General features: G+C 48.7%; 1 protein-coding gene across 1 annotated transcript; it reads left to right on the top strand.

The window, feature by feature from the left end:
- Positions 1-13,845: 13,845 nt before the first annotated feature.
- Positions 13,846-70,222, top strand: MBIP (MAP3K12 binding inhibitory protein 1). The gene is made up of 10 exons (XM_075331229.1): positions 13,846-13,953; positions 14,465-14,612; positions 17,993-18,112; positions 31,673-31,867; positions 43,652-43,748; positions 44,174-44,239; positions 49,123-49,272; positions 49,661-49,758; positions 60,537-60,575; positions 68,440-70,222. Exons 2-10 carry the CDS (start codon positions 14,502-14,504, stop codon positions 68,530-68,532), a joined length of 969 nt encoding a protein of 322 aa, XP_075187344.1. The 5' UTR covers positions 13,846-13,953; positions 14,465-14,501; the 3' UTR covers positions 68,533-70,222.
- The last annotated feature ends 1,867 nt before the right edge of the window (positions 70,223-72,089 follow it).

Below are 72,089 nucleotides of genomic sequence, written 5' to 3'. Positions count from 1 at the left end.
TTATTAGGTTTTGTAGTTAACAAATCTTGAAATTATGCGTTAGAAAATTTAAGGACATATAGATACTAATATCAAAGTTAAGAAAATTCACATATTTTGATCCCCCAGTTTGTTAGGGGTACTTTGCACACTACGACATCGCAGCTGATGCTTGCGATGCCGAGCGCGATAGTACCCACCCCCGTCGCAGCAGCGATATCTTCTGATCGCTGCCATAGCGAACATTATCGCTACGGCAGCTTCACATGTACTCACCTGCCCTGCGATGTCGCTCTGGCCAGCGACCCGCCTCCTTCCTAAGGGGGCGGGTCGTGCGGCGTCACAGCGACGTCACACGGCAGGCAGCCAATAGAAGTGGAGGGGCAGAGATGAGCAGGACGTAAACATCCCGCCCATCTACGTCCTTCCGCATAACCGGCGTGAGCCGCGGTGATGCAGGTAGATGTTCCTCGCTCCTGCGGCTTCACACACAACGATGTGTGCTGCAGCAGAGGAACGAGGAACAACATCGTACCGTCACTGCCGCGCAATTATGAAAATGTCGGACACTACACCGATGATACGATTACGACGCTTTTGCGCTCGTTAATCGTATCAAAAACGCTTTACACACTACGATATCGACAGCGACGCCGGATGTGCGTCACTTTCGATTTGACCCCACCGACATCGCAGCTGCAATGTTGTAGTGTGCAAAGTACCCCTTAGTGTTGATACATCAAGCAGTATATTTTGTTGGTCAAATCAATTGCTTATGAATTAACTTTTTGCAAAACATAACTAAACAACAAATAAAATTAACAACTTCCTGACATGGATTCCGTAGACAGTCCAGCAAATTTGCGACATCAAAAACATATAATTCTAGTGAGTTTTAGATCAGGGAGGTATCAAAGACTAGAGTTTCAAGCCTGAAATTATTAGTGAGCTTGTATTTCTCGAATATAGTGTTTCCTTAACGTCAGTTGGGCTATATAGTTTGTCGGTGATTGGGCACTAGCCATGGGTCCCATTTGGTGAGGTACTTGGTTTGAGTATTATTTTTTATGGCATAATAGTACTCTAAAGTTTTATGTAGAGTTAAGGCTACTTTACACACTGCGATATCGGTCCCGATATCGCTAGTGTGGGTACCCGCCCCCATCTGTTGCGCGACACGGGCATATCGCTGCCCGTGCTGCACAACATCGCCCATAGCCGTCACACATACTTACCTGTCCGGCGACGTCGCTGTGACCGGCGAACCGCCTCCTTTCTAAGGGGGCGGTCCGTGTGGCGTCACAGCGACGTCACTGAAACGTCACTGAACCGCCGCCCAATAGCAGCGGAGGGGCGGAGATGAGCGGGACGTAACATCCCGCCCACCTCCTTCCTTCCGCATAGCGGCCGGGAGGCAGATAAGGGGAGCCTCCTCGTTCCTGCGGCGTCACACGCAGCGATGTGTGCTGCCGCAGGAACGAGGAACAACCTCGTTACTGCTGCAGTAACGAGATTTGAGAATGGACCCCCGTGTCGCCGATTAGCGATTTTGCACATTTTTGCAACGATGCAAAATCGCTTAACGGTGTCACACGCAACGGCATCGCTAATGCGGCTGGATGTGCGTCACGAATTCCGTGACCCCAACGACTCCGCATTAGCGATGTCGTAGCGTGTAAAGCTCGCTTTAGGCTAGTTTCACACTTGCGTTGGACGGGATCCGTAGCATTGCGTTGTGTGACGTATGCAACGGATGCATTGCATATAGTGGCACAACAGATGCTACGGATCGTACAAAATAACGCAATCCGTTATAGGTTTTTTTCCTTGACTTTTTCACATCTGAGCACGCGCAGTTGTGTAAAGACGGATGTGTTAACGGAATCCGTCAAATGACGGATTCTAACGGAATCCGCCACCATAGGCGTCCATTATAAAAACAACGGACGCCGACAGAATCCTGCAGGTTGCGTTTTTTTGACACTCCGCCAAGTGCAGAAAGACGCTACATGCAGCGTTCCATCCGCCCGACGGTCACTGACGGTCAGCATCAAAACAACTGATGCGCTGCGGGGCGGAAGCAATGCAAGACCATCTGTTGCTATCCGTAGCTAATAGAAGTCTATGAGGAATATAACGGTTTCCTGCAACGGTTACCGTAATTCCTCAAGGCTGCAGATAGCAACGGAAGCCGTCCAACGCAAGTATGAAAGTACCCTAAGTTTCTCCTTAGCTTCTTGAATATTAGGAGCTTTCTTAGCCTATCTCTCTGATTCTTTTGCTTTGATATGGAACGAATTACAGTGTTTCAGTGGAATAGATACAGTGGGAAATACAGTAGACACTGATGTAGTAAACGGCAATAATACCATACATACAGATGGAATCGCAGATGGGGTAGAGGTGTTATATATCCACTTGGTATGAGCACATAATATTATGATATGTATGTTGTGTCCTATTATCAATGCATCATTCTTCTATTCTCTCTTAGTTTTTTGTATTTCACTTAAACTTTAATAAACACTGATTGATTATAAAAAACAAAATGAACAGAACCAACTAAATGTGAAATAAATTTCTAACTGTGTATAATCAATGGATCCAGTTCAGGTGTGCCAGTGTCACTTTTGCCGAGCTAGTAATAATAATCTTTGTACATCGGCAATATATTCTGCAGAGCTTTAAAATTGGGGAAGTAAACAATTATATGACAATCAAACAAATGACCACTCATATAGACAAAAGGAGAGAGGTCCCTGCCCATAAGAACACACAATCTAATGGAAAAGGATGAGTGACACATTAGGTAAATTGTACTAATTTTTTCCAGGGGAACAGCTCTCTGTGTTCGCAACGGAAATATAAATAAAGCTGCCTGAAACAGTTACCTAGCCGGTATCTGTGCCAACAGGGTATAATGACGACATCTTTTTGGCATCGTTCTCTTACAGAATACATGATTTTCATTCTACAATTTAGCTCTTTAAAGTAAAACTCTAAATTCACTATCACTGTAATCTATAAACCTATTTGATCAGATAAAATGTAGCAGTCATCTCATTCAACAAATAAACTTTCATTGTTATTAAGCATATTTATGGTAGAAATACTAATATGTAAATACCTTCAGAATATATAAAATGATAAGTCAGACATTTGAGATTAAAAAAACATTTTGTGTGATCCTTAAAGGGGTTTTCCACTACTAGTACAACCATTTCTGATCCAGCAAAAATAAAAAAAGCCTATACTCACATCCCATACGGGCGCCGTTTCAACCTTTCCAGTGCTCATGAGATGTTATGACGTCCCGCGAGTCCCGCATGATGCTACCACCAAGGGAAGCCAGTACCAAGCAGGATGTAGTGCTTCTAAGTGTAGTTAGGCGCAAGCTCATTAGAGGTCACTAGCATCCGCGAAGGATGCAATAGAATGGTTGATCAAGCCGAAGGTCAGTTCCGGGAAGTCACGTAGGTACAGGGGGGTAAGCGGAGCCGGAGTCAAGTGAGAGCTGAGGGTCGGAAAGCCAGGAGGTATCGTCAGGAGCCGGAGGGGGCCAGAGGTGTAGTCAGCAAGCCAGGGATGGAAACTGAGAGGACAAGTATAGAGGAGGGAGCGGAGACGGGATAACAAGGCAGACAGCGGGTTAGGGAGAAAGGGAAGTCAGACAAGGCGAGAAGGATGGAGGTCAGGGAAAGGAGTACTAAGTAGCAGGCAGGATCATAAGAGACTAACAGGAACCAGAAGCGTACACTACAGAGCAGGAGCTAATACTAGCAGAGTACCGAGGAAAATAGTTCCAAGATAAGGCAGTGTGATCCTCGGAACGAGGCACAACCGAATAGGCTCATTCCATCGGACTAAACCAGAGAGAATGCAGACAGCAGGAAAACAAACACCTAACAATGGCTCTGCACAAGCCGAGTCATACGTGAATCACGACACCTGCCTTCTGTCTCCCGCATTCGGACAAATTAATCAACAGGAAGTGAGCACAGCGGCTGCCACTCACTTCCTGTTGATTGCTCATGTGTCCAAAGGCAGAGAGAAGGAAGCCAGCGCTGACTGGATGCGGGACCCGCGGGACGTCATAACATCACGTGAGCCCCGGCGCAGCTGGAACAGCACTGGTATGGGAACCAAGTATACGCTTTTTTTATTTTACCTGGGAGAAACATCTGGAATCAGAAGCAGTTGTCCTAGTAGTGGACAATCCCTTTAAAGAGGTTTTTCCATGAAAAAAGTACATTTTGTTCAATAGATCTTGGAATAATAATAATTTCCACAATTGGATGTGTTAAAAAAAATGTTCCAGTGCTGAGATAATCTTATATATGTGTCCCTGCTGTGTACTGTGTAATGGCCGTGTCTGACCATGCAGAGTTGCTCCAGTTCATGGTTGAGCAGCCGCTGTGCTCATATGTCACTGATTTGGTTTATGATGAGCTCACAGGAATGGAGACAAGCTGAGACACTGTGGAAAAAAAGCGCACATAGGGTTTTACCTGGTATGGGGTTAACGCGGGTAATGGGACAGGCACTCACCTGCTATAGTTGTGACAGGCACAACTCCTTAAAGGCACAAAAGAAATAAGAATGGTGGTCAGCAGCAGCCCCGAAACAAGCGGTAAAATTAAAGCGGGTTTTAAAAGAAAATGGGTTAAATGCTGTGCTAAAAAAACCACAGATCCAGTATATATAATGAAGTCCTTTTTCTTTATTTTCACAAGTCAACGCGTTTCAAAGACATCTCCGTCTTCTTCATCAGGACAAAAATAAGATGCCGTTCCTTTTATTTTTGTCCTGATGAAGAAGACGGAGATGTCTTTGAAACGCGTTGACTTGTGAAAATAAAGAAAAAGGAATTCATCATATATACTGGATCTGTGGTTTTTAGTGCAGGAATGGAGACAAGGCAGAAACTCCTGTGATAAAACAAGTAATGAGATGTGTTATCGCAGAAAGCAGCATCTTCAAGTTTTGTTGTCTATATACTCACTTACCATAAGTGAAGTATGCGTTCCCCCTGGTCAGGAGCTGTTGTATGTGCTCATCATGAACTGGAGCAGCTCTGTATAGTCAGACACGGCCATTACACAGTACATAGCAGGGAGACATATATAAGATTCTCAGCACAGGAACATTTTTATTTTAAACACATCCAATTGTGGAAATTACTACTATTTCAAGATCTATTAATTAAAATGTCCTTTGCTAGTGGGAAAACCCCTTTAATACCAGCATTGCTTGGTCCTGAAATGGTACTTTTCTGAATTTACGGTAAGTATTTTTATAGTCACTTATTAGCTTTAAAAGGGGAAAACAGAAAGTTAATATTATAAGACCCTGATTACTGAAATGCATTTTAAAGACAAGACAAAATTAAAGGGTAACCATAGTTTCAAGTTACTTCTCAGAATAACATGTCCTGGTTGTGTACATAATGAATAACAGTATATCAGGCCATTACATCACTTGTATCCCCCAAATTTCTCCCTCTGCAGTCTCTGTCTCTGATTTGCAATATATTGGGAGCTACAGGGAGACTTAGGGGTACTTTACACGCTGCGACATCGCTGCCGATATATCGTCGGGGTCACGCCGTTAGTGACGCACATCCAGTGCCGATAGCTACATCGCAGCGTGTAACACAAATGAGCGATGATCAAAGAGCGCAAAAACGTGCAAAATCGTTGCTCGTTGGCACGTCGCTCATTTCCATAATATCGGTGCTGCTGCAGGTACGATGTTGTTCCTCGTTCCTGCGGCAGCACACATCGCTGTGTGTGACGCCGCTGGAATGACAAACATCTCCTTACCTGCCTCCACCGGAAAAGGAGGAAGGAAGGAGGTGGGTGGGATGTTACGTTCCACTCATTTCCTCCCCTCCTTTTCTATTGGGCGGCGGTTCAGTGACGCTGCTGTGACGTTGAACGAACTGCCCCCTTAGAAAGGAGGTGGTTCGCCGGTCACAGCGACGTCGCAGAGCAGGTATGTGCGTGTGACGCTGCCGTAGCGATAACGTTCACTACGGCAGTGATCAGCACATATCGCATGTGCGACAGAAGCGGGTGCTATTGTTGAAGGTACGAATTGAGTAGTCGAAAATACTTAATTCAGCCATTTCATAGACCCAAAAATGTGGTTTGGTTAATGTAATCTAACCATTACAAATGTTTTTGTTTCCTACTAATTTCAGTAATTTTCCTTAATACAAAATGCTAGATATGGAAAATCTCATTTCAGGAAAAGTTTTGGAAGAGCCTATCCCATCAGGCTGATGTCTCTCCGGCCTAGTCTGCGGAGCACTGGCAGTGACACGCGACTTGACGTCACATCTCAAAAACCAATGGACCCAACACAACCGAAGCAGAAAGCGGCTGCTATTCAACCCATTATTCCAGAAGGTTTTTCCAAGTCTGGGCCACAAACTGTTCACATGAAGCCTCATCATGTTTTGTTGTTTTTTTATCAAGAGCAGATTATCCAGGTTCACAAAGTGGCCCTAAGTGGACTAGCACTGACTAAGCATCCTCCTTTTTGTTTAATATCCAGAAAGAAGAACCATGGACAATTTCCAAATGTCCTTTTGTTTTTTGTTTTTTTAATTATGTGCTAATTTTTAAATAAGGTTGAGATTCAATTTTTCCTAATCAGGATAATGTGCCCTAATAAGAGTAATAACGCCAATTCTAATAGCCCCTATAAATCATAGAGTTATATTTAATAAATAAAAATAAGTACTTAAGGGGGGGAGCAAAAAAAAGCCTATAGTGTTAAATTAAACAACCGATTTCATGAAAAGCCCGCATATATAGATATAGATATAATTAAAGTCCCAAGGGCAATAGGTCACAAATAAGTCCCAAATAATAAAATATATCTAAATGGGGAAAATTTTTAAATTTAAGGTTAATAATATTCACAGATATTTTATTAAAGGGGGGACTGTGGAGGTCACCTGAGCTGTAGTATGTTTATTTAAACGTAATAAGAATATCTGTGTATATAACTAAATCAAAATGTAGATGTAGATGCAAAATTATCTGTCTGTCTGTGTAGCAATTGCACAGACCTATAGTATAATTCAAAGTTGTATAATCATGAAGGAGTTAACTAAAGATGATGAAGCCAGATGTGAAGCTATAAACTCTTATCAGTAATGTTCACACAAAAGGAATGTACGGGAGGGCAGGAGTGATGTGAGAAATTGGGGAGTGAATGCACTCCTTCGTTAGTTTCAAGGTTATTTAGGCTTACTTACTGTATAATTGGATCTATCTCATTAAAACCAAGTCAGTTGGTGATGCTGGCTGAAAAGAGAGCATGTCTGTGTTCTTTGTCTTATATACATTGATATATATCGGCACTGGTATACAGCATTAATGGGGCACCGTCTCTGGATCCTAAACGAAGACTCCATTAGCAGTCTTGACCCAAAATTCCTCCATTGCGCTCAACATTGCTATCAATTGCTAGCGATGTCGCAGCGTGTAAAGTACCACTAACTGCTGTGATTTCTGTCATACATAGTACAGCACACCAAAAGGGATTTCTGGTCTTTATTCATTTTTAGTTCAAAGAGGCAAGCTGCAACAGCATGGAGAGCATTGAAGAGCACATATGAGTTGTCTGGATGTGAATCAGCCGTGGGGTGAGGTAAATGACTTGTTAGAAAGCTCACCATAAGCTTCTATTTCTTCCTCTTCCTGTTTCTTCTCCATGCTCTTCACACTTTCTCCCGTCTCCATTGAACAGTGTTTCCCAAACTCCATTCCTCACTGTCTCCCAGCAGATGATGTTTTAGGGATTTCCTTAGTATTGCACAGGTGAGAGAACCTGTGACTATTTATGATGCCTTGAGAATAATGACATTACTTGTGCAATACTAAGAAAATCTTGAAAACTTGATCGGGTAGGGGAGAGGGAATAAGGAGTGGCATTTGGTAACCACTACCACAACGCATAATGGACTGTGTCCCTTGACCCCACAATGAGCTATGAGGTAAGAGGGAGGGGAAGTGGCTCATAAGAGGGGAAGGAATCTGATTTCTCTGATAAGATATATTCTAAAGTTTCTTATATTCAACTGTACTATTGTTTTAGGTAAAGTTTGCTTAATAGGAATCTGTCAGCAATTACCTCCTCTGACAACAGCATGATGTAGGAAAAGAGATCCTGAATCCAATGATGTACCACTTAGATTACTGAGTGCAGCCATTATAACACAATTAGAACTTTTAGCTATCTTGCAGAGCTGAGAAAGCTGCCCATGCCAGACTCTCAATAGAGCAGGGGTCTCAAACTCGTCTAGGTATATGGGCCGCACATATAAAAAAACATTATTTGGGGGGGCCGTATTCTTGCAGTACAAAGTGCCATTTTTTTTAATACCATATCATTTTTTTTCTATACACCATAGGATCACTTTTTAAAAAAAAATGTTGCTCTTTTTTTTTATTTAAATGGCATTCATCGTATGGGTTATTGTACAGTTTTACAGCTTGAATCGTTACGGATGTGTTGATGATATGCACTTTTTTGTTTATTTTATTTGCTATATAAAAATCATTTTTAATGGTAAAAAAAATGTCCATGCTTTAGTTAGAATTTTTTTTTTTTACATTTTATCTCCTTTTTGTAAGTAATATTGTTTTACAGTTGGCACCCTATAGTAATTTTGTCCAACATCTTGTGGTACTTTTCCCAGGGGTCCTCATCTTGTAGAAATGTGCACCATCCTTGTCCCCATCCTGTAGTACCGCAATGTGTCCCATTCTTGTCCTCATCCTTTAATAGTGTGCCCATCCTGGTCCCCTTCTTGTAGTAATGTGCCCTATCCTGGTCCTCTTCTTGTAGTAATGTGTCCTATCCTGGTTTCCATCCTGTAGTAATGTGTCCATCCTTGTCCCCTGTAAGAATGTTCCCAAACTTGTCCCCATCCTGTAGTAATATACCCCATCCTTGTCCCACTCCTGTAGTAATGTGCCCATCCTTGTTCCCATCCTATTGTATTCTGCCTATACTGGTCTCCTTGTAGTAATGTACCCATCCTGTAGTAATGTGCCCATCCTTGTCCTCATCCTGTAGTAATATGCCCATCCTGGTCCCCTTCTTGTAGTAATGTGTCCCATCCTTGTCCCCATCCTTTAGTAATGTGCCCATCCTTGTTCCCATCCTGTTATATTGTGCAGATCCTGGTCTCCTTGTAGTAATGTCCTTATCTGATAGTAATGTGCCCATCCTTGTCCCATCCTGTAGTATTGTGCCCATCATGGTCTACATGTACTAATGTCCCCATCCGGTAGTAATGTGCTCATCTTTGTCCCATCTTGTAGTAATGTGCCGATCTTGACGAAGCTTGGGCGAAACATGTGTCGTGGTTTTAAGGTAATGTGAGCCTCACCTATTTTTGATTGTTGGATTTAACTACCTCACGCACAAATATATAGCTGTTAGGTTTAGAGGAATCACGTGCAATTGGTTGCAATATGATATATCCTATCACCATTATGACAATGTGATGCAATACTGAATGTGTATTAGACATATTATAGGAATTATATTTTGGATAGATGCTCCTGCCTTTTTTACTTTCCCTGTTTTAGCAGCAATATGGTGTTCCTGTATGCAGCATACTTAGATTAGGTGTCTGTCCGTGTCCCCTTTTTATATGTATTTTTCCACATATTTTTCTATATTTTTGAAGCACTGGTGCTATTGTATTATATTTATTTTTTTTAAAAAATGATAATAAAAATTCTGTTTATTTTATGGCTGGACTTTGTAACTTTGTCACTTCCATTAATTCAATTGGCACACTGATTGAATAAGGGTGTATTTGGTATATTGAAGTGTTGTCCTACAATATTAAAAATTCTTTAGATGCTATTGTTATCATTAATGTGCCCATCCTGTAGTAATGTGCCTATCCTTGTCCCCATCTTGTAGTAATGTGCCTATCCTTGTCCCCATCCTGTAGTAATGTGCCCATCCTGGTATCCTTGTAGTAATGTCTCCATCCTGTAGTAGTTTGCCCATCCTGGTATCCTTGTAGTATTGTGCCCATCCTGGTCTCCTTGTAGTAATGTCCCCATCCTGAAGTAATGTGCCTATCCTTGTCCCCATCCTGTAGTAATGTGCCCATCCTGGTATCCTTGTAGTAATGTCTCCATCCTGTAGTAATGTGCCCATCCTGGTCTCCTTGTAGTAATGTCCCCATCCTGTAGTAATGTGCCCATCCTGGTCTCCTTGTAGTAATGTCCCCATCCTGTAGTAATGTGCCTATCCTTGTCCCCATCCTGTAGTAATGTGCCCATCCTGGTATCCTTGTAGTAATGTCTCCATCCTGTAGAAATTTTCCCATCCTGGTATCCTTGTAGTATTGTGCCCATTCTGGTCTCATTGTAGTAACGTCCCCATCCTGTAGTAATGTGCCCATCCTGGTCTCCTTGTAGTAATGTCCCCATCCTGTAGTAATGTGCCTATCCTTGTCCCCATCCTGTAGTAATGTGCCCATCCTGGTATCCTTGTAGTAATGTCTCCATCCTGTAGAAATTTTCCCATCCTGGTATCCTTGTAGTATTGTGCCCATCCTGGTCTCCTTGTAGTAACGTCCCCATCCTGTAGTAATGTGCCTATCCTTGTCCCCATCCTGTAGTAATGTGCCCATCCTGGTATCCTTGTAGTAATGTCTCCATCCTGTAGAAATTTTCCCATCCTGGTATCCTTGTAGTATTGTGCCCATCCTGGTCTCCTTGTAGTAACATCCCCATCCTGTAGTAATGTGCCTATCCTTGTCTCCATCCTGTAGTAATGTGCCCATCCTTGTCCCTATCCTGTAGTAATGTGCCCATCCTAGTATCCTTGTAGTAATGTCCCCATCCTGTAGTAATGTGCCCATCCTAGTATCCTTGTAGTAATGTCCCCATCCTGTAGTAATGTGCCCATCTTGGTCCTCATCTTATAGTAATGTTCTCATCCTGTTGTAATTTCCCCTTATATGCCATTGTTCATGTATACATTAAAAAGAAACCTTCTCACCTGTCGTCCATTACCTTGGTGTTCTCTTCACTGCTTCTTCTTGTGGTCCGCAGGCCCATGGACCCTGTGACGATTGCTGCCGGTGCCTGCAGTAGTCAGCGCTTTATTTCATTTGAATGAACTGCTGGCGCCGCGCTGAGCTCTCTGCAGCCCCAAATCAATGGCAGCTGCCGGCCAGAGTCCATCACTGGACGTAATATCACTACGTCAGCTGCTAACCTGTGATTGGCTGGCAACTGCCTTAGGTATAGCTGCAGAGAGCTCAGCGCGACACCAGTAGTTCATTCAAATTAAATAAAGCGTTGACTACTGCGGCCCCTGACACCGATCGTCACGGAGTCCACGGGCCGCAAGAAGAAACCCAAGGGGCTGTATGTGGCTCGCGTGTTTGAGACCTTTGCTATAGAGATTGTACTTTGACAGTGAGGTGTCAATCACAGCAAGGGTGTGCTGGACTTCTGTGCACGTGACATTGTAGTTCGAGCAATGATAAGTCCTGCTGCTTAAACAAACATAGCAAATAAACAACAGATTGGACATTAACAAGACAGGCATTCCTGAATTTTATGTTTTAACCATTGCAGCATGCTGTCTTCAAATTATATAGCAAAAACCTGCTGACAGATTCTCTTAAAAGTACACTTCTGTTTTAAATTATCCTATCGCTTTGTATCTAGCAATTCATATGCAGACATTTATGTGAATGTATTAAAAAGTACAACAGTGACAGTCATCAAGTCTAATTCTTTCCTTAATACATCACAGACAATACTGAACAGAAGACCTGTATTCGACAGTGTCCCTCATAAGAGTCCCAGTGACAATTCCCCCAACTTATCAGTGCAGATACTTTCAATAGAAAATACGGCACCTAAACAAGAGCTGTGGAGTGCTCTGCGTGGATTTGCATATACAAAACTCTGCAGAAGGCTAATAATGGAACATGCTGCATTATTGTATTATTGTGTACAGAAACACTGCTATATAAAAGTAGTAAGCCGTGCGATAACCCAATGACTAATATTAGCTGCATATCTCAGAACTTTTCCATATGAAGCCTACACAGATCCAAGACTAAAAAAATGTACTTGTATGCTGACTTTCTGGATCTCCGTATCTAAACACCTTGGCTAAGTGGCTCCTTATCCACCTGATCCTTCCACCTTATGAGCAAAAATGGCTGGTTCCATTTTGATACAGGTCAAAACTTTGTCACCACTTGGTATCTCTAGTTGCTTAAAGGGTTTATTTCACGGTGTCTTCAGGAGAACATTTTTGCCTGCTCCTCTGAAGATTGAGGGTTCAGGCTTGCAGCATGGCTGAGCCACTGACCGGTGAAGTGGAGCTCTATGAAATTGAGCTCTGTGAAGTGAAGCTCTGTGAAGTGGAGATCGATCTTTGGATTGGAGCTCTGTGGAAGTTGGACTCTTTGGAGTGGGGCTGTTTGAATTGGGGCTCTGTGGAGTGGGGTTCTTTGAACTGGAGCTGTGTGGAGTTGGGTTCTTTTGAGTTCGGCTCTGTGGAGAGGGGAGCTGTGGAGATGGGCTCTGTGGAGTTAGGCTGTTTAGAGTGGGGCTCTGTGGAATTGGGCTCTTTGGAGTAGGGCTCGGTGGAGTGGGGCTCTGTGAATTGAGGCTCTGAGGAGTGGAGCTCTGTGGAGTTGGGCTCTGTGAAGTAGGGTTCTGTGGAGCGGGGCTCTTTGGAGTGTAGCTATGTGGAGTGGGGCTCTGTGGAGTGGAGCTCTGTGGAGTGGAGCTCTTTGGAGTGTAGCTATGTGGAGTGGGGCTCTGTGGAGTGGAGCTCTGTGGAGTGGAGCTCTTTGGAGTGTAGCTATGTGGAGTGGGGCTCTGTGGAGTGGAGCTCTGTGGAGTTGGGCTCTGTGAAGTAGGGTTCTGTGGAGCAGGGCTCTTTGGAGTGGGGCTCTGTGGAGCGGGGCTCTTTGGAGTGTAGCTATGTGGAGTGGGGCTCTGTGGAGTGGAGCTCTGTGGAGTGGAGCTCTTTGGAGTGTAGCTATGTGGAGTGGGGCTCTGTGGAGTGGAGCTCTGTGGAGTGGAGCTCTTTGGAGTGTAGCTATGTGGAGTGGGGCTCTGTGGAGTGGAGCTCTGTGGAGTTGGGCTCTGTGAAGTAGGGTTCTGTGGAGCAGGGCTCTTTGGAGTGGAGCTATGTCGAGTAGGGCTCTGTGGAGTGGGGCTTTGTGGAGTTGGGCTCTGTGGAGTTGTGCTCTTTGGAATGGGGCTTTGTGAAGTGGAGTGGGGCTCTGTGGAGTGGGGCTCTTTGGAGTGGGGCTCTGTGGAGTGGGGCTCTGTGGAGTGGGGCTCTGTGGAGTGGGGCTCTTTGGAGTGGGGCTCTGTGGAGTGGGGCTCTGTGGAGTGGGGCTCTTTGGAGTGGGGGATCTGTGGAGTGGGGCTCTGTGGAGTGGGGCTCTTTGGAGTGGGGCTCTTTGGAGTGGGGCTCTGTGGAGTGGGGCTCTGTGGAGTGGGGCTCTGTGGAGTGGGGCTCTTTGGAGTGGGGCTCTTTGGAGTGGGGCTCTGTGGAGTGGGGCTCTGTGGAGTGGGGCTCTGTGGAGTGGGGCTCTTTGGAGTGGGGGATCTGTGGAGTGGGGGATCTGTGGAGTGATCACTGGCATTACATTATCATCAGGAGAACAGTGCACTACAGTGTGAGCATGCTCAGACTGTCTCAATGTACTCTTTTTTTTTTTGCCCTCAAATCTCACCTCACTTCCGCCCTTAGATTCTGACCATGCTCAGTGCGTCTCATGTGCTTACTTCTGCCGTGACGTTTACCTCACTTCCGCCCTTACATTCGGAGCATGCCCAGTAGCCCGCCTGTAGCCGCAGCACGTTACCTGTGTGTATACTTGGTGTTGCTCCGCTTCTGCTCTCACGTGGTGCTGGGCTATCGGTGACTACTCCCTCCATCCAGCAGGTGAGTCCGCTGGGGGTTACAGTCTTCTGGTGACCAGACTGAGCCTAGCTTTGCAGTTTTCATTCACCATGAGAGCAGTGACGTGCACAGCTGCACTGTATTGTGCGGTGCATTCTCTTCATGGTTTAATTTTGCGAAGTTTCTTTTCTTTAGCAAAACTACAACTCCCAGCATGCCCTAGCTGCTGCTTCTTGTTAGGGCATGCTGGGAGTTGTAGTTTCAAACAGCTGTAGAGCCACAATTCAGAGCTCACTGCTCTGTACTGTATTGCTGGAGCTGGTTACATAACACATGTGCATATATTATATACATACATACATGCACATTAATTTTTGTATTGTGGAAAAGAATTTAAGTAAAAAAGCATCATCTCAGTTATATACTTATCTGTGTTGTGCAGTGACCCAGCTTTCCCAGATTCCTGAATGGCAATCCTGTCTAATTTATACAACAATCATCTTGTACCATAATTAGATAAAGCTTTTTTTTTTTTTTTTTTTTTTTTGGGAAGTCCTGCAGGGTGATCAGCTGTAGCATTGGATCGGGTCATGGCTGCAGTAAAGCGACCGGCTATGGTAGATGGAGAGTCTGCACAGATGAGGGGCTGCAAGGAGGTCGTGCAAGGGATGCTGAGCGCTCTGCAGAGCTGTGTGGAGAAGGTGAGCGGCAGCCATATACTGCACATCACTCAGTTTATTGGATTAATGTTGTTAAAGGGGTTGTCGGGCCTTGGGGTGAATGTCTGCAGTTACTGCGTGTCGCCCCCTGCGTGCGGGTGTCTCTCCCCTCTGCGTGCGGGTGTCTCTCCCCTCTGCGTGCGGGGTGTCTCTCCCCTCTGCGTGCGGGTGTCTCTCCCCTCTGCGTGCGGGTGTCTCTCCCCTCTGCGTGCGGGTGTCTCTCCCCTCTGCGTGCGGGTGTCTCTCCCCTCTGCGTGCGGGTGTCTCTCCCCTCTGCGTGCGGGTGTCTCTCCCCTCTGCGTGCGGGTGTCTCTCCCCTCTGCGTGCGGGTGTCTCTCCCCTCTGCGTGCGGGTGTCTCTCCCCTCTGCGTGCGGGTGTCTCTCCCCTCTGCGTGCGGGTGTCTCTCCCCTCTGCGTGCGGGTGTCTCTCCCCTCTGCGTGCGGGTGTCTCTCCCCTCTGCGTGCGGGTGTCTCTCCCCTCTGCGTGCGGGTGTCTCTCCCCTCTGCGTGCGGGTGTCTCTCCCCTCTGCGTGCGGGTGTCTCTCCCCTCTGCGTGCGGGTGTCTCTCCCCTCTGCGTGCGGGTGTCTCTCCCCTCTGCGTGCGGGTGTCTCTCCCCTCTGCGTGCGGGTGTCTCTCCCCTCTGCGTGCGGGTGTCTCTCCCCTCTGCGTGCGGGTGTCTCTCCCCTCTGCGTGCGGGTGTCTCTCCCCTCTGCGTGCGGGTGTCTCTCCCCTCTGCGTGCGGGTGTCTCTCCCCTCTGCGTGCGGGTGTCTCTCCCCTCTGCGTGCGGGTGTCTCTCCCCTCTGCGTGCGGGTGTCTCTCCCCTCTGCGTGCGGGTGTCTCGCCCCTCTGCGTGCGGGTGTCTCGCCCCCCCCCCCCTCTGCGTGCGGGTGTCTCGCCCCCCCCCCCTCTGCGTGCGGGTGTCTCGCCCCCCCCCCCTGGGTGCGGGTGTCTCGCCCCCCCCCCCCTGGGTGCGGGTGTCTCGCCCCCCACCCCCCTGGGTGCGGGTGTCTCGCCCCCCCCCCCCTGGGTGCGGGTGTCTCGCCCCCCCCCCCCTGGGTGCGGGTGTCTCGCCCCCCCCCCCCCTGGGTGCGGGTGTCTCGCCCCCCCCCCCCCCTGGGTGCGGGTGTCTCGCCCCCCCCCCCTGGGTGCGGGTGTCTCGCCCCCCCCCCCCCCCCCCCTGGGTGCGGGTGTCTCGCCCCTCCCCCTGGGTGCGGGTGTCTCGCCCCCCCCCTGGGTGCGGGTGTCTCGCCCCCCCCCCCCCCTGGGTGCGGGTGTCTCGCCCCCCCCCCCCCCCTGGGTGCGGGTGTCTCGCCCCCCCCCCCCCTGGGTGCGGGTGTCTCGCCCCCCCCCCCCCCTGGGTGCGGGTGTCTCGCCCCCCCCCCCCCCTGGGTGCGGGTGTCTCGCCCCCCCCCCCCCTGGGTGCGGGTGTCTCGCCCCCCCCCCCCCCTGGGTGCGGGTGTCTCGCCCCCCCCCCCCCTGGGTGCGGGTGTCTCGCCCCCCCCCCCCTGGGTGCGGGTGTCTCGCCCCCCCCCCCCCCTGGGTGCGGGTGTCTCGCCCCCCCCCCCCCTGGGTGCGGGTGTCTCGCCCCCCCCCCCCTGGGTGCGGGTGTCTCGCCCCCCCCCCCCCTGGGTGCGGGTGTCTCGCCCCCCCCCCCCCCTGGGTGCGGGTGTCTCGCCCCCCCCCCCCCCTGGGTGCGGGTGTCTCGCCCCCCCCCCCCCCTGGGTGCGGGTGTCTCGCCCCCCCCCCCCCCTGGGTGCGGGTGTCTCGCCCCCCCCCCCCCCTGGGTGCGGGTGTCTCGCCCCCCCCCCCCCCTGGGTGCGGGTGTCTCGCCCCCCCCCCCCCTGGGTGCGGGTGTCTCGCCCCCCCCCCCCCTGGGTGCGGGTGTCTCGCCCCCCCCCCCCCCTGGGTGCGGGTGTCTCGCCCCCCCCCCCCCCTGGGTGCGGGTGTCTCGCCCCCCCCCCCCCCTGGGTGCGGGTGTCTCGCCCCCCCCCCCTGGGTGCGGGTGTCTCGCCCCCCCCCCCCCGGGTGCGGGTGTCTCGCCCCCCCCTGGGTGCGGGTGTCTCGCCGCCCCCTGCGTCTGTGCACTGCAAGCGTTCTCCGGTGCCGCTGGTTGGCGATCTCATGACCACCAGTATGTGATTTGCAGGCTTCTAGCTACATCCTGACTAGACTTTATCCAGCGTCGCTCAGTCCATTTGCGTTGAGCGAGGCCGTGCACGTCTAGTCGGCGTGTGACCCATATATATGCAAATCATATACTTATAGTGAAGCTCCCGGCACCAGAGGAACCTGACAGCGCGCGGTGCACCCAATGTGAGGAATCGCATAGTGAGGTCACTTACTGACTGCAGACTTGTAGCCTAAGACCTGACAACCACTTTAAGGAGAAATATGACTGAAATAATAAAAAAAAAATGCCATACCCGCCATTATTTAAGTAGGACCTGCTGGGAGGTGTGTGTGGTATAGGATGATATTTTCCAGTAGCCACATGTCTCCTCCAGGGAGAAACCTTTAAGAAAGTCAGGCTGTCTAGTGAAAACAAATTCTATCTTATCCACAGTATGATTGATTGGTGGGGTCTGACCTGTGGGCCCCGCAATGATCAACAGAATGGGGGACTTTTGTCCCCATTAGAATTGAATGGCACTGCACACGCCTGACCACTGCTCGATCTATTCCCTGCGAACCTGCTCAGTGCTGCGCTCAGCTTTTTCTGGCAGCTTGAATGGAGCGGTGGCCGGGCGTCCATCCTACAACTCCATTTTATAAGGGGGATAAAAGTTCCCCACTCTGCAGATTTGTGCAGATCCCAGGGGTCAGGCCCTCACCGATCAGCAAGTGATCACCTCTCCTGTCTGTGCATATGGTATTTGTTTTCACTGGACAGCCCCCTTTGCAGAGTTACCTATATTTTTACCCTTCATGACACATCTGTTGTCTTCCAAGCATTGACGTAACATCTCGTGACCATGTCGGCCAAATCATTGCTCCGCTTGAGTCAGTAACCAATGCATGTGTCCTTATGGAGCAGATTTCTTTATTTAAGGCCTTTTTTGGAGAGATCTTTAAGGCCCATTTCACACATCCGGCATTTCGCCAGTTTGCTGGATTCGGCGCACTCCAGTACAGTGTATACAGTACAATGACAGTATGTGACCGGAGCTTGACGTGCTGCCATTGTATTGTATACACTGTACTGGAGTGCGCCGAATCCAGCAAACTGGCGAAATGCCGGATGTGTGAAATGGGCCTTAGCCTTGTGTGTGCGTCTGTTTGTGAGTTTTTCCTTAGTTACCTGATAGATAAAAATTCAAGTATAAGATAGAATTACATTTATTTCTTTATTACCTTTCTCAGCTCCAACAACCTGATGATGCTGTGACTATGTCCATCAACTGGGAAAAGATCCAATGGTCTCCCAATGTCACGCCGGCGTTCTTGTGCTCCATCCTTCACCAGCACATATCTGATCTTCAGGTAGCCATGATAAATTTTACAACTTGTGCAATGTCTTCCTGACACCTTGTCTACCGCCTGATAGAGCAGAAATAGTTCTAGCACTATTAGAAGTATCTGTCAGTATAAAACACTGTCGGTCCAATATATGTATGTATATATGTATGTATGTATATAATATACCGTACAGACCAAAAATTTGGACACACCTTCTCATCTCTAGAAAAACTGTTAAGAGGAGACTTTGTGCAGCAGCCTTCATGGTAAAATAGCTGCTAGGAAACCACTGCTAAGGACAGGCAACAAGCAGAAGAGACTTGTTTGGGCTAAAGAACACAAGAAATGGACATTAGACCAGTGGAAATCTGTGCTTTGGTCTGGTGAGTCCAAATTTGAGATCTTTGGATCCAACCACCGTGTCTTTGTAGAAAAGGTGAACGGATGGACTCTACATGGCTGGTTCCCACCGTGAAGCATGGAGGAGGAGGTGTGATGGTGCGGGGGTGCTTTGCTGGTGACACTTGGGGATTTATTCAAAATTGAAGGCATACTGAACCAGCCTGGCTACCACAGCATCTTGCAGCGGCGTGCTATTCCATCCGGTTTGCGTTTAGTTGGACCATCATTTATTTTTCAACAGGACAATGACCCCAAACACACCTCCAGGCTGTGTAAGGGCTATTTGACTAAGAAGGAGAGTGATGGGGTGCTACACCAGATGACCTGGCCTCCACAGTCACCAGACCTGAACCCAATCGAGATGGTTTGGGGTGAGCTAGACCGCAGAGTGAAGGCAAAAGGGCCAACAAGTGCTAAGCATCTCTGGGAACTCCTTCAAGACTGTTGGAAGACCATTTCCGGTGACTACCTGTTGAAGCTCATCAAGAGAATGCCAAGAGTGTGCAAAGCAGTAATCAAAGCAAAAGGTGGCTGCTTTGAAGAACCTAGAATATAAGACATATTTTCAGTTGTTTCACACTTTTTTGTTAAGTATTTCATTCCACATGTGTTAATTCATAGTTTTGATGTCTGCAATATGACTCTGCAATTTTCAGTCATGAAAATAAAGAAAACTCTTTGAATGAGAGGGTGTGTCCAAACTTTTGGTCTGTACTATATATATATATATATATATATATACACATACAGTTAGGTCCAGAAATATTTGGACAGTGACACAAGTTATTTTAGCTGTTTACAAAAACATGTTCAGAAATACAATTATATATATAATATGGGCTGAAAGTGCACACTCCCAGCTGCAATATGAGAGTTTTCACATCCAAATCGGAGAAAGGGTTTAGGAATCATAGCTCTGTAATGCATAGCCTCCTCTTTTTCAAGGGACCAAAAGTAATTAGACAAGGGACTCTAAGGGCTGCAATTAACTCTGAAGGCGTCTCCCTCGTTAACCTGTAATCAATGAAGTAGTTAAAAGGTCTGGGGTTGATTACAGGTGTGTGGTTTTGCATTTGGAAGCTGTTGCTGTGACCAGACAACATGCGGTCTAAGGAACTCTCAATTGAGGTGAAGCAGAACATCCTGAGGCTGAAAAAATCCATCAGAGAGATAGCAGACATGCTTGGAGTAGCAAAATCAACAGTCGGGTACATTCTGAGAAAAAAGGAATTGACTGGTGAGCTTGGGAACTCAAAAAGGCCTGGGCGTCCACGGATGACAACAGTGGTGGATGATCGCCGCATACTTTCTTTGGTGAAGAAGAACCCGTTGACAACATCAACTGAAGTCCAGAACACTCTCAGTGAAGTAGGTGTATCTGTCTCTAAGTCAACAGTAAAGAGAAGACTCCATGAAAGTAAATACAAAGGGTTCACATCTAGATGCAAACCATTCATCAATTCCAAAAATAGACAGGCCAGAGTTAAATTTGCTGAAAAACACCTCATGTAGCCAGCTCAGTTCTGGAAAAGTATTCTATGGACAGATGAGACAAAGATCAACCTGTACCAGAATGATGGGAAGAAAAAAGTTTGGAGAAGAAAGGGAACAGCACATGATCCAAGGCACACCACATCCTCTGTCAAACATGGTGGAGGCAACGTAATGGCATGGGCATGCATGGCTTTCAATGGCACTGGGTCACTTGTGTTTATTGATGACATAACAGCAGACAAGAGTAGCCAGATGAATTCTGAAGTGTACCGGGATATACTTTCAGCCCAGAGTCAGCCAAATGCCGCAAAGTTGATCGGACGGCGCTTCATAGTACAGATGGACAATGACCCCAAGCATACAGCCAAAGCTACCCAGGAGTTCATGAGTGCAAAAAAGTGGAACATTCTGCAATGGCCAAGTCAATCACCAGATCTTAACCCAATTGAGCATGCATTTCACTTGCTCAAATCCAGACTTAAGACGGAAAGACCCACAAACAAGCAAGACCTGAAGGCTGCGGCTGTAAAGGCCTGGCAAAGCATTAAGAAGGAGGAAACCCAGCGTTTGGTGATGTCCATGGGTTCCAGACTTAAGGCAGTGATTGCCTCCAAAGGATTCGCAACAAAATATTGAAAATAAAAATATTTTGTTTGGGTTTGGTTTATTTGTCCAATTACTTTTGACCTCCTAAAATGTGGAGTGTTTGTAAAGAAATGTGACAATTCCTACAATTTCTATCAGAAATTTTTGTTCAAACTTTCAAATTAAATGTTACAATCTGCACTTGAATTCTGTTGTAGAGGATTCATTTCAAATCCAATGTGGTGGCATGCAGAGCCCAACTCGCGAAAATTGTGTCACTGTCCAAAGATTTCTGGACCTAACTGTATATATGTATGTATGTATATATATATATATTTATATATATTTCTTTGTCGCTCCATTGGGAGACCCAGACAATTGGGTGTATAGCTTCTGCCTCCGGAGGCCACACAAAGTATTACACTTTAAAAAGTGTAACCCCTCCCCTCTGCCTATACACCCTCCCGTGCATCACAGGCCCATCAGTTTTGGTGCCAAAGCAGGAAGGAGGAAACTTATAAATTGGTCTAAGGTAAAATCAATCCGAAGGATGTTCGGAGAACTGAAACCATGAACCAAAAGAACAATTCAACATGAACAACATGTGTACACAAAAGAACAACAGCCCGAAGGGAACAGGGGCGGGTGCTGGGTCTCCCAATAGGAGCTAGAAGAAAAGGAATTTACGGTAAGTAAACAAAATTCCCTTCTTCTTTGTCGCTCCATTGGGAGACCCAGACAATTGGGACGTCCAAAAGCAGTCCCTGGGTGGGTAAAGAATACCTCGATAAAAGAGAGCCGAAACGGCCCCCTCTTACAGGTGGGCAACCGCCGCCTGAAGGACTCGCCTACCTAGGCTGGCATCTGCCGAAGCATAGGCATGCACCTGATAGTGTTTCGTGAAAGTGTGCAGACTCGACCAGGTAGCCGCCTGACACACCTGCTGAGCCGTAGCCCGGTGCCGCAATGCCCAGGACGCACCTACGGCTCTGGTAGAATGGGCTTTCAGCCCTGAAGGAAGCGGAAGCCCAGAAGAACGGTAGGCTTCAATGATCGGTTCCTTGATCCACCGAGCCAAGGTTGACTTGGAAGCCTGAGACCCCTTGCGCTGGCCAGCGACAAGGACAAAGAGCGCATCAGAACGGCGCAGGGGCGCCGTGCGAGAAATGTAGAGCCGGAGTGCTCTCACTAGATCTAACAAGTGCAAATCCTTTTCACATTGGTGAACTGGATGAGGACAAAAAGAAGGTAAGGAGATATCCTGATTGAGATGAAAAGGGGATACCACCTTAGGGAGAAATTCCGGGACCGGACGCAGAACCACCTTATCCTGGTGAAACACCAGGAAGGGGGCTTTGCATGACAGCGCTGCTAGCTCAGACACTCTCCGAAGTGATGTGACTGCCACTAGGAAGGCCACCTTCTGCGAAAGGCGTGATAGAGAGACATCCCGCATCGGCTCGAAAGGTGGTTTCTGAAGAGCCGTTAGCACCCTGTTGAGATCCCAGGGTTCCAGCGGACGCTTGTAAGGTGGGACTATGTGGCAAACTCCCTGCAGGAACGTGCGGACCTGCGGAAGCCTGGCTAGACGCTTTTGAAAAAACACGGAAAGCGCCGATACTTGTCCCTTGAGAGAGCCGAGAGACAAACCCTTGTCCATTCCTGCTTTGCCAGGCCTTTACAGCCGCAGCCTTCAGGTCTTGCTTGTTTGTGGGTCTTTCCGTCTTAAGTCTGGATTTGAGCAAGTGAAATGCATGCTCAATTGGGTTAAGATCTGGTGATTGTTTCGACTGCCTTATGTATTTCCCCCTCTGGCACTGCTGCCCAGAGTGTTACGCAAGATCAGGTCCGACTGCCGCCGCGCCATCCTCGTTGCTCCAGACTGGCCGAGGAGGTCGTGGTACCCGGATCTGTGGCACCTCACGGTGGGTCAACCGTGGGCACTCCCAGACCGACCAGACTTGCTGTCTTAAGGGCCATTTTTTCCATCTGAATTCTGCGGCCCTCAACCTGACTGTGTGGCCATTGAGTCCTGGCTCCTAGCGTCCTCAGGGTTATCTCAAGATGTCATTGCCACCATGAGACAAGCCAGGAAACCAACGTCCGCCAAGATCTATCACAGGGCTTGGAGGATCTTCTTATCCTGGTGCGCGGATCAGGGTTTTACCCCCTGGCCGTTTACCTTACCCACTTTTCTTTCCTTCCTTCAATCCGGAATGGACAAGGGTTTGTCTCTCGGCTCTCTCAAGGGACAAGTATCGGCGCTTTCCGTGTTTTTTTCAAAAGCGTCTAGCCAGGCTTCCGCAGGTCCGCACGTTCCTGCAGGGAGTTTGCCACATAGTCCCACCTTACAAGCGTCCGCTGGAACCCTGGGATCTCAACAGGGATGCTAACGGCTCTTCAGAAACCACCTTTCGAGCCGATGCGGGATGTCTCTCTATCACGCCTTTCGCAGAAGGTGGCCTTCCTAGTGGCAGTCACATCACTTCGGAGAGTGTCTGAGCTAGCAGCGCTGTCATGCAAAGCCCCCTTCCTGGTGTTTCACCAGGATAAGGTGGTTCTGCGTCCGGTCCCCGGAATTTCTCCCTAAGGTGGTATCCCCTTTTTCATCTCAATCAGGATATCTCCTTACCTTCTTTTTGTCCTCATCCAGTTCACCAATGTGAAAAGGATTTGCACTTGTTAGATCTAGTGAGAGCACTCCGGCTCTACATTTCTCGCACGGCGCCCCTGCGCCGTTCTGATTGCGCTCTTTGTCCTTGTCGCTGGCCAGCGCAAGGGGTCTCAGGCTTCCAAGTCAACCTTGGCTCGGTGGATCAAGGAACCGATCATTGAAGCCTACCGTTCTTCTGGGCTTCCGCTTCCTTCAGGGCTGAAAGCCCATTCTAACCAGAGCCGTAGGTGCGTCCTGGGCATTGCGGCACCGGGCTACGGCTCAGCAGGTGTGTCAGGCGGCTACCTGGTCGAGTCTGCACACTTTCACGAAAACACTATCAGGTGCATGCCTATGCTTCGGCAGATGCCAGCCTAGGTAGGCGAGTCCTTCAGGCGGCGGTTGCCCACCTGTAAGAGGGGGCCGTTTCGGCTCTCTTTTATCGAGGTATTCTTTACCCACCCAGGGACTGCTTTTGGACGTCCCAATTGTCTGGGTCTCCCAATGGAGCGACAAAAGAAGAAGGGAATTTTGTTTACTTACCGTAAATTCCTTTTCTACTAGCTCCTATTGGGAGACCCAGCACCCCGCCCCTGTTCCCTTCGGGCTGTTGTTCTTTTGTGTACACATGTTGTTCATGTTGAATTGTTCTTTTGGTTCATGGTTTCAGTTCTCCGAACATCCTTCGGATTGATTTTACCTTAGACCAATTTATAAGTTTCCTCCTTCCTGCTTTGGCACCAAAACTGATGGGCCCGTGATGCACGGGAGGGTGTATAGCAGAGGGGAGGGGTTACACTTTTTAAAGTGTAATACTTTGTGTGGCCTCCGGAGGCAGAAGCTATACACCCAATTGTCAATTGTCTGGGTCTCCCAATAGGAGCTAGAAGAAAAGGAATTTACGGCAAGTAAACAAAATTCCCTTCTTAGCTAATTCACACTCCCCTAAATGTTACCATACCTGGCTGCCATACGAAGCGTCACTCTCGTTGTGGCTAATAAGAGGAGCTCACTCGCTCAAACAACCTTAAATGCTGTGACTGCTGCATCTAAGGGGTATTGCCTGGTCCTCAATATAAAGAGAGCAATAGGAAGAGTGCTGCATAATCCCACATGGGTAAGATCAATCGAAAAGAAAGAAATACATGACTCTGGTATCCAGGGGGTTGTTGTGGAGACCCCCTCTTTCTGGTAGCCAACTTAATTGGGTGGTGCTCAATGTGCATGTAGAAATAGGATCACTTTGGTTTTTAGAAGAATTTTTTTTTGCCAGATCTTCTCCAAAAATCTCCACTAAAAACTATTGGAAATGTTTTACAATTCATTTCTATGGGAAATCCACTTTGATGTTCATAGAAGTTCACCCCACCCCATTCTGAAGAGGTTTTTGAAAAATTCCTAGTGGGGAAAAACAAGTGGATGTCACTTTTTTTTTTTTAAGAGAATCCTGAAGGAAACTTCTCCGAAGTAGGCACTGGTGTACCGAAAGGCTGGAAAGAACATTTAGGGGGAACCCCCCCCCCCCCCAAAAAAAAAAAACTTCTTCAGGAAAAGAAAACTCCTACAAAAAGTCTCCAAAAAAGGAATATTTCCGCTTTTGAAAACCTGATTGGTTTAAAAGACGCTTGAAAGTATGAACAGTATAAGGCTATGTGTCCCACGGTAGAATGTTGCTGCGGATTTTTCTGCATGAAAATCCGCGCTTTCCCGCAAAATCCGCACCTTTTCAAAGGTGCGGATTTGCCGCGGATTTACCGCAGAATTGCCGCGGATTTTGGTGCGGATTTTTTTTTTTCCCAACTCCTGAAGCTGAAGCCAAAATCCGGATCAAAATCCGCAACAATAATTGACATGTTGCAGATTTTTCCGGATCAAAATCCGCACAAAATCCGCAGCATGGGCACAGCATTTCCAAAAAGCCATAGAAATGGCTGGAAGTGCTGCTGCTGCAGATTTTCGGGAAATTCCGCGGCTTTTCCGCGAGAAATCCGCGGCAAAATCCGCGCATTTTCCGTAGCGTGGACACATAGCCTTAGGCTATGTGCGCACTAGAAATGTCCTTTTTCTCAAGAAACTTTCGAGAGACATTCTGGGAGTTGAAGATTCCCGCACCTGCGGAAAAAAACGCACCAAATCCGTGGTAAAAACGCATGCGTTTTTACCGCGGAATTGCCGCGATTTTACCGCGATTTCACCGCAGATTTTCCGCAGGTTGTTCCTGACACATGCAAGTATTGAAATTCCGGGGGTATTCCGCAGGTACCTGTGGAAAATAATGGACATGCTCATTTTCTCGAAAGTTTCTCGAGAAAATTTTCTCAAGAAATTTACTTGAGAAAAATCCACAGCGTGCGCACAGCTATTTTTTTTACACACAGGTTTTGCTGGGAAATGTCTGCAGAAAGATTTCTAATCTTTCTCAAGAAATTTCCGCGGCAAATCCGCGGGTAAAACGGTCTAGTGCGCACATAGCCTAAGGCTAGGTTCACACACTGCGTTTTTTGACGCTGCATTTTTGTGCGTTTTTGCGGCAAAAACAGCACAAAAACGCACCCGCGGCAAAAAAAACGCACGCGTTTTGCCGCGATTTGGTGCCTTTTTTGCTGCGTTTTGCTGCGTTTTTGCTCACTGCGTCTTTATGCGTTTTTTATCAGTGAACCAAAAAAAATGTCTGTTATTTCCTTCAATGTGTTCTTCATTCTCCACTAGTGTATGCAGAAGAGCAGACAGCTGCAGAACTACAAGGCTCAGCATACTCCATCCAATAGTTTATGCAGGAGAGCAGACAGCAGCTGCAGAACTACAAGGTTCAGCATGCTCCATCCAGGACTGTATGCTTGAGGGAGAGTCAGGGGGAGCAGACCTACAAGGCTCAGCATCCTCCATCCAATAGTGTATGCAGGAGAGCAGACAGCAGCTGTCGAACTACAAGGCTCAGCATCCTCCTTCCAGGACTGTATGCAGGATTTCTTCCCCCCCCCCCCCCCAAACAAAAAAAATGACGTGGGCTTCGCCATATTTTTGTATGCTAGCCGGGTACAGCAGGCAGGTACGGGCTGCCCCCAAGCCCCAGCTGCCTATTTGTACCCAGCTGGGAACCAAAAATATAGGGAAGCCCTTTTTTTTTAATTATTTCATGAATTTCATGAAATAATTTAAAAAAAAAAAAAAAAAAAATGACGTGAGCTTCGCCCAATTTTTGAGTCCAGCCGGGTACAACTAGGCAGCTGGGGATTGGAATCCACAGTGCAGGGTGCCCATGCTTTCTGGGCACCCCCGCTGTGAATTGCAGTCCCGCAGCCACCCCAGAAAATGGCGCTTTTATAGAAGCGCCATCTTCTGGCGCTGTATCCAACTCTTCCAGCTGCCCTGATGCCGGGTGGCTCGCTGGGTAATAATGGGGTTAGGGCTAGCTGTATAGCTGGCCCTAAGCCCGAAATTCATGGTGTCACGCCAATATTAGACATGGCCACCATGAATTTCTAGTAAAGATAAAAAAAAAACACAACACACAGAAAAATATTTTTATTAGAAATAAAACACAACACAATTAGTGACTCCATCTTTATTGAAATAAAGAACCCCCCTCCGCAGTAATCCTGGGTCAAGGGTCCCGCGCCATCCAATCCGGATCCAATATCTGATGGGTTTGCTGGAAGGCAAAGTGATCAGATGATGTGTCAGGTTCTAGGGGCTGAATCACATCACACATCAGCTGATTGCATAAAAGCCGATTATACAATCAGCTGATGCATCGGGGCAAAAAAAAAAAATAATACTCACTTATGTGCTGATTACCGGCAGCTCCTGCAGCGGAGTCTGATCCCGTCCGATCGCTGCAGCAGCTGCCGGTAATCAGGGATGAAGTCTCCTGACGCATCCGCTGATAGTTGAAGCCGGCCGGCCGCTGGCGTCAGCCCGAGACTTACGATCACCTGATGCGTCAGGTGACTGCATCAGGTGATCCATCGCCAGGTCCTGCATCCATCGGAGGTGTCCCAGCCGTCTGCACACTGCCGGAGCGGCGATACCGTGAGAGGAGATGGGAGCGGGCATGGCACCGGGACCCTGCAGACAGGTGAGTATAACTTATTTTTTTCTACTGTTCACTTTTGTTTTCACAGCCGCTTCCACCTCCCGCCCTGACATGACGCCGCACGGGAGCAGACATGCACAGGACCGGAGGTGGAAGCGGCGGTGACTGTACCGGGAGGATTCACGCTTCTGTGTTTACTGACAGAAGGAATCCTCTTCCTGTACACGTCGCTTTACTACCCACCTCCTGCGTTTATAGCTGCGTTTTTAGTCTTAGAAACGCACCAAAACGCAGCTATTTGCGTTTCTCATTGCGTCTTTCAACATCCCATTGCACTCAATGGATGAAAAGCGCAGTGAAAAACGCGGGAATAATTGACATGCTGCATTTTTGTGGCACCACAAAAACGCAGCTGAAAAAAAACGCTGTGTGCAGACAGCAAAAATGAAAACTCATAGACTTTGCTGGGGAAGCAAAGTCATGCAGTTTTCTGAGCAAAAACGCACCCGAAAACTGCGCAAAAACGCCGCGAAAAACGCACTGTGTGAACTTACCCTAAGGCTGTGTGCACACGGTGTGTTTTTGTCCTATTTTTTTTTTATTGCTGTTTGTTTTTTGCAGATGTTCACAAATCTGCAAGGATAGTCTGAGAAACCTGAAGTGTAATGCACACATTCAGGATTTTTTCCTTTGAAGATTTTGTTGCAGAAAAATCTGCAGCATGTCAATTCTTTGTGTGTAAAACCCCACATAAAAAAACCCAAAGCAAATAGCGTCAACAACTCATATTTCCTGCCAGAATGTGCAGATTTGGTTACAGATTGTGTGCATATAGGTAGTGGTTTTTTTTTTTTTTTTTGTTTTTAACCTTTTCCTATCCAGTACAATCTCCTGTTTCGCCAATTGAAAACCTATTATAGGTCGTTATCAGTTATATTTATGCCAGCGTTCGGTAGTGAAAACGGAATCTGCTCAAACCCATTGTCAGAAGACGACATTCGTTGTCACCCATTGGCGTCGACCTCCGTACCCTCGTCATCTTCGTCGCTGAAATCGGTGGAAAAAACGCTTCCAACATCACTCTGTTCTGACTCTACAACTTCCCTTCCATCGTCCGCATCGCTCTCGCTATTACTACTTTCACTAGTATCGATTACACGCTGCCTTCGTCTGGATTCACGCACCTGCGTTTCGCTATCTTAGCCATTTTCACTTGTAAATCAAGAAGAAAATGAAACTTGGTCGGGTCAAAGGTCGTCAAGAACTGATGCAACCATTGGCTGCCAAAAATATCACTGCCTGCTATGCTTAGAAAAGGGACTTTCCACTCACTTGCCCGCTAGAAGGGACTTAGGACAGTAAAATGCGTATAAAATATTGATGTCCCCTGCCAGGGGACAAAGGAGCTTAACGGATTATTTTGAATGTCGTATTCCCCCCCCCGTCCCCGGGTAAAAGTCCGGATCCGCGTGGCTATAAATGTATGAGTGTTGAGCCTGGGCCAGGGATTCCAGGTGTTGATCAAGATCCGGCAACTCGGATGATCAAAAAAAAAAGGGAAATAACAATGTAGCAAGCGATACTTACCGAGGCTCCGGTGTGGCTGTAACTGCTCCCGCGGCCTCTCCTTCACTTCCTGGGCCGCTCATTATTGCTCATCCATATGCACTGCTTTCCCCGCCCACTGGCCGTTCTAGCATTTGTCAAAAAAAAACAAAACAGCATGCGGTTCCCTATCACTTCTACCAACATTTTTAATCTCCGCATACTGGTCCCCATAGACTTATATGGGGACCAGCGTCCGTTCCGGATTTTAAAAACCAGATGACTGGGACCCACTGGTCCTGGTTATCTGCGAACCTGCTCATTAGTAATGGCACATAGCCTAAGACACATCTGATGAGGGTTTTTTTTAAACTTTTTATTAATGGGGGGGATTTTTTATTTCAAGGGTTTTGTTTTTTTTTTCTCCTCGCCTGTGAACGTTTCCTTTTAAACACATGACGCTCGCTCTGCAGTCTGTTCAGTGTGTGTTTTTTTTTTTTTTTTTTTTTTTTTTTTTTTATTCCGCTGGATATAAAGCGATCTAATCAGATAATCTGCAGCAGAAAAAAAGTACAGCATGCAAACTATGAGGAAGGAGTAACAATCGGTAATTATGTAGATATGTAAATGAGGTGTGCACAGCAGAAATCCTTCATTAATTCTTAAGAAATAAGTTAGAGAACCTTAAGTTTTGTGACTATCTCCTCGCTGACTTGTCAACTTGTCGTGCTAACGGCAGCTCTCGTAAGGCTTTGTGTGCCTGGCAGCGGCAGATACTGTCATCAGTCACTCAATATTATTATTATTTATTATTATAGCGCCATCAATTCCATGGCGCTTTACAAGTGAAAAGGGGCATACATAAAAAATAAGTGCAATAATCATGAACATTACAAGGCACAGACTGGTACAGGAGGAGAGAAGACCCTGCCCACGAGGGCTCAGTCTACAGGGGATGGGTGAGGGTACAGGAGGAGAGAAGACCCTGCCCACGAGGGCTCAGTCTACAGGGGATGGGTGAGGGTACAGGAGGAGAGGACCCTGCCCGCGAGGGCTCAGTCTACAGGGAATGGGTGAGGGTAGAGGAGGAGAGAGGACCCTGCCTGCGAGGGCTCAGTCTACAGGGAATGGGTGAGGGTACAGGAGGAGAGAGGACCCTGCCCACGAGGGCTCAGTCTACAGGGGATGGGTGAGGGTAGAGGAGGAGAGAGGACCCTGCACACGAGGGCTCAGTCTACAGGGGATGGGTGAGGGTAGAGGAGGAGAGAGGACCCTGCCCGCGAGGGCTCACAGTCTACAAGGGATGGGTGAGGGTACAGGAGGAGAGAGGACCCTGCCTGCGAGGGCTCACAGTCTACGAGGGATGGGTGAGGGTACAAGAGGAGAGGACCCTGCCCACGAGGGCTCAGTCTACAAGGGATGGGTGAGGGTACAGGAGGAGAGAGGACCCTGCCCGCGAGGGCTCACCGTCTACGAGGGATGGGTGAGAGTACAAGAGGAGAGAGGACCCTGCCCATGAGGGCTCACAGTCTACAGGGGATGGGTGAGGGTACAAGAGGAGAGAGGACCCTGCCCGCGAGGGCTCACAGTCTACAGGGGATGGGTGAGGACAGAGCTGGTTGTGCTGTGCTGTGGTGTACTGGTCTGAGGGTTTTTTATAGGTTTTTGGCTTGTTGGAAGAGGTGGGTCTTCAGGTTCCTTTTGGTGGTTTCCACGGTAGGTGAGAGTCTGATATATTGGGGTAGAGCGTTCCAGAGTATGGGGGAGGCACAGGAGAAATCTTGTATGCGATTGTGGTAAGAGGAGATAAGAGAGGAGTAGAGAAGGAGATCTGGTGAGGATCTGAGGTTGCGTGCAGGTATATTACATAATTAACTTGCAAAAAAAATCTAAAGACACACACAAAAAAGGTTGGAAAAATCCGATCAAAAATAATAGTGTGAATGGGGCGCAGAGTGACCTTTTGGAGGGACGGCACTATGTGTATACACAGACTAGATTTATGGATGTGGGCATTGCTTGGTAGAAGTTAGTCCTCTTTCCTTCGCTTTGGCCCATGTTCTCCCCCCTGCGCCACTCCCAAAAAAAAAACCAAACAAATCCAGGATTATACTTTTTAATTAGAAGGGTATTCCTATCTCCAAGACCCTATCCCTATATGTAGTATGTGTAGTAGTGGTGATGATGAATTATTATTATTATTTACCTCCAATTAGAAATGCAGTATAGTTCTCCTGATACAGCCATGTCTCTTACCTTATGTGCAGGGCATTGCAGCTTAGGTATCCATGATTACATCCACTCATGTAGTGACAGTTAGTTCTAGTATAGTTCTCCTGATATAGCCATGTCTCTTACCTCATGTGCAGGGCATTGCAGCTTAGGTATCCATGGTTACGTCCACTCATGTAGTGACAGTTAGTTCTAGTATAGTTCTCCTGATATAGCCATGTCTCTTACCTCATGTGCAGGGCATTGCAGCTTAGGTATCCATGGTTACAACCATGACCAACTGTCACTATATGAGTGGATGTAACCATGGATATCTAAGCTGCAATGCCCTGCACATGAGGTAAGAGACATGGCTATATTAGTAGAATTATACTACATTTCTAATTGGAGGGATTTGCTAGTATTATTATTACTTCACCTTCTACATAATGGGTTAGGATTTTAGAGATGGTAATAACCCTTTAGTGTCCAAAAATTACATTTCTGGATATTTTCCATGTTGGTACATACCAGATGATTGTCCCCCGGCCACATTTTGAAGGGTTTGTCCTATCAAATGTTTGATGATCCTTTAAAATAATTTATTATATATACTTATTTTTATTTATTTATTTATTTTTTTTATTTTTTATTAAAGCCTCATTTAGATCAGCTTCAAACAATGGTGAAAGCAGAGCAGAGTGCTGCCCCACCGCCGACCACAGAGGCCCCCGGGACTGCGGACGTGGTGGAAGTGAAGGAGAACATTAATATTGGAAATATCAGCACAAATAAGAGCTCGGAGTGTCCGCCTGACCCCGCCGTTGTCCAGATACAGGCGGATAAGTCAGAGGTGAGTTACACTTCACTTTTGTTTATTTGCATTTTTGCTGTTTTACATTTTTAAGTAAAATGTTACTTAGCACCTTGAGTTATTTTGGTGAAAATGTTAGAGGATAAAGGTATTGATGATGTATCCCTGGAATAAGTCATCAGTATCGGAGCACTAGGGCTCCGGCATGAGCACTGATGTCTGTTTTCGGTTCCGGCGGCTGCAGTGGTTGGAGCCGGTACAGCACAGCTACATTACCGGTGTAGTGGCTGTGCTCCGCTCCTATTGAAGTGAATAGGACCAGAGCTCCAGTGCCTGAGAGCGGCCAATATACAGTGATTAGGGCTGTCATCTCTAGCTGTGTTCAGACTCGGCATCCGGCCACCATTGGTTCTGAAAACAGCTGATCAGAGGAGTGTTGGATATCAGACTGCCACCGATATGATTTTGATGGCCTTTTCTGAGCCGGCTGTCACTGTCGTCTCCCTACTGTTTTGAAAGTAGTAACAGCCTTAGGACTGGAGCCTCCTATTTCCATCTAAACTCTTCATTTAAAGGACGTTTCCTATCCTTTGGCATCTCATGAGTTAATGTTAGTTGTTTTTGCAAGCAGCTCTGAGCAGGGCAGGTCAGCTGTAGCTGCTTTGAGCTCACGCCCATTTAGGTTTAAATAGTGGAGTTTTCCAGCAGTCATTACTGTTGTTACAATTTATTTTACTCCGGCCAGCCTGGTGGAAGGAGCTGCTGAGGACTTGTCCTGTGTCCATCCACCTACAACTTTGGAGTCTGTCTGCTGCTGTGAAATATGGGGGATAAACAGAAGGATACAAAACACCAGTCTCTTTCCTTTCCCTCCATGTTATTAGTGTAGTGGTGAGTGTAGTGTACTCGTCGGCTTACTCACTAGACAGGGTGAGTTTAGGGCCAGCTGAGGGTTCAAGGTATCCTGCTCACCGACAGGATGAGGGAGCCTGTATAGGAATGCTAGGGAGCTCAGGAGTCAGCTTCAGGTGAGTGCAGGAGGCGCCCCCTCACAGCAGGGACCTCTGTTGTATTGTGTCCCCCCCCAACTTTTGTTGATGGTATTGTAGTGAATCAGACACCTGTCGGTCTGAACGCATATGTTTCACGGTACATACGGACATCTCCTATTCCATGCATGACACCGCCCATACAAATTAGATGACTATTAACTGAACAATGATTCTCGACCGTCTCTACCCATACACAGGAGCGTTCAATCGGTCGACTATTGCTGTGTTCTATATGACTAAACAACCAACGTCTCTGCTGGAGGCTTATTTTTGGAAGAATAAGACGATTGTCATTCTGAAATCAGATGTAACTGATTGACATCTCTGCTGACAATCCATTGGACTGCACCTCCATACATATTGGGGTGTCGGCTGAACCCGAGTGTCAGCAGGTTTGGCCGACATTAGTCCAGTGTGTGCTGGGGCCTAAGAATAGGTTGTCCTCAATATCCTAAGCTTAAGGCTGCTTTACACAACGATATCGCTAGTGATCTCGTTAGCGATGTGACACGCCCAGATCGTAGTTACGATTTGCCGAGATCTCACATAGGTCGTTTATTAGCGGTCACACGTAATGATCTCACAAACAACGCTACATCGTTCAGAGATATATTGTTGGACCAAGGCGGTCGTGTGGATGTTGTTCGTCGTTGGCAGGGTGTCAAACGTAGCAATATGCCTGCTGCGTTCCAAACGACGAACAATATTTTGAAACTGAACGACGTGTCAACGATCAACGATTTTCACCCTATTTGCTATCGTTCGGAGTTGCACGTAGGTGTCACACGCAACGACGCCGCTAACGATGACGGAAGTGCGTCACGAAAACCGTGACCCCGACGACATATCGTCAGATAAATCATAGCGTGTAAAGTGGGTTTTAAAGGGTTTTTCTAAAGGGAACCAACCATCATGTTTTTGCCCTATAAACTAAAGGCAGTGCCATAATGGTACTAAGACGATGATTAAAATGATACCTTTAGCTGATAAATCCGAGTCTTGTTTGCAGGGTAATCCGAAAATGACATCATTGGTGCAGTGGCTTGAACATCGGTGCGGGACTTTGTGGGTTGGGTCTTCGGTAATGCTTCCTCCCGTGGCTGCCTGCCTCCCCCTGCCGCCACGGTGAGTATTACCTCTGGCGCATGCGCAGTACTATTTTCAAGTTATTCCTCCAAGGCTTAAATAAAATGGCTTTGAAATCGGCGCATGCATGTACCGCGATCTCCGCCACCATGTTACTGAGGACACCGTGGAGATGACTATAACCAGCGGCGGCATGTGCACTGGTAAAAAAAAAAAAAAATATTCAATCTGCGCCTGCTCCGCCGCTTATATTCATCTTTACAATGTCTGCAATAAAATGGCTCTGGAGATCGTGGTACGCTAATGCGCTAATTCAGGTGCCATTTTATTGAAGCCTTGGAGAAAAATGTGAAAATGCTACTAATCATGACGGTCAGAGGGGAGGAAGCATTACTGAAGACCCAACCCACAAAGTCCCCCACCGATGCTCAAGGCACTGCACCAATGGAGCCATTTTCGAATGTTTGGATAAAGATTACTCCACAATCAAAGCTCGGGTATATCAGCTAAAGGTATTTATTTTAATTCAGCATTTTAGTGCCATAATGGCACTATCTTTAGTTTATAAGGCAAAAAACTGGTAGTTAGTTTGTAAATTGCTATTTAAATGGGAACTATCTTAGGCCTCTTTCACACGTCCGTGAAAATCACGCATGATTTTCACGCACGTGTCAGAGGTGCGTTTTGCCCTCCATGAGCCGTGTTTATGGCACGCGTGTGTTCTCCGTGTGTTATCCGTGATAAAACACTGAGAACGGGAACTTTCTGCTCACCTGTCCCTGGCGTCGCTGTCCGTGGTGCTGATCTTCGGTCTCCGGTCCTGCCGACTCCCCGCTGCTGCTGCAGCTTCCGGCCGCAGTGAAGTGAATATGCAATGAGCATAATGAGCGGCGGTCGGAAACAAGTGACAGCAGCGGCAGAGACAGCAGGGCTGGAGAAGGTGAGTAAAGTTTTTTTTTTTTTTATTTTCTTTCTCAGACACGTGTGTTTTCTCCGGTGCGTGTCGCACGGAACACCTCCGTGTGGTACGTTTGCGGTCCGTGTGACACCCGTGATGCCGGAGAAAAATGGTCATGTCTACATGTGGAGCACACAGACACATGTATACTCCACACGTACACACGATCCATGGCAGAACACACACATGAGCGCAGACCCATTGATTTTAATGGGTCTGCGTGTGCCCGTGTCTCCGGTACGTGAGGAAACGGACCAAACACATACCGGAGACACGGACGTGTAAAGGCGGTCTAAGGCTGTTTTCACACATCAGTTTTTTGCCATCAGCCACAATTCTGCAAAAAACCTGAAAAAACGGATCCGGTGTCTGTCGCCGCCGGATCAGTTTTTTCCCCCCATAGACTTCTATGAGCGCCGGATGGCCTTGCGTTCTATCCGGCTTTCACTGGATCCGGCATAATTTGTTTGTCCGGCGGCCGGATGGAACGCTGAGGGGAACATTTTTTCTCCATGGAAAAACCGTATCGTGCCATATCCGGCGCCGTACGGTGTGTTGTATCATGGAAGCCCATGGACGCCGGATCCGGTGTAATGCGGCAAAAAAACGTTCAGTAACACAACGGATCCGACAAAAAGCTGAAGGAATTGATGGAAAAAACTGATGCAACTGATCCGTTTTTTTCGCCGGATCCGTCACATCAGTTTTTTTTCGCCAGATCATGCCTGATGCCAAAAAAGTGTTTTGTGAAAGAAGCCTTAGCAGCACGGCTACGTCTCAGCTGCCGGCACAGGGAAGTCTGAATTTGTAGGCCACTGTGTAAGTAAATTGTCTGGTGCTGGAAACACATATACTTTATATGATATGATACGATACGATGCACATTATTGATCCCGAGGGACATTGGAGAAACACAACAGCTGAACATAGACACAAAATACATAATTACAGCATATCCATAGAATTGACAGAATATTATTATCCCTTGTTCTTTAATTACTCACTGCATCATCCTATAAAAAGTGTTATCCAAGAGATCTATAAATATATATTAGCCCAAACTAAGAGAAATATTAATAGGTGCCCATTTGTATACCTTAACCGTAATTGTGGCTTGGTCATTATTGCATTTGCATGTATTTTCCCGTAGTAAATGTAGCATTTTATTTCCTGTATACTGCCTCTGTTTAAATGTTCAGAAACCAAATAATCCAAAACTGTGGCGGAGAGGGGGGAGATGCAGCTGCAGCTTTCCATTCTCTGTACATATGAGAGTGGGCAGAGAGCAGAAGATGGTAGAACTTGATTGGCTCAGTATACACAAGGTATTTCTCATGTTATAAAAAGCTTAAAGGGAAGCTGTCACCAGGTTTTCTCTGTCGTTTCATTGGGGGACACAGGACCATGGGTTATGCTGCTGTCACTAGGAGGCTGACACTAAGTAAACAGAAAAAGTTAGCTCCTCCCCAGCAGTATAACCCCTGAGCCGGAGGCGGGCTCAATCAGTTTTTTGCTTAGTGTCGTAGGAGGCTGATGTGGGCCGTCTGGGCCCCCTTCAGCCACTTGATTTTTTGCGTTATTTTTTTCATTTTTTCTCGGCGACGCTCGTCGCTCTCATCTGTGGTAATTTTCTTTTTCTGCAGGTATCTTTTCTCTACCTCAGCTCTCGCAGCCCGTGTGGGTACCGCTCCCCTAGGTCGCAGAGGCTTGAGTTGTCGGGCCCTCTCCCCCGTCCAATTCCACGGTACCACTCCCCGGTTGGCACGCGGGGCTGAATTTTTCTGGGCACCCCTATTCACCCTGCGGTACCACCCCAAAGGGTCGCAAGGGGCATACAGCAGGGACTGGACCTCCGCAGCGCATCTGGAGTTTTTGGATGGGGCCCGCAACGCTGCTACATTTAGGGGCTTCCACCCCAATGGCGTCCAACTCCCTGCCTTCTTCAGCCTGCTTCCAGGTGCCCGCAGCCATTCCTTCGCTGAGCGGAGCACACAGGAGCATGTGCAGAGTCTCAGCCTGCACACTGGACAGCGCGCCGCGGATCAGGTAGGACCCCTACCTTCCCCCCCCCTCGGACGGCTGCAGAAATTGAGGCCCCGGTCTGGGCCTACTCGCCGGACTCCCCCGCTGCGTCCGTGGAGCTCCCTGCCGGCTCCGAGGTCGGGCGGCCCCGCATCGCTGCTGCGCCGCCGCCGCTTGCGGCCGGGTCCGCCGGCGCTGCCCCTGTACCTTTTACAGCGCCTCCTGAGGTTGGCTCCGCCGGCGCTGCATCTGTCCGCAATGGCACCTCCGCTCGGCCACTGTCCTCGGTCCCCCAGGCCCCGTCCTCGGCGTGCCCAGGCCGCATCCCGCACGGCGCGCCGAGGATCCTCTCCGCCGCCGCCTGCGGTCGGGTCCGCCGGCGCGGCCTCTGCCCGCGACGGTCCCTCTGCTTGGGCCCCGTCCTCGGCGTGCCCAGGCCGCATCCCGCACGGCGCGCCGAGGATCCTCCCCGCCGCCGCCTGCGGCCGGGTCCGCCGGCGCGGCCTCTGCCCGCGACGGTGCCTCTGCTTGGGCCCCGTCCTCGGCGTGCCCAGGCCGCATCCCGCACAGCGCGCCGAGGATCCTCTCCGCCGCCGCTGCGGCCGGGTCCGCCGGCGCGGCCTCTGTCCGCCCCGGCACCTCCAAAATTTAGTCCCCGGCTTCGGCCCTGTCCTCGGCGTCCCCAGGCCCGCCTCCCGCACGGCGCTATTGGACGCCGGCCTCTCCGTTCCCGCCCTCGGCCGTGCTCCAGGCATCACTTGGGGGGTGGGGGATATTTTTTTCCCGCTCACAGCGTCCATTTTAAATAAAGAGAGAAAAAAAAAAAAAAAAAAAAAAAAAAAGGAGAATGGGAATTTATTCCAGACTACTAGTCTGGGTTTACTGAGGCCTCAGCGTCACCTTATTTTTCCGGGGGAGAGACTAAAACACACTTTTCTTAGTGGATATATTTTTTATTTTAGGTCGATTTTTATTAAAAATTTTACATACATGAGTTTTTTGCACCTTAACTCCTACAGTACTTTCGGGCACTTGTTTTGCTTCACCTTTTTTTTTTATATCGCGCTCCCAGCTCGAGTTTTTAGTTTAGTCCCCTCCGGCGGGTTAATGCCCTGTCTCAGGTCATAGATCCCCTCGCCGCCGGCCCTCGGCTTCGCGCGCATGCGCTGCGTCCCCGGCCAATACTCGGTTATGCCTTCCATAGGTCTAGCGCAATCCCCTTGGGGAGGTGAGTCTTGTACCAGGGACCTTTCCTATGCTAGAAGCGGACCCGACAGGTCTCGTCTTTTGTGGCCCCCCTGTTTTCCACCTTATTCCCCAGGTCCAGACTGCTTTTTCTCCGGCAGTCTTCCGACCTCTCGGGTGATGGCCCAGGCTTTCCACCTCTGCTGGACTCCGAGCAGGACCTGGATGTTTTGGCGCATGTCTAAAGGCCTGCTGGAATTGGTGAGTCAGGCCGTAAGGCTACGGACAGCCCCCTTATCTCCATGCACGCAGGTCCCCCTTAAGTCATTTGGAGCGGACCCTGCTCAGACGACATCCAGAGCTTGCTGAGTTACCGCGTGCTCACAGTCAACTGCCATACACGAAGTTTACCAGCGGTAAGTCTAGTCATCGTCTTTATTCCCTTCTACAAAAAGGGGTCTCGGTGAGAATGGGCAGGCCACACTGGAGTCGCTGAGTGATCACAGACAACAACCAGACACGGCGTTTACCTGCGGTAAGTCGTGTTATTGTCATTATCATTCCCCCAGAGGGCTCTGGAGAGAGGGGGCATGGCACCTTGCAGACAGGAAGGTGCGGGCCCCTGCGGGTTTTCAGTGGACATCCAGTTCGCCGTGTGACTGCGTGAGCACGGATATTCCTCGGACACAATTTTTACCAGCGGTAAGTCCCTTATATTGTCTTACCCCTTCTCGTAGAGGGCTCCGTGATGAAGGGGCACGCTACCCTGTACTTCACCCGCCTGGGTTCCTCCTGGCTTCTCGTCCCTATCGGACGCTCCGCAGGGCCTCCACGGTCACTCTACGCAGAGGTCCGCGCTCCACCTATGCCGATCCAGGACTGGTTATCAGCTTCTGTGAGTACCCTCTCTTTACAAAATCTGGTGTCTCCCCGCTACACGGCCTGAGCCTCTAACATCAGGGTACCTACCCGTCGAGAGCTCTGACTCGGGATCAGGAACGCAGATTCGACGTCTAGGAAGTCGCTGACTTCCTTTCCGGCTCTCGGGATCGCCCTTTCGGAGATAGGCGAGTCCAGTTTATCCCCTAGGCTACGTCAGGGTAGACTGGCTACGTAAGGGAAGGGTACATCCTTTTCCCGGCATCGGCTCTGATGCACCAGGACTCGTTCCCTCACGTTAGGTTCGTCAGGAAACCTTTATCCCTACAACAGCCATCTCCGCTTTGCGTGGCTGCGGACCGTCCCAGCTTTCTAAGAGTGCTTGCAGGGATCACGATCCCTACGCATTCCCAGGCTCTCTCTGCCCAGGAACGACCGGGAGACCCAGAGTCTCCCTTCAAGTACCCTCGCCTTGAGGTTTAGAGCATCATCATCACTTTTCGCTACTAGGGTAGCTGAGCTACAGGAAGGAGTCCTCCCAGACCCGGCCCGGTCCATCACTCCTCAGGCACGGTATTCGAGCCGTTCAAGGGTTGCTACTCCTCACGCAGGAGCAGTTTCCCTCCTGGCATAGGGTCCTGCGGCTCTTTGCCTCCCGCTCTCGTTTTTTCCCTTCGGTTTTTTGCTATGCGAGTCCTCGACAGCCTGTGGCGGTGTTAGCGATGGTGCACATACCAGATTTCATCCCGGACTCTCCAACGGAACACACTGAAGAGCGGGGACAGGAAGGCTCCGTCTTCGAGGGTGACCGGCCAATTTCCTCCTAGATGACCAATCTTCCCAATCATCCCTGGGAAGATTCCCTTTCCTCCTCTGGAGCTTGTTATCAACCGTCACCAGTCTCCCGTACTAGAGTACGCTACCACACCATTCCTCGGCACGGTCCCGAGGGACACCCCTGGAGTGTCGTCTCCCCTTCAGCATTCCGGACTCGGAGCCATTCGGTTAGCCCGGTTACAATTTCTTCTCTGGGTTGTATTGTCCAGTCAGGTTCCAGTCGGACCATGCCACAGCAGTGATGCGCATCTTCCACCAGGAAGACGCAAAGAGCTTCATGGCAAGTGAAGAGGCCAAGAGGTTCTTGCTCTGGGACGGGCTCTTTCATTCGCCAATCTCGGCAGCACATCCCGAGCGTGGACGTTTGGGCGGCCGATTTCCGCGGTACGATAGCTCTCGCGTAGGTAAAGGACTCCAACAGGGATATCAACAGCCAGATCTCTGGCGAAGGAAGACCTACAGTCGTGACTTTTTGGCCTTCCGATCCAACTCTCAAGTCCATGGTGCGTCGAGTACGCCACCTGCTCTGGACTAGAGGACGACGCCCAAGCCCGGTCGTGTTGCTTGTTCAGGCTCTCGTGCATCTTCCCGCTGCGTTCCATGTTCTCGAGGGTTCTCAAGAAGGACCTAGGCAGGCGATAGCTCGGGAGTGGCCCAGGCGAGCATAGCTTCGCATAACTTACTCATCTCCTCGCTGATGCCCCGTGGCTCCTTCCAGACCGCCAGATTCTTCCGTGTCGGGGCCCCTCTAGTCTACCAGGACTCAGGAGTCCCAGGTTCCATGGCCTCACCAGTGGATCCCGGGGGCTGGCTCGGTCAGGTCTGTGAACAAGATGATGGCAGACATTGAGGAGGGCATGGAATCCAGTTCCCTCGAAGATTTATTTCCACGTGGAAAGAGCTCCCCCGGTGGTGTGAGGACCGCATCTTCAGAGACTTTTCACTTTCCGTCAATCAGGGCCTTCGCTCAGAGAAACGTCCATCTGGCTCGGCGTTTTTCATCGTTCACTAGAAAAGTGGGACCATAATCCAGTGATGAGTTTGCTCAAGGTACCCCTTTTTTCCCTGCTCCCACCTGTTTTGATAGGTGGGTTCCTTGTGGCCATCTGTTTGTTATCGACGGCATCAGGGCGGACAGCCCTCTCGTAGTCTTTTCTCCCCCTTTTTCCGCTCCGCCAGCAGGATAAGGGGGGGGTTCCAGCCAGAACCCTTCGTTTCTGTCCGAGACACCTCGGCTTTCCTTCCAGAAGAGGTCTTTAGGTTTCGTTTTTGTCGGTTCTAGGCTCCCCTCTCAGCCTGAAAGAGGCATAGTTCGTTCTAGGGCTGGTACGAGCCCTCAGTCTTTCGTGTCGGCAGGACACCATTTTTTTGTCGGTTACACCGACTGTCAGTCCATCCTTCCGCCCTTTCCCAAGAAGCATAGGCCGGCGCAAAGGGCCTGAATATCACATGGATCCTTTCCTCCATATGTGAAGACTATCGCATGAAGGTCGGACTTCCGCCGCGGTCTACCGAGCAAGGGGCACCCTTGCACGATTGGGCTCCGGACGTCGGTCAACCAGGTCCTCTGGTCCACCACCCGATCTAGTCGGCGTACCTTTGCTAGTTTCTAACAGGTTCTCACTCAAGCTTCGGCAGAGGCCAGTCTTGGTGCAAGGTTTGCGGGTGGCAGTGGCACACCTGTAACAACGTAGGCGCTTGTAGGTCCGGGTCAGCCCGGCAAGGGGAAGCGACTTCCTTCCTATCTCCGGTGATGGTTTTCTTCCCACCCAGGGACTGCTTTTGGACGTCCCATGGTCCTGTGTCCCCCAATGAAACGACAGAGAAAGTAGGATTTTTGTGTACTCACCGTAAAATCTCTTTCTCTTAGTCTTCATTGGGGGACACAGCACCCACCCTGCTTGTGTTTTTCGTTATATATGACATGCCTGTTTCCCCAGTGCCCACATTCCCAGGTCACTGGTCACACGACTGTTCGTCATAGTTTTTTACCTTGTTTTTATCCAGGATTGTTTGGCTCTCCTCCTACTGCTTGTGCACTAAACTGATTGAGCCCGCCTCCGGCTCAGGGGTTATACTGCTGGGGAGGAGCTAACTTTTTCTGTTTACTTAGTGTCAGCCTCCTAGTGACAGCAGCATAACCCATGGTCCTGTGTCCCCCAATGAAGACTAAGAGAAAGAGATTTTACGGTGAGTACACAAAAATCCTACTTTTCTCCTCACCCATGACAGCACCCATATAATCACGTGGTGCTGTCATGGGTTCTGGTTAAACTGGCTACCAGTAAGTAACCTTGGTGTTTTCCCCTACCCATGACAGCACCATGTGATTATATGGGCGCTGTCATGGATTCTGGAAAAAACGACTACCAGTAAGTAGCCTTGGTGTTTTCCCCTACCCATGACAGCACCATGTGATTTATAGGGGTGCTGTCATGGATTCTGGAAAAAAACGACTACCAGTAAGTAACCTTGGTGTTTTCCCCTACCCATGACGGCACCATGTGATTGTATGGGTGCTGTCATGGATTATGGAAAAAACGACTACCAGTAATAAACTTGGTGTTTTCGCACCAACAATGAGCCCTTATATATACAGTATTCTACAATGCTGTATAAGAGCCCAGGCTGCTCTGTATAACGTAAAAAAAACGCTGGTCCGATGGGCGATGCTAATCTCATGTTGTTGCCTCTTCTCTTCCTTCCATCTCTGTCCTCCTTCCCAGCTCCTTATGGATGATGTCATCCACACAGAGGCCTCCGTTGTGCTCCTGCGCAGGCACACTTTGATCTGCCCTGCTGAGAGCAGATCAAAGTATTGTAGTGCGCATGCGCAAAGAAAGGTCAGACCGCCCGCGCATGAGCACTACAGTACTGTGATCTGCCCTCAGCCGGGCAGAGAGAAGTGCATATGTGTAGGAGCGAAATAGCGGCCTCTGTGTGGATGACGTGGGACGCGTCATTCACATAGAGCTGGGAAGGTAAACACGAGTGCAAGAAGATAGGAGGCGCCAGACAGAGACCAGCGATGCCCATCAGACCGGACCACCCCTTAGGTGAGTATTTTAAAGGTGGTTTTTTTTACGTTCTAGACAGTGGCCTGGGCTCTTATATACAGCGTTTTAGAATGCTGTATATAAGAGCTCAGTGCTGGTGGCCGCAGCTCATAAGGGAAAAACCTGGTGACAGGTTCCCTTTAAGCTTTTTATAACATGAGATATATCTTGTGTATGTTGAGCCAATCAAGTTCTACTATTTTCTGCTCTCCCAACTCTCATATGTCCAGAGAATGGAAAGCTGCAGCTGCATCTCCCCCCTCCCCTCCCCACCACTGGTTTACAATAGATTCTTTGGTTTCTGAACACTTAAACAGAAGTGGTATACAGGGAAAGGGAAATAAAGGTTCTAGAATGGCGAATAAAACGAGACATTTACGATGGAAAAACGCTAACAATTCTGTGACAGGTTCCCTTTAAGAAATCATTTGCTTTCGACTATTTAAAATGCAAAGCACGGAAGGAAATTATTTAAGAAATTGTATATTTTATTGTATTTTTGCTCCCTCCACATGTCTGTGTTCTTGTATTTTCCTCTGGGGGAGGTAAGCCTTGATGTGATTTTATTGCTGTGCCCACAGCCGTCCTCCTCGCTGTTCCTCACTGTCGCTTTCAGCAGGTCCAAAATCAAAGGCAAGTCTCTAAAGTAGATGGGCGCTCACATGCCGTCTTTTATTTTCCTTTAGCCTAGCCGATTCCTCTCTTCCCATTCACTTCCATCATTTTTACTGCTCTTACCCCCCTGTAGATTGACAGAAGGATATCGGCATTCATAGAGAGAAAGCAAGTGGAGATCAATGAAAACAACGTCCGGGAGTTCTGCAACGTTATTGATTGTAATCAAGGTAAATGTTCCTGCGGTCGCTCCATTCCCCAGTGATCTCTGCGAGAGATGTGCCTGGCGATGGCCACGCTCGCTCTTATTCCCGGCTTTGTACAGATACACCTTCACATTTTGATTCATCTTGCAAAGAATAGTCAGGTAATGAAATTGCCGCCCGATCGCGGGGGGCTGCCCATTATTGCGCTGCGCCTATATGGGATGCAGTGAATAGTGCGCCATCGCCTCATTAATGGAAACATTACTTTTATATATATTAGGTCGTATCCTATTTATTTACTGAAGCACAATCATTTATCTCCATTTGTGATATGTACTCCCTGCTAGATATGACGCTGCCGGACGTCACCCAGTACCATCATGTTATATGATTCGGCCAACGTCCGGTCAATTATATCTATTATTTTTATTTTTTTTTTATTACCGCAGAGAACAGTTGTGCCAGGACAGACGCCGTATTCACGCCATTTCCAGGATTCAAGAGCCACGTAAAAGGTACAAGGCGCCTTATTTCCTCAAGACAGGTGGGATTGTTCTACGTGATTGTCACACTTCACAAGGCTTTAAATGAGGGGTCTACTTTTGGAGATATTTTTTATTCTTACCTAAATACAGTGGTCCCTTGGTTTACGAGAACAATCCGTTCTGGGACTGTGCTTGTAAACCAAGTTACTCTTCTAGCAAAGCAAAATTTCCCATAGGAATTATTGGAAGCTCAGACAATTCGTTCCACAACTTGTGCAATGTCCCATCCTGGTCCACTATTGTGCCATTACTTTCTTACACTCTCTCTCACTCACTCACACTCTTTCTCTCTCTTTCTCTCTCACACTCTCTTTCTCTCTCACACTCACTCTCTCTCGCACACTCACACTCTCTCTCTCACACTCACACTCTCTCTCACAGTCACACTCTCTCTCACAGTCACACTCTCTCTCACACTCACACTCTCTCTCACACTCACACTCTCTCTCACACTCTTTCACTCACACTTTCTCTCACACTCACTCTTTCTCTCACACTCACACTCTCTCTCTCACACACACATTATGCTCACCTTACCCTCCGTTCCCTCGCCTGCCTCCTGGTTCTTGTAGTCCGCAGGTATGTGTATCCGGAAACCATCGCGACCATGCAGGAGCTTCCACAGTCAGAATCCGTGTCATACGCAGGAGCCGCTTGCCTCTGATTGGTCAGCGCGCTGCCTTTGAGTAGCGGGTGACAGAGGAAGTTCCTCCATCGTCGGGATGGTTACCCAATACACATCCTGTACCGGCGAACTACAAGAACCAGGAGGCCGCCGAGGGAACATAAGGTGAGGGTAAGGTGAGCATAATATGTATGTGTGCGTGTGTGTTTGTCAGTGTTTGTGCGGATTGCAAGAGCGGGTCAGAGTGCGGTGAAAGTACGGAACCGGAAGTGCGTGCGGTATTTGCTCGTACAGCAAAGCATTGCTCGTAAACTGAGTTACAAATTTACAACAAGCTTTGCTCGTATAGCAAAATAATCGCACACCAAGTTACTCGTAAACCGGTTCCACTGTACCTTATAAACCCTGCCCATCATCTTTTTAATGCGAATAAATGGGGTTCCTACAACCCCTTCCCTCATAGGTGCCCTACAAACCCCCGAGGGGTATAAAGTGGGTATGCAGGGGGCCCATGAGGCTCCTGCGCAGGTGCAAAGCTTCGAGTACTGTTTGGATGACATAGGAGACATCGTCCACTTCCTTCCAGATTGAAGTGGCGTTGTGTGCCGGGACTGAGGAAGCCCAGAGTGCTATCCGGAAACAACTCGGAAAGGACCGTGCAATTTGCCTGCAGCACGGGACATGAATAACACAGAGCTCGAAGTTTTACGCCTGTGCTACTTCCTTCCAAATACAAAAAGCAATGTTTTCCGACATTGAGGAGGCTTTGTACGCGATTCGGAAACACCCATTGGAGCAGACTGCGCAATTTGCATGCAGCACAGGACATGCATAGCACAGTGATCAAAGTTTTGCGCCTGCCCCGTTGCATCGGAGACCTGCGCAGGCACTGCTTACTCTGCTCTATTATGCAGCCAGCAGCGTATAAGGGAACTCATGACCTAGAAGTGAAGCCTGTGCATTACAAGACTCCGATCTGCACTAGGGCAGAGCGAGGGGCGCTTGCGCAGGTCCCTGATTCAACTGAAAAACTTTCTGCACTGTATGGATGACACAGGACATGTCATCCACTCCTATTTGGAGAGAAGAGGCGGTGTTTGCTGGGACTGAGGAGCCACGAGTGCAATCCAGAAACGCCTATCGGAACGGAGCATGTGCATGCTGCAGCATGGGACTAGAATAACAGTGCTCAAAGTCTTGAGCCTGCGACGTTGAATTGGAGACCTGCGCAGGCATCCCTTGCTCTGCTACATTATGCAGGCCGCAGCATATAGGGGAACTCATGACATAGAAATGAAGCCTCTGCATTACAAGACTCCGGTCTACATTAGGGCAGAGTGAGGTGCGCCTGCGCAGGTCTCTGATTCAACTGCGCAGGTGCAAAACTTCGAGCAAAGTGTTGATGACCTAAAAGACGCCATCCATTTCCATCTGTCAAGGGAGGAATTTGCGTTGAAGACTGCTAATGGAGTCCTCATTTCGGATATCCAGAGACGATGCCATATTAGCTGTTTATCGGTGCCTATATATATATATAATATATATATATATATATATATATATATATATATATATATATATATATATATATATATATATATATATATATATATATATATATATATATATATATATTTATTATATAATATATATCAATGTATATAAGACAAAGAACACAGACATGCTCTCTTTTCAGCCAGCATCACCAACTGAACTAGTTTAATAAGATGGATCCAATTATACCGTAAGCATGAATAACCTTGAAGCTAACAAGGAGGGCTTTCACTCCCCTATTTCTCACATCACACTCCTGCCCTCCCGTACATTCCTTCTATGTGAACATTACTGATAACACTTCTTACAGCTTCACATTCTGGCTTCATCTTTGGTTAACTCCTTCATGATTATACAACTTTAAATTATACTATAGGTCTGTGCAATGGCTACATAGACAGACAGATAATTTTGCATCTAAATCTACATTTTGATTATTTACATACACAGATATTCTTATTACGTTTAAACAAACATACTACAGCTCAGGTGACCTCCACACATCCAGATAGAAGAGACGTTTTCTGGGACTGAGGAGGCACCGAGCGCAATCCGGAAACACCTTTTAGAACAGAATGTGTGCATGCAGCACGGGACATGAATAACATAGTGCTCAAAGTTTTGCGCCTGCGCCGTTGAATTGGAAACCTGCGCAGGCATCCCTCGCTCTGTTATATTATGCAGCCCGCAGCATATAAGGGAACTCGTGAGATAGAAGTGAAGCCTCTGCATTACAAGACTCCGGGATACACTAGGGCAGAACGAGGTGCGCCTGCGCAGATTTCTGATTTACCATAACTGCGCAGACGCAAAAATTCAGGCATTATGTGGATGACATAGCAGGTGCCATCTATTTCCATCCAGATAGAAGAGGTGGTGTTTTCTCGGACTGAGGAGGCACCGAGCGCAATCAGGAAACGCCCATCGGAACGGGACATGACCCTTTTTCTGGGTTATTCGGGGGGCAGCTATGAGACTATAAAGGAGTTGTAGGAACCCCATTTACATGCTATAAAAAGTGATGGGCAGCATTTATAAGGGATAAAACTGGTGACAGGTTGCATTTATTGTATATATTTTTGGCTAAATTTTTTTTTTTTTTTTAATTGAGCGTTGTTAAAAATGTTGCACCGTTCTCCTTCTGTATTGTCCATGCTGCACTGTCAATTGCTGGCTGCTGAATGAGTAAACTGAGAATCTGTTAGTGAGCTCATTCTGACAATCCAATAGGAAAGGATGTGCTTTTAGCTTATTTATAACCACATCAAAGTTGAATGTGCAGGGAAATGAAAAGCCTATAAAAGCCAAACGATGTAAAAACATTTTTTGATGAAACCTAATTGCAAAAAAATGATTTTTAGCCCCAAAGATATGTGTATATAAGTAAAAATAAAGTAAATCCTCATTAAAGCAATTTCACATATCCATGTTTTGCGCTCCATACTTGTGTTTTTGTTTTTGTTTTTTTTTTGTTTTATATCATTCTGAATAGTTTCAAAAGTCTGTGCTGATTTTAAAGATTCTAAGATTCTGGAAACATTTGGAAATTATTTTTTGTTTTAATAGTTTATTTTTGATTAAAAACTAATTATTGCAATTCTCATTTTTGGTCATTTTTACTTTTGGTAGCGAGCTTGTTCAGACAACGTTTTACTCCTTCCTTTTTATGATCATATGAAATGTGAGGTGGTCATATAATAACCTGAGGCACTCAGAAGAGCAAAGATAAAGAGTTGCAAGCTCTCCTGTCAAAATGAGCTCACTGACAGAGTCTCAGTTAACTCCTTCTGCAGTTGGCAATAAGCGGTGCAACGGAGGGGGCTCTAGGTGGCTATTTTTAATAAAGCACACAAAACGATTTTTAGCTATAAATACATGTAAGGGTTATGTGGGACTGCCTAGTCCCAGATTAACCCCTTTTTAAGTAAAGGAAAGAAATGTCCAGCGCAGTCCACAGATCATAGATTAAAACGATTCCACGTTTATTAAGGCAATTCCATTAAAAATATATGTATACAAAGCGGTCAGCAAAGGGAGAAAATAGATATTCAGGACCCCATCGAACTGCGCGTTTCGACACATAGTCTTAGTCATGTTCATGAGTTTATCTGCATACTGCTAATAATAATTGATGTTGTTAGCCCTCTGGGCTCCCTCTAGTGGTGCCTGCAAAGAGACCAAAATTTCTTGTTTCACCCTGTACCTATACAGGGGGCCTTGAGCCCAATACAAAGAAATGCTATTGTTTACTATTACGTTTTTCTTGCCAGGGGGATGTCAGTGCTGTGACTAGGTCTAGTCTGACCATGCTCTCTCCTCTGATGAGCAGCTCACTGTCTATAGACAATGTACACAGAGAGCTGTGGTGTGGGCAGGGTTAGATTTCTGAGCTCTGCTACATCTAAGAACTGTGATTGTGTGATGGTAAACAAAGTGACACATCGCTGGAATCAGGGTCTCTGTTTCTATATTAAGCAGCTCTCAGATGAGGTAGCAAAAACCTGGTGACACATTCCCTTTAAGCAATTGATGGCGATCCATCTCTCATCCGCATCAATATTCTACATTATTTTGTTGCTTAGAATCTGATCTTCGATAAGTGAGAAATTGAGCTCGGTTGACAATAATGATAATTAATAGATATGTGTATGACGACTTTAATGTCCCATATCAGTTTCCAGGGTTGTGAATGCATACGGACCTCAAACTAGGACTGATGGCTCCACTTCCAGCTCCAGGTCGCATCCTCTTCCACATGACTGTGGGAACCAGGCCGTAGAGGAGAGGCTGCAAAGTATTGAATATCACCTGCGGCTAAACCCAGGTAACAACTCAGATCAATCGGCCACTCCATGTCTAGACTAATGTTTCCTACCTGTCAGCTCATTTTTTCTTCCTACTTATGTTTTCAACTCTATGTCCTCCAATTTTTGGAGGACAGAGAGTTAAAAACAATCTTGTCGATTATTTTGGAGACAGCCTGTCACAGTCTTCTTTCTTCTCTGCCTCCTACTCGCCCATCCGCCTCGGCCTACACTGCCGAGGAGCTAGAAATCCAGAGCACACCGGTAGAGATTACTCAATGTAAAGGATGGAGAAGCTATAGAACATATTTTAAATTTATGTAGTTTTTTTTTCTTTAGAATTATAGAATTTTTTTTTCTTTTTTTTACACTGTTCAAGTCTAAACATCTACTGTATAACACATGCAGGAGGACCCGTGCCGAAAGACGTTTATCAGAGAATTAAAAAGCTAGAGGATCGGATCTTGGAATTAGAAGGCATCTCTCCTGAGTATTTTCAGACCATGGTGAGCCCCTTTTTTTAATATGGAATTTCAGGATTTTTTTGATCGTTGCGATCTCCTCTGAAAATATTATCAAAAGGAATTTATGGTTTTCCAGTTTCATCTCTGTAATGTGTATGATGCCCTACACCTGAAATTTCTTTTTCGCTCCTAATTGGGAGACCCAGACAGTGGGTGTATAGCTACTGCCTCTGGAGGCCGCACAAAGAACTACACTTAAAAGTGTAAGGCCCCTCCCCTTCTGGCTATACACCCTCCCGTAGGAGTACGGATTCCTCAGTTTTAGCTTTGTGCGCAAGGAGGTCAGACACGCACGCATAGCTCCATTGTTTTTAGTCAGCAGCAGCTGCTGACTATGTCGGATGGAAGAAAAGAGGGTCTATACAGACTCCCAGCATGCTCCCTTCTCACCCCACTTATGTCGGAGGTGTTTGTAAGGTTGAGGTACCCATTGCGGGTACGGCGGCAGGAGCCCACATGCTGATTCCTTCCCCATCCCTTTTTACAGGGCTCTGGGTGAAGTGGGATTTACCGGTCTCCAGGCACTGAGACCGTGCTCCATCTACAGCCCCTGGAGAAGATGCTGGATGGAGCGGAGTACATCAGGGACATGGCCCTGCTTCCTTAAGGTACTCTGTGTCCCCGTGCATTTGGCGCTCACACCGCAGCATGCTGGGTGTTGTAGTGCGCCGGGGGACATCAGCGCTGCGGCGCCTGTGCCATGGCCTCATTCAGCTTAGCTGAAGCAGGCACACTTATGGGAATCGGCCGCGCCGGCCGCTGGGACTGCGGCACGGCTGGCACTTGTAGTGCGCCGGGGACTTCAGCGCGGCCTGCGCTTTTACGGCGGCCGCGCTGATAACTACAGTCCCCGGCTTTTTGCGGCCTGCTTCCGTTCGTTCCCGCCCCCAGACCTGCCAGTCAGGAGAGGGGCGGGACGCTGCCCACGTCTAGACTCGGTCGCGCCGGCCGCTGGAACAGCGGCGCGGCTGGCACTTGTAGTGCGCCGGGGACTTCAGCGCGGCCCGCGCTTTTACGGCGTCCGCGCTGATAACTCGAGTCCCCGGCTTTTGCGGCCTGCTTTCGTTCGTTCCCGCCCCCAGACCTGCCAGTCAGGAGAGGGGCGGGACGCTGGCCAGTGCATCAGCGCTGAGGGCTGGAGTCGTTTTTACATACTCCAGCCCTCACAGTCAGCACAGAGGGGACACTGTTCCCGCACTTTTGTTGGGGAACTCCCACGGACCGCCCCTCTCCACATAAGCCGGCAGCCATTCTTGCTGACACGCTGAGCTGCAGAGGGGAGCCGGGGAGACCCAGACAAGGCATTCTGCAGCCTCTTACCCGCTGTTCAGCGGGCGGTAAGCAGCCCTCAGGGCTCACCCCCTCTTGTGCTCGTAGTATTCTTAGTATTTTGTTGCTACAAATACTTGGTATTACATAGCGCTGGTCGCCCTTTGGCTATAGACTCTCTCACATGCAGAGAGCCAGCAGCATGTCGCCCGTAAAACGCAAGGGTGCCAAGGCACAGACATTATATGCTTCCTGCACCGCATGTGGGACTTTTCTACCGGCAGGCTCCACGGACCCCCATTGTGTGCAGTGCTCGGCCCCTGCGGTGCTTGCACAGTCGGGACCTCTGCTGGACGTGTCCCAGGGTGTACCACCTGTGAATGCTGTCCAGGTGACAGGAACTGAGTTTGCAGCTTTTGCTGACAGAATGTCTCTCACTATGTCACAAATTCTTGACACATTGCGAGCTAGGCCTGTACTTCAGACCACGGACACTGTGCATGTATTGCCCCCTGGTCCCCCTCAGCTCCTAGCTCCGGGACGGGCATCTACACCTCAGGGTGAAGACTCTGACTCGGACGATGGCCCCGGGCAGCCTAAGCGGGCTCGTTATGACGGGCCTTCACATTCATCTCAATGGTCTGGATCCCAGCGGGATGAATCTATGGGTGATGAGGCGGACGTAACTGATCAGGATTCTGATCCTGGGACCGCTCTCAATCTAGATACACCAGATGGTGACGCCATAGTTAATGATCTTATATTTAACATCAATAAGATGTTGAATATTTCCCCACCAGCTCCTCCTGTAGAGGAGTCAGCTTCGCAGCACGAGAGAATCCATTTCAGATACCCTAAGCGTACATTAAGCACTTTTCTGGACCACGCTGACTTCAGAGACGCAATCCAGAAACCCCACGCTTATCCTGAAAGGCGTTTTCCTAAACGACTTAAAGATACACGCTACCCTTTTCCCTCTGAAGTGGTCAAGGGTTGGACCCAGTGTCCAAAAGTGGATCCTCCAATTTCCAGGCTTGCAGCTAGATCCTTGGTTGCTGTTGAAGATGGAGCGGCACTTAAAGATGCCACTGACAGGCAGATGGAGCTCTGGCTGAAATCCATCTATGAAGCGATTGGAGCGTCATTAGCGCCTTCTTTTGCGGCCGTATGGGCACTCCAAGCTATCACGGCCGGGCTTGCGCGAGTCGACTCAGTCACACGTGCATTTGCCCCGCAGGTAGCACCATTGACCTCGCAAATGGCGGCATTCGCGTCGTACGCGATTAATGCTGTTCTGGACGCTACAAGCCGCACGGCAGTGGCGTCAGCCAACTCAGTTGTTTTGCGTAGGGCTCTGTGGTTGAGACATTGGAAAGCAGATTCTCATTCCAAGAAGTGCTTAACCAATTTGCCTTTTTCTCGTGACCGATTGTTTGGAGAACGTTTGGATGAAATCATCAAACACTCCAAGGGTAAGGACTCTTCCTTACCGCAACACAGACAAAACAAGCCCCATCAGAGGAGGGGTCAGTCTGGTTATCGGTCCTTTCGAGGACAGGGCAGGTCCCAATTCGCCTCGTCAAAAAAGACTCAAAAGGACCAGAGACGTTCAAATTCTTGGAGGTCTCAGTCACGCCCAAAAAGACCAGCCGGAGGAACCGTTGCCAAAACGACGTCCTCCTGACTTGCGGTCTCCGATGCCCACACCCGCGGTCGGTGGGAGGCTGTCCCACTTTGGCGACATTTGGCTAGCAAGCGTCAAGGACCGTTGGGTGAGAGATATTCTATCTCACGGGTACAGGATAGAGTTCAGTTCTCGTCCGCCAACTCGTTTCTTCCGAACTTCTCCACCACCAGACCGAGCCGATGCTCTGTTGCAGGCGGTGGCCGCTCTAAAGGCGGAAGGGGTGGTGACCTCCGTCCCTCTTCAGGAACAGGGTCACGGTTTTTACTCCAATCTGTTTGTGGTCCCAAAAAAGGACGGATCGTATCGTCCCGTCCTGGATCTGAAGTTGCTCAACAGACACGTAAAAGTCAGGAGGTTCCGGATGGAATCCCTACGCTCCGTCATAGCCTCAATGTCTCAGGGAGATTTTCTAGCATCAATAGACATCAAAGATGCGTATCTCCACGTGCCGATTGCACCAGAGCATCAGCGTTTCCTACGTTTCGTCATACACGACGAGCACCTACAGTTCGTAGCGTTACCCTTCGGTCTGGCAACAGCCCCCCGGGTCTTCACCAAAGTCATGGCAGCAGTAGTAGCTGTTCTGCACTCGCAGGGTCACTCGGTCATCCCGTATCTAGACGACCTGCTTATAAAGGCATCCTCTCAAGAAGCATGCCAACACAGTCTGAAGGTGGCGCTAGACACTCTCCAGACTTTCGGGTGGATTATCAACTTTCCAAAGTCTCATCTAACCCCGACCCAATCTCTGACTTATCTTGGCATGGAGTTTCATACTCTATCAGCGATAGTGAGGCTTCCACTGGACAAGCAGTGCTCGCTACGGACTGGAGTGCAATCTCTCCTTCAGAGCCAGTCGCACTCACTGAGGCGCCTCATGCATTTCCTAGGAAAGATGGTAGCAGCAATGGAGGCAGTCCCGTTCGCGCAGTTTCATCTGCGCCCTCTCCAATGGGACATTCTGCGCCAATGGGATGGGAAATCGACGTCCCTCGACAGGACTGTCTCCCTCTCTCAGACTGCCAAGGACTCTCTACGTTGGTGGCTTCTCCCCAACTCATTGTCACAGGGAAAGTCGTTCCTTCCCCCGTCCTGGGCAGTGGTCACGACAGATGCGAGCCTATCAGGGTGGGGAGCGGTGTTTCTCCACCACAGGGCTCAGGGGACGTGGACTCAGGAAGAGTCCACCTTGCAGATCAATGTTCTGGAAATCAGAGCAATCTATCTTGCCCTGCGAGCCTTCCAACAATGGCTGGAAGGCAAGCAGATTCGGATTCAGTCGGACAATTCCACGGCGGTGGCGTACATCAACCACCAAGGGGGAACACGCAGTCGCCAAGCTTTTCAAGAAGTCCAGCGGATTTTGACGTGGGTGGAAAGCAGAGCGTCCACCATATCTGCAGTTCACATCCCAGGCGTGGAAAACTGGGAAGCGGACTTTCTCAGTCGCCAGGGCATGGACGCAGGAGAATGGTCCCTTCACCCGGACGTGTTTCAACAGATCTGTTGCCGCTGGGGGTCGCCGGACGTCGATCTGATGGCGTCACGGCACAACAACAAGGTCCCAGTTTTCATGGCACGGTCTCACGATCACCGAGCGCTGGCGGCAGACGCCTTGGTTCAGGATTGGTCGCAATTCCGACTCCCCTATGTGTTCCCACCTCTAGCATTGTTACCCAGAGTTCTCCGGAAAATCAAGTCCGACTGCCAGCGAGCCATACTCGTCGCTCCAAATTGGCCAAGAAGGTCGTGGTACCCGGATCTGTGGCATCTCACGGTAGGCCAACCGTGGGCACTACCAGACCGTCCAGATCTGCTGTCTCAAGGGCCGTTTTTCCATCTGAATTCTGCGGCCCTGAACCTGACTGTGTGGCCATTGAGTCCTGGATCCTAGCGGCCTCAGGTTTATCTCAGGGAGTAGTTGCCACAATGAGACAGGCTAGAAAACCATCCTCAGCTAAGATCTATCACAGGACGTGGAAGATATTCTTAGCGTGGTGCTTGGCTCAAGGGTTTTCTCCCTGGCCATTTGCATTGCCAATTTTTCTTTCCTTCCTGCAGTCTGGGTTGGAAAAAGGTTTGTCCCTTAGCTCGCTTAAGGGTCAAGTCTCCGCGTTATCCGTATTCTTTCAGAAGCGCTTGGCACAGCTTTCTAAAGTACGCACGTTTCTCCAAGGAGTTTGTCATATCGTTCCTCCTTACAGACGGCCATTGGAACCCTGGGATCTGAACAAGGTTCTCCTTGCTCTTCAAAAGCCGCCTTTCGAGCCCTTGAAAGAGGTTCCCCTTTCTCGGCTTTCACAAAAGGTAGTTTTTCTTGTAGCGGTCACATCTCTTCGAAGAGTGTCCGAGCTGGCGGCGTTATCTTGCAAATCTCCCTTCCTGGTGTTTCACCAAGACAAGGTAGTACTGCGTCCAATTCCAGAGTTTTCTCCCAAGGTGGTTTCTTCCTTTCATCTCAATCAGGATATCACTTTGCCATCTTTGTGTCCGCATCCAGTTCACCAATTTGAAAAGGGTTTACATCTGTTGGACCTGGTGAGAGCACTCAGGATTTACATTTCTCGCACGGCGCCTCTACGCCGTTCGGATGCGCTCTTTGTCCTAGTCGCTGGTCAGCATAAGGGATCGCAAGCTTCCAAATCCACCCTGGCGCGGTGGATCAAGGAACCAATTCTTCACACATACCGTTCTGCTGGGCTTCAGATTCCATCTGGACTGAAGGCCCATTCTACCAGAGCCGTTGGTGCGTCCTGGGCGTTGAGGCATCAGGCTACGGCTCAGCAAGTGTGCCAGGCGGCTACCTGGTCGAGTCTGCACACGTTTACCAAACACTATCAAGTGCATACCTACGCTTCGGCAGACGCCAGCCTAGGTAGACGGGTCCTTCAGGCGGCGGTGGCCCACCTGTAGGAAGAGGCTGTATGACAGCCCGTTCATGTGGTATCTTTTTACCCACCCAGGGACTGCTTTTGGACGTCCCACTGTCTGGGTCTCCCAATTAGGAGCGAAAAAGAAGAAGGGAATTTTGTTTACTTACCGTAAATTCCTTTTCTTCTAGCTCCAATTGGGAGACCCAGCACCCGCCCTATCTGTTTTTAGGGTTTCGTTTTTTCGGGTGCACATGTTGTTCACGTTGTTTCTTAAGTTCTCCGATCTAGTTATCGGATTGAATTTGTTTTTGAAACTGTTATTGGCTTTCCTCCTTCTTGCTTTGGTACTAAAACTGAGGAATCCGTACTCCTACGGGAGGGTGTATAGCCAGAAGGGGAGGGGCCTTACACTTTTAAGTGTAGTTCTTTGTGCGGCCTCCAGAGGCAGTAGCTATACACCCACTGTCTGGGTCTCCCAATTGGAGCTAGAAGAAAAGGAATTTACGGTAAGTAAACAAAATTCCCTTCTTACCGGTGTGTAGTGCAAAAATATTTATTTTTTATGCATTTTAAAATAATTAAAAAGTCAGAATAAAATTATGAAACATTAGAGGGTGTGAAGACAAAAAAAATAACCAGGGTCTATGTGAGTGTACTTGTATGCAAAAAAAAAACAAATTGGCAATTTGGAGCTGTCACCTATGGGCCAATCCCAGGTCACACTGCACATATCCTGTTTATTCCAAAAATAAGACACTGTCTTATGCTTTTTTTTAACCCCAAAAAAAGTGCTAGGGCTTATTTTTGGAGTATGTCTTATTTTTGGGGAAACACAGTTTGGAATAAATTAATCCCAAAAAAAAAAATCGGACCCATCTCCCCCCTTCCCAACCTCCCCCTTCACGGGTGTCTTTGTCAATCCCAGGTCCCCCTGTGATCCTTGGCGGGCGCTTTCAGCAGGTGTGCTCCACGCCATCCTCCCTTGCTTCCAGCCGACACATTCACATACATCAGATCGCACGCACTCATTCATTCATTCATTCATTCATTCATTCATTCATTCATTCATACATACATACATACATACATACATACATACATACATACATACATACATACATACATACATACATACATATCAGATCACATACATACTCATTCACACATCAGATCGCACACATACACTCTCATACTCATCACATCAGATCACACACCAGATCACACACATACACACTCATACTCATTCACACACATAAGGGGGCTTTACACGCTGCGACATCGCTAATGATATATCGTCGGGGTCACGTCGTTAGTGACGCACATCCGGCGCCGTTAGTGACATCGCAGCGTGTGACACCAAGGAGCGACGATCAACGATCGCAAAAACGTCAGAAATTGTTGATCGTTGACACGTCACTCCTTTTCATAATATCGTTGGTGGTGCATGCTGCTGGTTGTTCCTTGTTTCTGCGGCATCACACATCACTGTGTGTGACACCACAGGAACGACGAACATCACCTTACCTGCGTTCTCCGGCAATGAGAAAGGAAGGAGGTGGGCGGGATGTTCTGACCGCTCATCTCCGCCCCTCCTCTGCTATTGGGCGGCCGCTTAGTGACGCCGCTGTGACGCCGCACGAACCGCCCCCTTAAAGGAGAGATTGTTTGGTGTCTCCAGTGACGCTAAGCAGGTATGTGCGTGTGACGCTGCCGTAGCAATATTGTTTGCTACGGCAGCAATCAACACATATCGCAGGTACAACGGGGGCGGGTGCTATCGCGCACGACATCGCTAGCAATCACTAGCAATGTCGCAGCGTGTAAAGCACCCTATACTCATACACACTTCAGATCACACACACATACTCATTCACACATCAGATCATACACATACACACATACTCATTCTCACATCAGATCACACACCTACTCATTCACACACCAGATCTCACACACACACACATACACACACACACACACACTCACACTCATTCATTCACACTTCAGATCACACACATACACACTCATACTCATTCATACATCAGATCACACACCAGATTGCACACACACTCATTCACACACACACGATCACACACCAGATCGCACACACACACACACACACACACACATACACACACCAGATCGTGCACACACACTCATACACACATCAGATCAAACATCAGATTGCGCACGCACACACTTCAGATCACACATGCAATCACACATCAGATCACACATACACTCAGCAGATCTAGAGAAGAAGAAGCTGGAGAAGAATGGAGAATATATATATATATTATATACATGATTTTGTCCTGATGAAAGCGAGGGTTCTCGCTGAAACACGTTGATAAATAAAATCACTTGGTTCTACCTTGTTGGTCTCTCTACACGGCAGCGCAGCATAGTCTCCATTCTTCTCCAGCTTCTTCCTTTCTAATGGAGCAACAGATATGGCCGCACATTGCCGCTACATTCATCCTCTATGGGACTGCTGGAGATGGACTTGACCAGCAGCCATCTGATCCTTTGGTGATAACATTATCATCCACAAATGCTGTATATGTGATCTTGTCCTGATGAAGGCGAGGGTTCTTACTGAAACGTCTTCATCGAAAAATACCATTTAAGTGTCTGTCCTCATAATAAAGTACAGATTAAAGTAACCTCTATCAGAAAGTAGAAACTGGATAGCAAACACAAAGATGTCAGTGTCTGGTGAAAATTAAAATGTAAAAAAGGCACCTAATGTGAAATTGGTAAAGAGATGGGGGATAGCCATCACCGCACAATGCAAAAATCACTATAAAATAGGAAGAATCTGTTCTAGACGGAGACTCCAGGCAGATTGATGACCGTCCCCCTTTAAAACACTAAAGTTGCTTTTTATCCCTAAAAGTGCAATCACTCCCGGTGTTAAATTGCTGCACATTACTGTGTGCGGCTGAGACGTGCTGCTGCTGCCGCACACGGTGGAGACGCTGCAGAAATTGTTAGTTGTTGTAGCGTGCTATTAGTCAGAGTCCTATAATCATATACATATTGTTATCACTTTGTAGACCAGCAAGACTCCAAATTGAGAAATAGGATTTAGATTTATTCTAATGCTTTGTATTATTATTTTTGTAATTCTGGCCTCTGAGTTTCTGCAGCATCCGACTCATCTGTGCCATAGTTTCTGCCTGAAATTGAATGCGCTTTGCTGCATATTTAATGCTGCCCTGCGCGTATAATCCCACATACTTGTTCCTAAGTAGCCAAGTTTCCAAAGTGACGGAGTTGAAAATATACACCGTATTTTTCGGTTTATAAGATGCACCGGATTATAAGACGTACCCCAAATTCAGAGCAAAAAGAGGTGGAAAAAAAGGGGGGGGTGTCAGTCTTATAATTCAGTGTTGTTTTACCGGAGGGGGTGACAGCAGTGGTGGAGTGGGGTTACAGGACGCTGGGGCAGCTGGGCTGGGTCTGGGGCAGCTGGGCTGGGTCTGCTGTGTTGGGGCTGGGGCTGCTGTGTTGGGGCTGGGGCTGCTGTGTTGGGGCTGGGGCTGCTGTGTTGGGGCTGGGGCTGCTGTGTTGGGGCTGGGGCTGCTGTGTTGGGGCTGGGGCTGCTGTGTTGGGGCTCGGGCTGCTGTGTTGGGGCTCGGGCTGCAGCAGCTGCAGGAGAAGAGTGCTTCAAAGAAATGACGCCCGATGTTAGCGCAGATTGAGCTCTCGGATCAATGGCAAGCAGAGATCTCATCTGCGCATGCACCACCTCCTGGTGCCATGTTCCTTAAGTCCACTGCTCGGAGATCAATGGGCCGGAGGCGGCGCTTTTGCAGATGAGATCGTAAGCAGAGGGCTCTATCTATGCATGCACTGACTCTATTTTTAGTCCTCACCACCCACAATGCCAGCCAAGCTTCCTCAGCACCAGCCGCCGCAACAGCCACACCCCCACAGCCGCCCCAGCGCCCTTACAGCCGCGCCCTTACAGCCGCGCCCTTACAGCCGCGCCCTTACAGCCGCGCCCTTACAGCCGCGCCCTTACAGCCGCGCCCTTACAGCCGCGCCCTTACAGCCGCGCCCTTACAGCCGCGCCCTTACAGCCGCGCCCTTACAGCCGCGCCCTTACAGCCGCGCCCTTACAGCCGCGCCCTCACAGCCGCGCCCTCACAGCCGCGCCCTCACAGCCGCGCCCTCACAGCCGCGCCCTCACAGCCGCCCCAGCACCCGCATAGCTGCACCCTCACAGCCGCACCAGCACCCGCACAGCCGCGCCCTCACAGCCGCACCAGCACCCGCACAGCCGCAGCCGCACCCTCACAGCCGCACCCGCACAGCCGCCCGAGCATTCCCCCAGCCTCCGGCGACTTCTCTCCACCATCCAATAATCTACATTCAGATTATAAGACACACCCCTCATTTTCCTCCCAAATTTTTGGGAGGAAAAGTGCGTCCTATAATCCAAAAAATACGGTGTGTATATAATGTTTTTAGTCTTTAGTAGCTCATTTTAAACTGTGGTTTTTTGTTGTGGGTTTTTTTTTTTTTTTTTTTTAAATCCCAACAAACTAAATAATTAAATACAAAAAATATTCTAAAAAATGTTTGAAAAATGTATCACTTACTCCTAGATGTATCCTTGCATTACCCATAAAATATCAATTATTCTAGGAATTTCTTTAATTAGGCGTTGTGTGATGTGCTGTTCCTCTGTTACTCTTCCTGGAAGTGTATGAATAAGTTGCAAACTGGGCATGGCCATTCTCCCTTGCAATAAGATCTGGACACTGTAATGACCCAGCCCATTTAACAAGGGAAATGGTAACGCCCAGTTGTCAGTTTATCCCTACCAAGAACAGTAACGCAGGATGATGTATGGTCTATGAGAATATTTAATGTAACACTGTTTTTTGTGATTACATACTTGTTTTTCTGTTTTGCAGGAGATGTCCAGTAAACGAAGAAAAGCTCAGACTTCGCAGGTAGAGTTATAGATATAACAGCGTAGGTGGCCGTGCATCAGAAAATATACTCTATATTGATCAATTTTTTGAGCCACCCCTGCCACGTCACGGCAAATCTCAATAGGGGGGGTCCCACTCTATATTAAAAAAATAGATCCTACCTGCCCATATATATCAGTATAGGATGCTGTCTACACCTCCAATATATAGTACTTCAATAGCCTTTTGTTTGTGTTTCTCGTAGCTGTAGCAGCTGGCACCTGTTCACACTTGCTATGTTTTATTTGGAGATGCAGGTTTTTGTTTTTTATTTTGCAGTATACCATATTTTTCGTATCTAAAAAGGTAAAAAAAAAAAAAGAAATATGGGGTCCGATTTATAATCCAGTGGTGTCTTACTTGGGGGGCGCAGCGATGATGGAGCGGGGTAATATGAGGCAGGGGCAGTGGTGGAGTAGGGCGGTGCGGCGAGTGTCCCGGACACTTACTGCTGGAGCTGTCAGGTAGGTAACATCAGTAAACTGTCAGCGGTGTGGGCTTAATGGCCCCCGCTGTTGGTGCGTTCGCAGACTGAGCTATTGGCTCAATGACTAACAGAGATTTCATCTGCACACACGCCACCTCCGATCAACATTTTCCTTAAGTACGCTGCTTGGAGATCAATAGGCCGGAGGCGGGGCATGCGCAGAGGAGATCTTGACCCGATAGGTCAATCTGCGCATGCACCGACTCCAGGCACTATTATTTGACGCCTGCACCACCAACATTTTAAGGATGGTCCCTACCGCACCGCCCGCAGCATTGCCCCAGCCTCCTGTGACCATTCTCCACCACCTCTCGGTAAGCTACATTCAGCTTATACGATGCACCCCTCATTTTCCTCCCAAATTTTTGGGAGGAAAAGTGCGTCTTATAATCCAAAGAAGATAGATTTTTGTGTACTCACCGTAAAATCTTTCTCTGAGTCTTCATTGGGGGACACAGGACCATGGGTTATGCTGCTGTCACTAGGAGGCTGACACTAAGTAAACAGAAAAAGTTAGCTCCTCCTCAGCAGCATACACCCTGAGCCGGAGGCGGACTCAATCAGTTTAGTGCACAAGCAGTAGGAGGAGAACCAAACAACTCTAGATCAAACTAGGTAAAAACTATAACCAATTATTCATGCGACCAGTGGCAGGGAATATGGCCACTGAGGCAACAGGCAGGTAATATGCAACCAAAAAATACAAACAGGGTGGGTGCTGTGTCCCCCAATGAAGACTCAGAGAAAGATATTTTACGGTGAGTACACAAAAATCTATCTTTCTCCATCGTTTCAAAGACCTACCTTGGTACAGGTGTGCTTCTGCCGCCCGCAAAGATAACGGCAAGACTGGCCTCTGCCAAAGCATGTGTGTGAACCTGATAGGAACTAGTAAAGGTATGCCGAGTAGACCAGGTGGAGGCCCGGTGGACATGGTCGACCAACGTCTGAAGTCCAATCCTCCAAGAGGCTCCCCTTGGACCGTAGAATGCGGTAGAGGTCCGTCCACTATGCAATAGGCTTCACAACATCACGGAATGAATCCATGTGGCAACCTTGGACCTGGGCGCTGGCATGCGACTCCTGGGAGCGAGTGAAAAGAGGAACTGACTGCCGGCGTAAACCGAAAGTCCGGTCCTGAAGACATAAACGACTGAGGGCACGAACCAGCTCAGGAACAAACTAGGCCCCCTTTTTAGGCTGAGAGAAGAGACTAGGACCGATTTCGAAACTCAATCTCCTTATCTGGAAGGAAGGCAGTTGCCTTGGATCGAAAAGGGGGAGTTGTGGCCGGAGCACCCCCCTTGTCCTGCTGGAGGACCCGGAAAAAGGGGGGAAAAAGCAGCAAGAGAGGGCTGTCCGCCCTGATGCCCCTTGCAGAAGAGACGGCCACGAGGAGCCCACCTATCCAAACAGGTGGGAGTAGAAAGCACTCGGCAAGGTCCAAACCGGGAGCCAGGTCCCGCGTTTCTAGTGGACGGTGATGCCGCCGAGCCCGACGGACGCTTCTCTGCGTGAAACACCTGATCGTGTGACAAGAAGTGATAAGTCTCTGAAATTGAAATGACCGCGTCGACACTCGGCCCCTAGCGGGACGCGCTAGAAAAAACCGCATCCAGATCTGACTGCAAGCATGGTAGCAGTGCCGGAAGGGAGGGAGAGAGAGAGAGAGAGAGAAGAGAAGAGAAGATGCGCTCCTCACATCCCGGAGGAGCTCTTCACGTGTGGTAATAAACCATCTTCCCGGTCTCCATCATTGTTTGCATCCTTCTTGCCAACCGGCCTGTGCAAGCAAGTACCCGGGATCCGCTATTAAGGCCGTAAACCTAGGACCTTTGAGACCTCGTGGAAGAGAGGGCCCCGACTCAGAAGAACTGGACGGTCTGGAAGGCGCCACGGAGTATCTGCGAGGAGTTGAGTGAGTTTTGTTAACTATGGTCGCCTGGGCCACTCCAGAGCCACCCTCTGCCTTGGTCCAACTTGAGAACCCTCGAGATCATGGGAAGCCGTGGGAAGATGTCCAAGAGATTGAACTGGCCTCCCGGCCGGGTGGGGGCGTCGACACCTAGTGCAGAGAAGGAGGACACCCTTGATGCCCCGTTGACTTAAAGTTGGATCGGGAGGTCCATAGGACCACGACTGTAGGTTTCCCTTCGTCGTAGATATGGCTGGTGACGACCCTGTTGAAAAGCCATTTGCCTAGGCGAGGCTCTTCCTGCCGGGGAAAAAAAAAAAAAAAAAAAAACACGGCCGTCCAAACGTCCATGGTAGGGATTTGTACTGCCGAGATTAGAGAGCGACGAGATCCGGCCCAGAGCAAGATCCTCTCAACCTCTTCCCTTGACATGACACTCCTTGCGCTTCCCCGGTGTATGATGCACGCCACCGCTGTGGCATGGTTCGACTGGAACCTGACCGGGTAACCTCGTCCCAGTGAAGAAAATCGTAACCAGCTAACCGGATGGCTCTGGCTTCCGGAATGTTGAAAAGGGGGGGGCAACCTCTAGTGGTGACCCTCGGGACCGTGTTGTGGGATGGTGGGATAGCGTACCCTAGCACAGGAGACTGGTGACGGTAGATACTATCCTCCAGAGAAGAAGGAGAGAGGACCCTCCCGAGGGACGGTTATGAAGACTGGTCCACTAGGAAGGGGTTGGCGGGTTCCCAGGGCAAACGGAAGCTACCTGTCTTCGTTCTTCAGTGGGATCCCGTGGAAGGCCAAAGATGAAAAATTGGTAAGTGTACCGCTGCTATCACCTCCACCAACAGCCAAGGACTCGCATACCGAACCCGACTCGGTGCGGGGAAGAAAACTACTCCTGCGTGAAGAGTAACTTCCCTCGGACGGGCTCGAATACCGTGCCTAAAGGAATGATCTACCGGGCCGGGGTCTGATAGGACTCCAAGCGGTAGCTCAGCTACCCTAGTAGCGGAGGAGTAACAGTGACTGTCTAAACCCCAAGACTAGGGGGAAGTCTAAACCACCAGGTCGTTTCTGGGTGGAGTGAACTTAGCGGCCCTGTCGAGTAGGCTGTGCAGGGACAGCCGCCCTGATCCCTGGAAGCGCTTCTTAAACAAAGCTGGAACGGTCCGCAGCGATGCAAGGCGGAGGGACTGCTGAGAGATAGCGGCGCCCTGACGTTTGCGGCTTGAACAGACTGGGATCGAGCGGTGAGGCGACGATCCCGAGCGTCTGGGCCGATGCTGGGAAGAGCTGTGCTCTTCCCTCACGTAGCCTAGGGGAAGGAGTATTCCACCCTCACGTAGCCTAGGGGATCCACTGGATTAGCCTATCTCCGACGGGACGGCCACCTAAGGGCGTAAGGGAAGTCAGCGACTCCTTAGATGCCGCCTCCGCGTTTCAGATCCTGAGTCAGAGGTCTCGACGGGTGGTCACACTGCTGCTATAGGCTCAGGCCGTGCAGCTGGCAGACGCCAGGGCTGTGATGATAAGGTACTTACCGAAGATGTCAACCAGTCCTGAATCGGCAGAGATGGAACGTAGTCCGCTGGACAGAGATGGAACGGTGTCCGTGGAGTCCCTGAGAGACGTCACGTTAGGGATGATAAGCCAGGCGGAACCCTGGCGGGCCGATCACAGGGGGGCATGCCCCTTTTCTCCGGAGCCTCTTTGGAGAAGGGATAATGACAATACAAGACTTACCGCTGGTAAACGTCGTGTCTGGTTGTTGTCTGTGATGATGCAGCAAATCGGCGAACTACTGGATGTCCACTGAATACATCACGGGATTGCCGGAAAAGTCCTAAAGGAAACCTGTGTGCTCAGAGAGGAGAAGAGGACTATCTGTGCGCTTATGGTCTGACTCACCATTTCCTCCAGTTTATTCGTCCTGCGCCGAATATCGGGCGCCTGCTCGGAATCCAGCAGAGGTGGTACGCCTGGGTCATCACCAGAGATGTCGGAAGGCTTCCGGTGGAGCGGTAGCTTGTACCTGGGAATGAAGGAAAAACCAAGGGGAGGCGCCGAAGGCGAGACCTGGCGGGTCCGCTTCGAGTAGTGGATAAAGTCCCTGGTACGGGACTCACCTCCCCCGGCGAGTGCACTGAGAGAAAAGGGCTGACCGTACCTTTAGGGCTTGATTCATCATTTCAACCAGGCTAATCGTTATGCGCCAAACATCCGGGTCCTCCTGCTTGGAGTCCAGCAGAGGTGGAACGCCTGGGCCATCACCCGAGAGGTCGAAAGGCTACCGGAGGAGAGGCAGACTGGACCTGGGAACTAAGGTGAAAAAACCTGGGGGCCTGCAGAAGATGAGACCTAGCGGGTCCGCGTTGAGCGGGGGAAAAAAGGGGGCCCCTGGTACGGGACTCACCTCCCCCTGTGCGTGCCCGGAAAGAAAAAAGGGCTGTTCGCACCTTTATGGCTTGACTCACCGTTTCTACCAGGCTATTCTCATGTGCCGAACATCATGCGCCCGCTTGGAATCCAGCAGAGGCGGTACGCTTGGGCCATCACCTGAGAGGTCGAAAGGCTACGGAGGAGCAGCCGTCTGGACCTGGGGATGAAGGTGAAAACTCCCCGGGGGGATTGCGCCAGTCCTGTGTAGGTATGACAGAGCGTCAGCCAGGGACGTGGCGTATGCGCACCAATCCGAAGACATCAGCGAGGGGATTTATGGTTTGAGCCCGGGGCGCTAACCAGCCGGCCGGGGCGGGATGCCGGGACCTGCTGTGTCAGGGGCTGCGGTGGCTGTGATCACTAAATCTGCATCTATAGCCAACTAGTTGCCTGTACAAATCAATCTATATATATATATACCCATATACATATATATACACATATATATATATATATACATATATATATATATATATATATATATATATATATATATATATATATATATATATATATATATATATATATATATATATATATATATATATATATATATATATATATATATATATATATATATATATATATATATATATATATATACATATACATATACATATACATATACATATACATATACATACACATACACATACACATACACATACACATGCACATGAAAACACTATAAAAACACAATCCTCATATGATTGTGGCTCTTTTGAGGGCTTGTTTTAACTGTTATAACCGGTTGCTGCAGCCTCAGCAAGCCGCACACCGGGAGTTCTATTTCTTTTCTACTTTTTTTTTTTTTTTTTTTTGATAAGATGAAGTCTGGAGAGCGGGAAAACACACAGCCACCGCCCCCCCTGTGATGCCTGGGGCAGAGCGGAGGGCGGAGACGGACGGCCGGCGACCAATCGCACTGTAGTGGAGGGCGGGCCTGGGACACTGGAGACAAGGCCCAAGCCGGGGCCTAAATTTTGGGGCTGCCGGCTCGCGGGGAGGTAGAGACCGGCGGTCCTACCTGCAAACAGTGGTGGGGCAGCGGCGATGACCGGAGCGCCCAGAGAGAGCTGTGGGCTTGAGCCGGCGCGCGCCGCCGACTGCTGAGATGTGGCCGGGGCGCAGACTAGGCCGAGACCGGGGCCTCAATTTTGCAGCCGCCTGGGAAGAAGGTAGGAGAAGGTCGGTCCTACCTGATCTCGGTGGCGTTGGTCCAGAAATGGATGCGGTGCAGGCAGGGAGCCCTGCCCCTGCCTGTGTGCCGTGCCCCCGTCCAGGGAGACTGCTGGCTCCGGGGGAGCAGCGTGCTGAGGCAGGGAAGTGGGCATCATGATGGGGGAAGGAGCCCCCCCTCAGGAGAAGGCAGCGATGCGGGCCCCATCAGATTTCAGACGCGCTGCTGAGGTCCCATCCCTGCTGTATGCCCCTGTACGCCCTTTGGGGTGATACAGCAGGGCGAATCAGGGGTGCCCACGACAACCTGCCCACACGAACACCCCCAGGAGTGGTACCATGGGGATGGACGGGGGAGAGGGCCCAAAGTCTGAAACCCCTGCGACCCTGGGGAGTGGTACCCACAGGGCTGCGGAGGATGATGAAGAAAATACCTGCAGAAAACAAGAAGACAGGTATGAGAGCGATGAGCGGCGCCGAAAATAGGGAAAAAAGGCGCAAAAAACAAATGGCTGAGGGAGGCCGAGACGGCCCACATCAGCCTCCTACGACACTAAGCTAAAAACTGATTGAGTCCGCCTCCGGCTCAGGGTGTATGCTGCTGAGGAGGAGCTAACTTTTTCTGTTTACTTAGTGTCAGCCTCCTAGTGACAGCAGCATAACCCATGGTCCTGTGTCCCCCAATGAAACGATGGAGAAATATGGTATATTGGAGGTGTAGACAGCCTCCTATTCTGACTGTGCTCTCCGCCCATCAGCCGCAGGGTAGTTTTTATTAGTCCTATATCCTATCTGCCCATATGTTGTAAACTTAAAGCTGATTTACATGTGTCGATTTCTCGTGCAATCGCATTTGCGATCGCACCCGCCCCCATCGTTTGTTCGGCACGGGCAATTTGTTGCTCGTGTCGCTCAATGCTGCAACCCCTCGTCACACGTACTTACCTTCCAAACGACCTCGCTGTGGGCGGTGAACATCCACTTCCTGAAGGGGGAGGGACGTTCAGCGTCACCGCGACGTCACACAGCGGCCGGCCAATAGAAGCGGAGGGGCGGAGATGAGCGGGATGTAAACATCCCGCCCACCTCCTTCCTTCTGCATTGCCGGCGGCCGCAGGTAAGCTGCAGTTCATTGTTCCCGGGGTGTCACACGTAGCGATGTGTGCTGCCTCAGGAACATTGAACAACCGGACGTTCGATTTTTAGAAAATGAGAGACGTGTCAACGAACGAGAAGGTGAGTATTTCTGCTTGTTCACCGTCGCACGCTACGATATCACTAACGATGCCGGATGTGCGTTACTTATGACGTGACCCCACCGACATATCGTTAGATATATCGTAGCGTGTAAAGCCCGCTTTAGTCCAGGAGAGGCATGACACTAGGATAGGATTCAATCAAGAAAGGTCACCTTGCCGCGGTCGATGGGCTCACATGAATTGACCAATTGTTACTTTAAGTACCTTCATTTTTGTAAGTATATTCCATATAGCATTAATGTGGTTTAAATTTCATATATTCCATGTTTGCATATGTATTGGCGCTTTCACAGTGCTGCTGTATTTGTTTTGTTTGTGCTTCATGTAGCTGTAGCAGTTGGCACCTGTTCACACTTGCAATGTTTTATTTGGAGATGCAGTTTTTTGGATAATCAGTGCAAACAGTCTTCCAGGGCATAATTAACATGTTAAATAGTAAAAAAAAAAATAATAGAAAATTAATGCTTTTTATTACTACGTATGCTCATGGTTAGAGGTACAGTTAGCTGCTATTGAGATGGTTTGCCTAAAGTGTGTATATATATTTTTGTCTTTTAGAGCTACTCCCTGTTGGAGCTTGACCAAAAAATGAATGCTCTCAGGCAGTCCCTCTACAAAAAAGCTAAAGTTGGGGCTCTGGACAAGATATAGTCGCAATGATTTGGACGTTGCTGCCTTTACCCTAGTTGGAGAGTATCACCGTTCTCCATTTATCATCTGTAATTTTGTGTTGCTTCCATCATTCCACATATTCAGTGACATTGGTCTCAACGTTATTGTAGAAGAGCGTCATGGCCGACCGTAGGCTTTGTTAGGGAATAGCAGGGAAATTGATTGGAAGGATTTAGCAGCTATAGAACAAAATATCAATTGCAGACAAGTTACTAATGTCAGTGATTATGGACAGACTTTTGGATAGGTATTGGGAGGAAGGAAGTTTAATCGGCAGTGCTCATCATCTCCAATAGAAAACAACCATTTAAAGAGAATCTGTCAGCAGGATTTTGCTATGTAATCTGACTTCAGCGATGTCACTTACTGGGCTGTGTTGCTGTTTCAATAAAATCAGTGTTTTATCAGCAGGAGCTTATCACTCCAAGACTAAGAGTCTCGTGCCTCCTAGTCAACTGCTCTGTTTAACCCCGTCTATTAACACTGATTAGCAGCTTTTTCTTGCACAGTGTTCACAGCCTCCAATCAATGGTGGGGGATGGCATTATACAGGTCTCAGCATTCTGTCCTCCACTAGATCTGCAGCGGAGAAAACTGTGATTGTATTAAAATGACAGCAAACCGTCCAGTAAGTGACACATCATTGGGAATCGGGGTCTCAGCCCCTACACCATGCTGGTCTCAGATTATATAGCGAAGACCTGCTGACAGATTCCCTTTAAAGGAATATTTTTCACCATTCTTAAAGGGAATTTGTCAATTGATTTTGTAGTACAATATTAATGTTTTTTTTTTTTTAATAGGGCTTCAGGAGACCTTTCAGGATCAGTAAGTTTTATTGCTCTACCTTATCCTGTTATCTTGTTGTAAGCTCTGTAGAATTCAGTGTGACATAGTAAATAGTAGCATATGTAAATACAAACTGCATATTCACTGCTCCCCCACACACCTCTGAGTGCTGACATCAGATAGTAAATATGAAATTGAATTTGCTTCCCCCACCCATACTCCCTCCCACCTCTCAGCAGTGATAGTGAGTAGTGATGAGCGAGTACTAAAAAGCTCGGGTGCTTGAGGCTCGGGCCGAGCATCCCAAGATACTCGTGTACTCGTCCCGAGCACCGAGCCCAATGTTATCCTATGGGAGACCCGAGTATTTTTGTGAAATGACCACCGGCAGCATGTAGAAACCATAAAACTGTAAATTAAAAAAAAAAACGTGCGTGTGTGTGTAAGCGTGCATACATATATACACGCGGAGTGGAGTGCGGGAGGGGCCGTAGCCGAGCGGGGAAGTGTCGGGCTAAAGGCACGGTCATTCTGTGAGGGCCGGCCAATCACTGCAATTCCACAAGTAACAGGGCTGTGGCATTGCGGTCTGCCAGCCAATCCCTGCATGAGGGCTGGCTCTCAAAAGAGCGCCAACATGAAGACCACGAGTACAGCACGAGTATCGCGAAATTACTCGGTACCCGCCGAGTAGCCCGAGTACAGTGATACTCGTGCGAGTACCGAGTAGTGACAAGCATACTCGCTCAACACTAATAGTGAATGCACTGCAAGGTAGGTGGGAGGAGCAATGAATATGTAAATTGTATTACATACACTTGACTAGTGTGCAAGAGACAACAAGATAAGAGAGAGCTTACAACAAGATAACGGGATAAGGTAGAGCTATAAGCCTTACTGATCCTGAAAGGTCTCCTTAATTCCTATTTAAAGATAACATTAGGTAATTTTGCAGTACAATACTAATGTTTTCTTTTAACTAGGACTTAAGGAGACCTTTCAGGATCAGTAACATTTATAGCTTTACCTTATCCTGTTATCTTGTTGTAAGCTCCTTAGAATTCAGTGTCATGTGCACACTAGTCAAGTGTATGTAAATACAATTTGTATTTTCACTGCTCCCCTTTACCCACCTCCCAGTGCATTCACTATTACTGCTGAGAGAGGTGGGAGGGAATATGGGTTGGGGCAGCAAATTCAGTTCAGATTTACCATCACTGATGCCAGAACTGACAGGTGGGTGGGGGGAGCAGGTCATATGCAGGTTGTATTTACATATGCTTGACTATTTACTATGGTCACACTGAATTCTATGGAGCTTTCAACAAGATAACAGGATAAGGTAGAGCAATAAAACGTACTGATCCTGAAAGGTCTCCTTAAGCCCTATTTGAAGATAACATTAGTATTGCACTACAAAATCTCTTGACAGATTCCCTTGAAAGGAGTTGCTTAAAGGTCATAAAAACATAACTGCTCTATTCAAGAAACAGAGCCATTCGTCTCCACAGAATTTATCTGGTCCTGCCGCTCAACCCGAACAAAGTAAATGGAGCTGAGTTGCAATACCAGAGACGGCCCATTTACAAGAGTTGCCCCTTTCTGACGCTGCTGCAAGAATGTGACTTAGAACAATGCAGCAATATCTTAAAGGGAACCTGTCACCAGTTTTATGGCCTATAAGCTGCGGCCACCACCACCGGGCTCTTATATACAGTATTCTAACATGCTGTATATAAGAGCCCAGGCCGGGGGTATAACATAAAAAACACTTTATAATACACACACAGGCTTGAGAAGACGGAGGAGGAAGATGACAGAGAGAGGAGGCGCCGGTCCCGGAGAACAGCGCCGCCCACCGGGCCAACGAGCACCGCAGCGACCGGTTTAGGTGAGTATTATAAAGTGTTTTTCTCTGACGCCTCATTGGGGGACACAGGACAATGGGTGTTATGTTGCCTATCCATAGGAGGACACTAAGTAGATGCAAAAGCATAGCTCCTCCTCTGCAGTATACACCCCCTGGCCGGGCCAGGCAAGCTCAGTTTTAGCTTAGTGTCTGTAGGAGGCACTTCCTTTCAAGGTTTGTTATTTTTTGAGGGCGACGGTTTCCTTTTGGGACTGATCTCCCGCTACCATCAACGGGCGGGAACGTGGAGTGTCGCCTCCAAGTACCCCCTTCTGCGACGCTGGATCCTGGGCTGGACGACGGGTTCCACAGACACCGATTTCTTTTTCGCTCCTAATTGGGAGACCCAGACAATTGGGTGTATAGCTACTGCCTCCGGAGGCCGCACAAAGTACTACACTTAAAAGTGTAAGGCCCCTCCCCTTCTGGCTATACACCCCCCCGTGGGAGCACGGGTCCTTCAGTTTTTTGCTTTGTGCGAAGGAGGTCAGACACGCACGCATAGCTCCACTGTTTAGTCAGCAGCAGCTGCTGACTATGTCGGATGGAAGAAAAGAGGACCCATACAAGGGTCCCCAGCATGCTCCCTTCTCACCCCACTTTCTGTCGGTGGTGCTTGTTAAGGTTGAGGTACCCATTGCGGGTACGGAGGCTGGAGCCCACATGCTGATTCCTTCCCCATCCCCATTAGGGCTCTGGGTGAAGTGGGATTTTACCGGTCTCCAGGCACAGAGACCGTGCTCCATCCGCAGCCTGGAGAAGCCGCTGGATTTGGAGCTGAGTATCGTCAGGGACATGGCCCTGCTCCGTCAAGGTACTCTGTGTCCCCGTGCATACG

This window comes from Anomaloglossus baeobatrachus, chromosome 12 (assembly GCF_048569485.1).
Source record: "Anomaloglossus baeobatrachus isolate aAnoBae1 chromosome 12, aAnoBae1.hap1, whole genome shotgun sequence".
Taxonomy (NCBI): domain Eukaryota; kingdom Metazoa; phylum Chordata; class Amphibia; order Anura; family Aromobatidae; genus Anomaloglossus; species Anomaloglossus baeobatrachus.
The sequence above is the reverse complement of the archived record's forward strand: the minus strand, read 5'-3'. Positions and strand labels throughout refer to the sequence as shown.

Coding starts and splice junctions, on each gene's coding strand:
- MBIP (XM_075331229.1), top strand. CDS start 14,502: ATGGCTGCAGTAAAGCGACCGGCTATGGTAGATGGAGAGTCTGCACAG. Junction 14,613..17,992: donor TGCAGAGCTGTGTGGAGAAG/GTGAGCGGCAGC, acceptor TACCTTTCTCAG/CTCCAACAACCTGATGATGC. Junction 18,113..31,672: donor AGCACATATCTGATCTTCAG/GTAGCCATGATA, acceptor TTTTTATTAAAG/CCTCATTTAGATCAGCTTCA.